General features: G+C 44.5%; 1 protein-coding gene across 1 annotated transcript; it reads right to left on the bottom strand.

Annotated features, from left to right (window-relative positions):
• Positions 1 to 26517: 26517 nt before the first annotated feature.
• Positions 26518 to 56553, bottom strand: LOC140197302 (very-long-chain 3-oxoacyl-CoA reductase-B-like). The gene is made up of 11 exons (XM_072257241.1): positions 56387 to 56553; positions 51446 to 51494; positions 48415 to 48517; positions 42892 to 43002; positions 42472 to 42539; positions 40987 to 41031; positions 37953 to 37987; positions 37079 to 37158; positions 34321 to 34388; positions 30751 to 30900; positions 26518 to 26807 (listed from the first exon to the last, which is right to left on the bottom strand). The coding sequence occupies exons 1-11, from the start codon at positions 56551 to 56553 to the stop codon at positions 26721 to 26723; spliced, it is 963 nt and encodes a 320-aa protein (XP_072113342.1). The 3' UTR covers positions 26518 to 26720.
• Positions 56554 to 72089: the final 15536 nt, after the last annotated feature.

Here is a 72089-nt window from a genome sequence, read left to right as displayed (position 1 = left end):
ATGATATCTTGTATTGGTAACCCAAGAAATTAAATGAAAGTCAACCAAAAATTAGTCTATTCTACTATAGGATTTGTGAACATGAGAATAATAAGAATAGTTCTTGTCGGTGGGATGTTGAACTCGCCAGGTATCTACTAAATTCCTAGATTTAATCAAATTGTTTAGGACCTGCACTGACAGGATACTTGAGGGCAGTCTATCTAAATATGGATCTAGGTAGCGATTCATGTCACCGCCGATGATCATATTTGAATTACTGGCATCTGGAAGTAAACGAATTAATGGTGCCAGAGACCATGATATACCTGGCGAGAGGATCCGTAGTCATGGAAGTGAGCTGAAATGGAATATTTTTCTTAAAAAGGACAGCCATACCATGGGCGTGAGAAGTAAATGGTGAGTGGTAAAGCAGCTCGAAGGCTCGAAGTTTTCGGACGGACTCAGTCGGCTGTGGTCGGGTGCTTCCAAGGTGCTACATCGGCAAGTTTGCGGCGCTGGAGGTTCATGGCAGGGAGAGTTGCTCCCTTCTACCGTCTGTGTGAGATAATGGGGCTATCGGGACTTTGAGACTTTATTTTACCATGCCCATGGTCTACTCTTCATCAAATTATGGTATTGTTTTGCACTGTTGTAACTATATGTTATAATTATGTGGTTTTTGTCAGTTTTAGTCTTGGTTTGTCCTGTGTTTCTGTGATATCTTTCTGGAGGAACATTGTATCATTTTTTAATGCATGTATTTCTAAATGACAATAAATCAGCACTGAGTGTCCTCATAATCTAAAACCTGAGGTACGGCATAGACAAGCACGTCCGTTGCTCACTTGGTTAGGGACTTTCAGACTATTCTAGTAGCATGGCTTTAGTGCGAGATTTACATAAATATTTCCATGTAGGCCTAATTATTTAATACTACTGTGCAGTGACTTTGGGATGATAGCAGTTGTAGATATTACAACTGGGACACTGTTCATGTTCATAGTCTTTCAATTTCCTCTTTTAATTTAACATATTTCTGGTGTTTTGCATTTATTGCTTTCTGTATGTTACGTGTGTTTGTAATGGCTATGTCTATTAAGTAAGTTGTTCTTGCTTGTTTATCCTGTAATACTATGAGGGGATCCAGGAGTGCCCCTGTTAGCTGTTTGAAGAGAGACAGAGAGAGACATTCATCATTGATTGTTTGTTTGGAAAGGAGAGAGAGAGAGGAAGATTAACAGTTGGACTGTCACTTTAAGGCATTGGAAGTAACTTTGGATTTCTACTGAGTTTGGAGTTGGAGACAGCACCGAGCAGCTCGAAAGTCGCTATGGTGACCAAAGGCAGATTGTTGATGTTGCCTGCTTGTGCAATTCTTTGCAGACAAAGGAAGGAGGGACTCTTTGAATGGCAGGTGATGCTCAGCCTGGTGAAATAAATGGCAGGTCAGATGATAGACCTCAGACACATGATCTGGACACTGAATGAGCATTGATGTGCCCGCAGAGAAAGTGGGTTTTGGAGGCTCGATCAGGCGGACCGATCCAAATTGCTATTCCACCGCTGAAGAAGGGGTTGACTGGTGGGGAGTTGTCTATGTGTCCACCCATGCCGGGGTGATAGCTCCACCACAGGAAAACCGGTCCCCCTGGTTAAAGTCACAGTCGGTGACAAGAAGATCGACGACATCAGCTCACCTGAAGACTCAACTCACTCACTCACTCTCTCTCTCTCTCTCTCTCTCTCACCATCACTATTCAACTAAATACCAAGAACTGAACTGAACTGAACCTTACTCAACATTGTAAGACTGTATCTTTTTACCCCTAGACGGAAAGAAGCTTGGTTTTCATACATATATATATATATATATATATATATATTCCACACTTATTTTTATATATAATCATTGCTAACCTGTTTGATTTATCTACATTTATATTACTGTATTGCTGTCATGACCTGGATCGGGGTCCCTTTAAATTTACCTTGTTTATGTTACGATCCGGACCGTTGATTCCCTGTTTTCCCGTGTCCCTCGACTTTGGTGATTAGAGGTAATTAATGCTCGGCTGAACCGGTAGTTTATAGTCTCCGGCTTTCAGCCGTTCGGCTCGGGAGCATCTGCAAAGTCATCAAAGGTACGGTGTGCCGATGTCATCTGGCCAGAGCAAGCCTCGTCTCTGCCGAAGCGAGTGCCGGTAATTCGCCTTTGCTCACCAGAGCAACCCTGTCCATTTACCTCGCCGAAGTTTCCTCATCAAGGTGGGTCCGTCAGTTAACCCGCCGGAGAGAATCAAGAACCGCTCTCTACTGTTCCCGGGCCGAGTTGAGAGCTCGCCATTACCCGGAGGCTCCAAGTCATGTCCTGGCCCAGGCGGCATTCAAGCACCAATTCAAGTCCTGGTCCTGGAGGCATTCTAGCACCAAGTCAAGTCCTGCCCCTGGCGGCATTCTAGCACCAAGTCTAGTCCTGGCCCTGGCGCATTCTAGCACCAAGTCTAGTCCTGGTCCTGGAGGCATTCTAGCACCAATTCAAGTCCTGGCCCTGGAGGCATTCTAGCACCAAGTCAAGTCCTGGTCCTGGCGGCATTCTAGCACCAAGTGAAGTCCTGGCCCTGGCGGCATTCAAGCACTAAGTCAAGTCCTGGTCCTGGCGGCATTCAAGCACCAAGTCAAATCCTATCCCTGGCGGCATTCAAGCACCAAGCCAAGTCCTGTCCCTAGCGGCAGTCAAGCACCAAGTCAAGTCCTGGCCCTGGCGGTCTTTCGTTCCTGTCCTACCCCCTTGTCTGAGTCCCTTCTCTGCCCCTCTCACCTCTAGCCCTCATCTGCAGCCCCCGCCTGAACTTCAGTCTAGTTCCATCACCGGAGCTAGATAGGTACTATCTGCTGTTCATTCGTGTTGGTCTTGTCTTGTCTTGTCCTGTCCTCACCTCCAGGAGGTAAGTCAGGCCATCTTGCCATTGCTCCGTGGGGGGTCATGTCTTGTCTTGTTGGTCCTCGCCTCCGTGGGAATTGGTCTGGCCGTCTTGCCGTTGCCCCGCAGGGAGTCATGTCTTCTCCTGCCTCGCCTCCATGGGGTAGGTCAGGCCGTCTTGCCATTACCATGCAGGGGGTCATATTCTGTCTTGTCCTTGCTCCGTGGGGTAAGTCAGGCCATCTTGCCATTGCCCCACAGGGAGTCATGTCTTCTCCTGCCTCGCCTCCGTGGGGTAAGTCAGGCCATCTTGCTGTTGCCCCGTGGAGGGTCATGAGCCCCGGCCCTATCTCCTGTACCCAAGGAGGAGACCCGGCTCTCGGTTCTGTGTGTGAGTCCCGACCCTATGTCCTGTACCCAAGGAGGGGTCCCGACTCTGTGTTCTGTGTATGTGTCCACGGTTCCATGTACCTGCTCTCCCGAGACCGAGGCTCTGTGTTCCCATGTTCCTCCTCTCTCTAGCCCATGTCATGTCCATGCCTGGTTCTGGGGTCCGAGCCTGAGGCAAGACCCAGGTACTGGGTCCTTGCCCACTCTCGGGCTCGGAGTCCATACACTAACCTCTTCATGTCTCCTCTAGTTCTGGGAGCCGATTCCGAGTCCTAGCCTAGACCCTTGGTCCCAGCCTAGTCGTAGTCCTGAGTCCTTGTCCAGTTCGCTACTCCTGCTCCTGCCTAGCTCTCCTGATATCAAACAATAAACTAAATTTAATTAACCTCACAAGATTTGTCTTGCATTTGGGTCCACCGTTGCTCCCTATGACCCCGCCATTGCGACAATTGCGTAGTTACTAATAAATATTCATAGTTTATAACAATACGAGACTCCAAAGTGTTTTCCATCTCTGCTGGTTCTTTATTCCTGTCACGGGGTACGTGACAATATCCAGATGGTTATTATGGATTGTCCTATCTGTAATAATGGATCAGTCATGATTAGACTATTTGACCCATCGAGTGCCCTCCCACTTCATCATGGCTGATCCATTTCCCTCTAAGCCCCAATCTCATGCCTTCTACCCATATCCCTTCATGTCCTGACTAATCAAGAATTTATCATCCTCTGCCTTAAATGTACCAAATGACTTGGCCTCTACAGCCACCTGGGGCAATGAAATCCACAGATTCACCACTCTCTAACTAAAGAAATTCCTCCTCATCTCTGTTTTAAATGGGCGTCCCTCTATTCTGAGGCTGTGCCCTCTGATCCTAGATTCTCCCACCACAGGAAACATCCTCTCCAGATGCACTCAATTGAGGCGTTTCAACATTCAATAGGTTTCAATGTGATTCCCCCTCATTCTTCTGAATCCAGTAAGTACAGGTCCAGAGCGATCAGATGCTCCTCATATGATAAGCCTTTCAATCCTGGAATCGTTTTTGTAAACCTCCTTTGAAACCTCTCCAATGTCAGCACATCCTTTCTTAGAAAAGGGGCCTAAAACTGCTCACAATACCTCACCAGTGCCTTATAAAGCCTCAACATTATATCCTTGCTTTTCTATTCTAGGCCTCTCAAAATGAATGCCAGCATTGCATTTGCCTTCTTCACCACTGACGCAACCTGCAAATTAACCATTAGGAAATCCAGCATGAGAACTCCCAAGTCCCTCTGCAGCTCATATTTTTTTTAATTTTCTCTCTATTTAAAAAATAATCTATGCTTTTACCAAAGAACTTCCCAACACTGTACTCCATCTGCTACTCCTTTGCCCATTCTCCTGATCTGTCTGATTCCTTCTGTAGCCTCTATGCTTCCTCAACACTACCTGACCCTCCACCTATCCTCGTTTCATCCTCAGACTTAGCTACAAAGCCATAAATTCCATAATAATAATAATAATAATGTAAAAAGAAGCGATGTCAACACAGAACCCTGTGAAACGCCACTAGTCACCGGCAGTAAACCAGAGAGATCAAGAAGCGGGAGGAGGGTGCCAGAAATGCACCAAGTGAATTTAAGAGCAGGGTGGAAGTTGATGAAAATGATTAGCTCAACATGGAGCAGCACCAATGCAGTCGTCAGTGTCACAGAGGAAGAGATCAAATTCAAAGTACATTTATTATCAAAGAATGTATAAATTATACAACCTTGAGATTTGCTTGCTCACAGCTAGCCACAAAGCAAGAAACTCAAAAGAACCCAATTAAAGAAAAAATAAAAATAAAAGACCCACAACCCGATGTGCATGAGAAAGGGGAGAGACACAAATCATGAAAGCATTTGAAGTGAGCAATAACATTCTGAACCAAACTGAGTCTCAGATTCGAGCACTGGAGCAGCCCAGAATAGGTCCAAAGCCTTGCTTATCAGTTCATCATGTTAGTGGGCATGCAGCACAGCAGCCAGGGCTGTCCTACTAGCCTCAGAACCATGGAGAGAGGAGTGACCATCGCGGAGAGAGAGCGAAATCTGTTCTTGCCTCTGATTCTGACACACTGTCTTTTCAGACTATCTGGGCTGGCGTTTAAATTGACCAAACAATGGATTGTATCTTGCATTGTACCCAGGAACCACTGCAGCAAAAGGCTCCAGTGCCCTGGAGAAAGGATTATACATCGGAGAGAGTGAGCAAGCTTCCGATTTGGGCTGGCGTTTAAATTATCTAAACATGGATCTGAACACTCTTCTACCCCAGCAATGACTTCTTCTCTCTCTGAATGACTCACTCCATCTGCATCAATTTTGCAACAGACCAACCCGGCTAGACTCTCAAACTTCCCTCAACTTCGCTCACCACCCCCCCCTCACTCACTGATTGTGGCAATAATTTAACACAATTTACCTCAGAAAATGTGTTTACAGTGATTTTTTTAAAGTCAAATTTCTTGCCATTTGAACTTTTGGTGAGCTGTCGCATGCATTCAGTACTGCAAGCTTAACCAGAAGTCTTCAAGATAGGGAGCATACCAGCGAGTGCTTGGAACATGGACTGTTCTAACTAGCCAACGAAGAGGTGGATATAGCTGGGGACCATGTGAGTGCCCATGGCTCCCCCATAAACCTGGAGAAAGTGGGAGGAGCTAAAGGAAAACTTCTTAAGTGAACCAGTTCTGCCAGAAGGAGAAAGGTGGTGCTGGTTAGTTCTTTTATTGAGAAAGAAGCAGAGAGCTTTAACGCCTTCTTGATGGGGATAGAATTGTATAGGGACTCGATATCCATGGTGAAAATGAGGCATTCAGTGCCAGGGAATTGAAGGTTACTGAGGAGATTGCGAACATGGAAAATTTCGAGGATGTAGGTGGAAAGGAACTGAACCAAGGGGGATAGAATGGAGTCAAGCTATGAAGTTACGAATTCAATGAAGCAGGAGCACGCAGAGTAATAGGCCTACCTGGACAGTCATGTTTGATGGGTCATTTGTGAATTCTCGTTTTGGTAAGAGATATGTTATTATAAGAATTTTATCTTTTCTCAGCTCAAGCTGGTAAAACCGCAGGTATGGGGGTAGCCAAGCAGACTCATTTTTCAAGTGCTAGGCATTTTCAGACTATGCTAGTGGTGTTTTATATTATGGCTTTCTGGAGGTGTACAAACTGTAAATATTGCTGTGCAGGCATAATTGTTTAATGCTATTGTGTAGTGGCTTTGGGATAATGCTAGTTGTAAATACTGTATTGCTATTGGAACAATGTATACCCAATGAATAAACTCTTCTCAGACTTCCAGCTGGTTACAGGTATCGATTATAACTGATATTTCAATGACGAAGTCTGCCATTATTTTCAGGGAGTTTGTCATCAAAACATCGGTTGTAATCAATACCTGTACCTGGCTGGAAGCCCGAGAAGGGTTTAATCGTTTTTATGCTGGGAAAGCACTCGATCTTTTCTCAACGTATACCCTGTTCATGATCCAGAGTCTTTCAATATGTCTTAATTCAGCACATTTCTGCTGTTTTTCACTTATTGATTTCTTTATGTTGTATGTGTTTGGAATAGCTATATCTATTCAGTAAGTCGTTTTTTGTTTATTCTGTAATATTTGTCTCGTCAAACTAGAGTTTCTAGAAAGTATTGGGACCTAGAGGCAAAAGAAAATAAAATTTCGAAGTAATAGCAAGAATCCACTGATAGATCGGATGGAACCCGCTGCCTGAGTGGGACTTCTGCCCGGAACATCGGGAGGACCCGGCAGCATCACAGCGGCAGTCCGGGAGCAGCGGTGGAATCTGCCGTAAGATGCTGAACTTTGAATAAGTTGAGAGACTGTTCGATGGTGAAGCGCACTGCTGTCACTGCGCTTTGGCTCAGCGCGATCTCGCGTCACGTCACGGGGATCCTCGCGCGCAGGCGCTTCCGGGAAATGGCGCGAGGTTTGAGAAGAGCTCGGGAAGGGTCGCTCGGTTTGAAGACATAACGGTCTCTGAGGGAGCGGAGAGGGGCAGGTCGGAATCCGTCTACAAAGTCCGCAGAGGTAGCCAGTTTTTTCACCTTATGACTAATGGCTAATGGTTGATGGAACTATCAAACTGCCGCACTTGCGAAAAATAATAGGAGGAAAAAGGAGAAGTTGTTTGGTCATTGAGTGGAATCTAGGTAAAGAAACCTTCGGGTAGACGCATTCAATCTCTTTCAAGTGGAGAAGCTGCATATGTTCAAAGAAGAAACAGAATTCCGACTTGACAATATTATATTAGTATAGATTGTCCTACCTGTAATAATGGAACAGTCGTAATATAATTTGTAGGAATGTGATTCTAATATTTGATGGCTTGTATTTTTCATAATGTATTGTGTTTGTTATGCATTTGTATTTTAAAGCAAGATTTTGGTGAATGATGTTTACTACCTGATTGTGCCTGTGTAAGTAATCAGATTGAGTTAAACTGCTGCAGGATCCTGTGGCGATTTGAATTGTTTCTGGTTTCTCTTGCATTTTCTGCATTTATTGTTTTGTATTTGTTGCCTTTTCATTATGTATTATTGATATTTTTGTGTTAACCACCCGGTACTGTATTGCCACAAGGAAATCCTTCTGTTTCTGGGCAGAGGTATCCAACTTTGAGCCCGGCGTATTATTACTTTTATTATTCATTTTTTCTCTGCGGAATCTGGTAAAACCTGAGATACAAACATAGCCAAGCACACTCATTTGTCAATTCAATAGGTACATTTATTGTACATTTAATGTCAGACAAATGTATACAGTATACTGAAATTATTTCTCAATTGCTAGGAACTTATAGACTATTCGAGTGGTGTTTAGTATTGTGGCTTTCTGAAGATTTACATAGATATTACTGTGTAGCCCTAATGGTTTAATATATTGTGTAGTGACTTTGGTATGATGCCAGTCGTTGATATTACCATAGGGACAGTGTATACATGGCTCATATTCCATAGTCTTTCAATTTCCTCTTTTAATTCAGTCTATTTCTAGTGGTTTTTACTTCTTGATTTCTGTAAGTTATGTGTGGTTGGAAATGCTATATCTATTAAGTAAGTTGTTCCTGTTTGTTTATCCTATGTTATTATATCTGGATGGTTTTTATGGATTGTCTTATGTGTAATAACGGATCAGTCATAATATAATTTGTGAGATTCTGACTCTAAAACTGGATCAGGCTTAAATTTATAGTAAGGTATTATTTCTTTTATACGTTTGTGTTTTAAAGCAAGATTTTGGTGAATGATGGTGGCGCATATACACACAGTAGCTTCTTGGGAGAAAACCAAAGGGTGCTTTTTTTCTTTGGTAAATGTGTTTTTGTATACAGTAAGGCTATTCTTGACTCCAATAGCTATGTGTACAGCAGGTCTACTGCATCAGTGAGCTCTCATTGTTCGGAATAGCCAGCCGGGTTGTTGTAAGAGTAGGCTGGCAGTTCAGAGAAGGCAAGTTAGCCCATCGGGCTAAGAGAGTTGAGTCGGGCTGGGGGATTGGGTTCAGAGAAGAGTAGACTTGGAGGCAGACCGTGCTGCTGCCTGCTACTCGGAGGCACCAGAGGTGGTGCCTTTAGGTTGGCGTGAAGGCGGCATGTAGGTAAACTGTGAGTGACTGTCTTGGATGTTTCTTTAGCGATCACAAAACCCTGTTGGACATTGATTGCCACAGGCCTGCTTCCCTTGCCTGGTGGGCAGACAGGTGGCGAGGCAGCAATGTCACCTCGGTTGTAGTGAGGACTGGGCCTCAAACTGTGAGCTTGCGTCGTAGTGTGGCATCCAGGCTTGGTTGAGGGGGATGGCCTCTCCCATCAGTGCTGCCGTTCAGTGTTAGATCGATGAAATTACAGGCTGAAATGCCGGGAACCATCAATTTGCAGGACTTGTTGCTCAGGGAAATGGACTGAAATTTTATCTTATGTGACTATTTTCTTTTTTTGTCCTTCTCACTATTTTGAATGCACATGTAAATTTTAGCACCTTAGCCCCAGAGGAACGCTGTCTTGTTCGGCTGTATCCATGTACGGTTTGAATGACAATTAAACTTCATTTGATTGCATTGAATGATGTTTGCCACTTGGTGTGCCTGTGTTAGTAATTAGATTGAATTAAACTGCTGCAGGATCCGTAATGTGTTGGATTGTTTCTGTTTTCTCTTGACATTTTCTACATTTATCCTCTTTTTGATATTTTTATGTTAATCACCTGGTCCTGTATGGCCACAAGGATCCCTACTGTTTCTGGAAAGAGATCTCCAACTCTGAAACAGGCATTCAACACTTCCTTGCTGACATCTATTCTGCTCAAATTTTAGGGATGTCTTGCATGGAGGGTCATGCCCCTTCCATTGGTTAACTTTCTCTTCAATAGTGATAATTATTATTTCTTTATTGTTTCTTTTTGTATTTGTGCAGTTTATTGTCTTTTGTATATTGGTTATTTGTCTGTCCTGGTGGGTGTGGCTTTCACTGATTCTGTTGAGTTTCTTGTATTTACTGTGGATGCCCACCAGAAAACAAATCTCAGAGTTTTGTATATGGTGACATATGTATTTTGATAATAAATTTACATTCAACTTTGAATTAGTGTGTGGCTCAGGTAGTAATCGGGAAATTATTACTTTTTTTGATTGTGGTTTTTAATTTAGTCCCTCGCTGCTCTTAATCCCTCAGCAGAAACTCTTTCCTTGTTCTACCTATATCATCAGTACCCTTGTGGACTATGACAACAGGATTGTTCCCCTTCCACTCCAAATTCCTCTGCAGGTCAGATGAGATGTCCTGAACCTGGGCACTACGCAGGCAAACAGCCATTTGGACTCTTGATCACGGTGACAGAAACCAGTGTCTGTTCCTGATAATCCTATCTCCAGTTACAACTACATTTTTCTCCTCTCTCCCCTTTCTTGAATGTCAGCCATAGCATTAACCAAGGTGCTGTGCTTTGGTTGCTCACTCTTCCTACAAGCCCCACAGGCATGGTGTGCCACTGGGGAAGGAAAGGAATGTTTTGGATGGTACCTAAGATGCCATGTTGTTTGGTTCATCCTGGATGCCATCAAACCATTTGAGACATGTTGGGCCTATGCAGTTGGAGATCATTCCGTCTCGTCTTGACTTGTGCCATAAATATCATGCAGAAACTTTAGGTGACAAGGGGTCAGTCACTCATCACGAAATACCAAGCCTTAAGAACAGGGGTTCCCAAACTGGGGTCCACGGACCCCTTGGTTAATGGTCCATTGCATAATAAAGATTGGAAACCCTTGCTACAGAATTTCGTATTTTCCAAGTTCAGGTAATCCTTATCTCCTATTTTTCCCTCTCTTATTCCTTTCAATCAACTCTATACTCCCACGTTCTTTCCATGCTCTCCATAGCCTCCGACAACTGTCTCTACCTTAACACCCTCCCTTTCCCACCTGCCTCCTCTGACTTCATCTCCTCATCTGCTTACATCTGCCTCTTATCACCCAACTCTACCCCTCTACCTCCCTTCATGCCTCTAACTGCCCATCATCCTTCACCCTTCCTTAGTCCACCTATCACCTACTGGGCCCTGTCTCCATCCTCCTCTCTTTTCAGGCTTTATTGCCTCTTCGTTCTCTTCATGCAAAGTTTTGACACAAAAGACTCTTTAGTCAGAGAGTGGTAAATCTGTGGAATGCACTGCCACAGGCAGCTGTGGAGGCAATGTCTTTCTGCATACTTAAGGCAAAGGTTGACAGATTCTTGAATGGTCAGGGCATGAAGGGATACTGGGAAGAGATAGGATATTGGGCTGAGAGGAAAATTGGATCAACCATGATAAAATGACAATAGACTCAATGGGCCAAATGGCTTAATTCTACTCCTATATCTTATTGTCCTATGGTCTTATGGAAACATTGACAGTTCCTTCCTCATCACAGATTCTGCTTGTATCTCCGGTTCCACTGATGGTTTGCTGTTTGCTCCAGATTCCAGTAAAAAGATGGCTTTTTAAAAATCCTCCACTAGAGGATCCATTATTCTCGATTGGGTGTTGTGTCATGAATCGGATTTGATTAGGGAGCTTAAGGTAAAGGAACCCTGAGGAGACAATGATCATAATATGATAGAATAGCAAGAATGATGGCAGAGCAGCAATGGCTGGAGTTTCATGGAGAAATTCACAAGGTGCAAGAGAGATACATCCCAAAGAAGATGAAGTATTCTAAAGGCAAGATGACACAGTTGTGGCTGAGAAGGGAAGTCAAAGCCAACATAAAAGCAAAGAGAAGGCATACATTAGAGCAAAAATTAGTGGGAAGTTAGAAGATTGGGAAACTTTTAAAACCAACGGAAGTCAGCTAAAGAACCCATAAGAGGAGAAAGATGAAATATGAAGGTAAGGTAGCCAATAATACCAAAGAGGATACCAAAAGTTTTTTCAGCTATATAAAGAATAAAACGGAGGCGAGACTGCTGAAAGATGACGCTGGAGAGGTAGTAATGAGGGACAAGGAAATGGCGGATCAACTGAATAAGCATTTTGCATCACTCTTCACTGTGGAGGACACCGGTAGTGTGCTTGAAGTTCGGGAGTTTCAGGGACAAAAGAGTATGCAGCTCTTATTATCATGGACAAGGTGCTAGGGATACTGAAAGGCTCGAAGGTCAGTAAGTCACCTGGACCAGGTGGACTATACACGGGGTTCTCAGTAAGGTAGCTGAAAAGATTGTGGAGCCATTTATAATTATCTTTCAAGAATCAATAGATTTAGCAGAGTTCTAAACGACTTGAAAATTGCAAATGTCACTCCAAGAAGGGAGGGAGGCAAAAGAAAGGAAATTATAGGACAGTTAGCCTGACCTTAGTGTTTGGAGAGATGTTTGAGATACTTGATAAGGATGAGGTTTCGGGGTACTTGGAGATACATGATAAAATAGGCCTTAAGACAGCTTGGTTTCCTGAAGGAAAGATCTTGCCTGACAAATCTGTTAGGATTCTTTGAGGAAATAACAAACAGAATGGACAAAGACGAACCAGTAGACGTTGTGTTCTTGGATTTTCAGAAACTTTTTGACAAATTGCCACACGTAACGATACTTAACAAGATAAGCACTCGTTATATTACAGGAAAGATTCTAGCATAGATAAAACATTGGCTGATTGGCAAGAAGTAGGAATAAAGGGAGCCTTTTCTGATTGACTAGTGATGTTCTGCAGGAGTTGGTGTTGGGATCTCTTCTTTTTACATTATATGTCAGTGATTTGGATAATGGAGTTGAAGGCTTTGTGGCCAAGTATGCAAATGATATGAAGATAGGTGGAGGAGCAGGTAATTTTGAGGAATCAGGAAGGCTGCAGAAGGACTTAGATAGATTGGGAGAATGGGGAAAATAAGTGGCAGATAGAATACAGTGTCGGGAAATGTATGGTCATGCAATTTGATCAAAGGAATAAAAACATAGACTATTTTCTAAACAGGGAGAAAATTCAGAAATCCATGGCGCAAATGGACTTGGGAGTACTCATGCAGGATCCCCAAAGGATAATTTGCGGGTTGAGTCAATGGGAGGAAGGCAGATGCAATGCTGGTATTCATTTTGAGAGGGCTATAATATGAAAGCAAAGACATAATGTTGATGCTTTATAAGACATTGGTGAGGCCTCATCTGGACTATACTGAACAGTTTTAAGTCCCTTATTTAAGAAAGGATGTATTGACATTGGAGAGGGTTCAGAGAAGTTTCATGAGAATCTATCTGGGAATGAAAGTATGAGAAGTGATTGATGGCTCTGGGCCTGTACTCACTGGAATTTAGAAGAATGACAAGGGATCGCATTGAAACCTACTGACTGTTGAAAGGTCTCTATAGAATGATCATGAAGAGGACATTTCCTGTGGTGAGGAAGTCTAGTACCAGAGGGCACATCCTCAGAATAGAGGGATGGCATTTAATATGGAGATGAGGAGAAATTTCTTTAGCCAGAGGGTGGTGAATCTGTAGAATTGATTGCCACAGGCAGCTATGGAGGGCAGTCTCCAGGTGCATTTAAGGTGGAGATTGATAGGATGCAATGGCAGAGTTGAGGCAATGGGCCAAATAACCTAATTCTGCTCCTATGTCTTATGGTTTAATTCAGGACAGAATGTGAGATGAAAGAGACATGGCAAGTTAGTATGTTTACTCTTTTTGGTACTAAATGGGTGACACATTTTGCCTTTCATATCAAATCATGTGTCCTAAACTACACCAAAAATTACAGTTTAATAAATCTTTTATTGTTATTTTTCCTTTTGAAAAACGGTAAGTTTCAACTTACATGATTAAACAGACAAATACTGAATTGTCTATGTGCAAAATGATAATAGGTGAATCAGAACTTGGTCCTAATTTTCAAAAGATTAACAGGTTTTTGGATATTAAGGGAATCAAGAGCTATTGGGTTAGTGCAGGAAATATGTCTGAACTTCATTCCTGTTGATGTAAGTGTTACGCCACATTGATTTACAAAGGTACAAAGATCAAATGACTTTCACGTAATCATATTTCTTATCATAAGAGCTTTCTACTTCTGTTTTATTGATATTATATAACACTCCAGTATATTACTGTGTGTCAAGTAAAGATGGCATTTTATGGTCCTATATTACTCCAAGAAGTAAAGATGGTTTGCATGCCATTGCTTCTCTTGACACTTTAAGTATGACTAAATATATTATATTGTTGAATGCTTTTGTTTAAAAAGTGCCTGCAGAGGGAAGTCAGTGTACTACGTAACTTTTTAACAAGACTACTGGTACTAACTGAGAGTCAATTAATAGATAGCACTGTTGCCTCTTGGTCAGAAGAATGTAGCTTCGACTTTTACTTCAGCAAATGTAACATAAAAGTCTAGGCTCTTGCCCCAATACAGAATTAATGGACTGCTGCATATTTGGGACTGCTATTTGTAAGATGAATTGTTGAACCTTGCTATGTCTTTTCTCAGATTAATGCAAATAGTCTAATGTGCCCTTATTAAAAACACAACGGTTACTTTCTTCTTGGTGCTCTGACCAATATCTATCTGCTAATTGACTCATCTACCAGTAACACACATCAAAATTGCTGGTGAACGCAGCAGGCCAGGCAGCATCTCTAGGAAGAGGTACAGTCGACATTTCGGGCCGAGACCCTTCGTCAGGACTAACTGAAGGAAGAGCTGATAAGAGATTTGAAAGTTTGATAAAGATAAAGGGATCCAGAGCAGGCAGAAGACCAGTGCGGGGTGTCCATGAAGAGGAGGAGGGTTGAAGACAGAAGAAGGGGTCATCGGTTGGGGTGGAAGAGTCCTTGCCGAAGAAGTAAACTCGGAGATGGAGACGGCGGAAGAAGAGTTCCGCATCATGGCGAACACGGAACTCGCTGAGGTGTGGGCGAAGGGGGGCAAAGGTGAGGCCTTTACTGAGGACAGGGTGTTCTGCCTCAGACAGTTGAAGGTCAGAGGGGATGGTAAAGACCCGGCATGGATGAGAGCTGGGATCAGAGGGGAGATGGGGGAGGCTGGGGGTGTCAGTGGAGAGGGGAGGGTTGGGGTGAGAGGAAGATGGAGCATCTGAGGGCCCAGGAGCTGACGGTGAGATCTGAGGGAGACAGGGTTGTAGATTGGTGATGGGGGAAGGGGAGACGGGAGTCACAATAGCAGCACATAAAGACCCGGCCTGGAGTTCAAGGCTGGAGTCGCTGTTGGTGGTTGCGCAATCACTTCAAAGGTGTCCATGGTCGTTGCTGGAGTTCAGGTTTTGAATATGCCCTGAGGTTTTGGAGCAGGTGAGATCAATGACAGGGGCCGCGATTTGAAGTTCATGCCTGCTCGCGTCGGGGCCAGCAGGCTCTGGCGTCTGCAGATGTAAGATCTTGCGATCTTTGGACTTCCAAATCTCTTACCAGCTCTTCCTTTAGTTAGTTCTGACAAAGGGTCTCGGCCCGAAACGTCGACTGTACCTCTTCCTAGAGATGCTGCCTGGCCTGCTGCATTCACCAGCAACTTTGATGTGGTTGCTTGAATTTTCAGCATCTGCAGAATTCCTCATGTCTACGTTTTTAAAATCATCTACCAGTATTAGCTTACGGTATTTACTATAAGCCATCAACATGATAAAATCTCTTGCTAACATTTTCTCTTAAGGAGAACATGCCAAGTACTTTCAACATACCTGGAGCTCTTCATTCCAAGTTCCACTCTTGAAAACCGCTTCTGCTTTCTTCCGAAGGTCTTACCTTCCTATCTAAAGTGCAGTGACTTTTTTTGGCCACAATACCGTGCTGAGGCCCAATGTGACATCAAGAATGTCACACAAATGAGAAACTCCTCCACTAACAGGAGATTGCCAGCATTCCGGTTCTGAATTATAAAAACCGCAGCCTATTAAGGTAGAACTGGGTACCATGGTAGTGTAGCGTTGAGTGTAATCCTATTATAGCTTGGGGTGTCAGAGTTCAGTGTTCAATTCCGACATCATCTGTAAGGAGTCTGTATGTCCTCCCCATAGACTGTAGTGGGTTTCCTCTGGGTGCTCCAGTTTCCTCCCACTATCCAAAGGTGTACCAGTTGGTGGGTTAATTAGTCATTATAAATTGTCCTGCGATGAGGTTAGGGTTAAATCGGGGTTGCCGGGCGGTGTGGCTCAAAGAGCCAGAAAAACCTATTCAGCGCTGTATCTCTAAAAAGATAAATGAAACGGTTATTTGGTGGTGATCACTTTGGTTTCTGTGGGATCTGCCTGTATAATTCCTCCATTAAAACTGCAACTAAACTTCAAAAAATTATTGTTCCTTCTTACAGTAAAGAATACTGCTGAATGATAAATCTTTGTTTGCAAACTGTTTTTGCATACCATCTTTTCAGTGTAATTCTCTGGAACTTCATCTGTTACAGAGAATGTGAGCAAAAGAAATTGTATTGGAAAAGTAGGGAAAAGTTGTTTGGAAATAATACATTTCCTTGGATAACAGAGACATCAATATCCTTGATGGTAAAGCTGTTAAATATGAATCTAAATTTTACATGATTCTATTGACATGCACAAACCATCTTTTATGCCATGGATCCTTACCATTAATCAAAGGGTCCATGGACCCCAGGTTGGGAACTCCTGATTTAGAAAATAGTGAAGTTTTCATGTTACAAGTGAATTATTATAGATGAACACACACTGGTCTCACATACTAGTTTGTGTATTGTGGGGAAGCAACTGACAAGTCTAAGTTATAATACCAATTATGCTCTACTGCCTGTCCAGAGAGAAAAAGCTGCACCCGCTCTAACATGCTGGTAGAGAGAGTTTCAAAGCTGCACGCTCTCTAACATGCTGGTAGAGAGAGTTTCGAAGCTGCACCCTCTCTAACATGCTGGTAGAGAGGGTTTCGAAGCTGCACCCTCTCTAACATGCTGGTAGAGAGAGTTTCAAAGCTGCACCCTCTCTAACATGCTGGTAGAGAGAATTCTGAACCTGCACCCTCTCTGACATGCTGGTAGTGAGAGTTTTATTTCGGTTTTCTCTAGCGCTGGAAATGGTTACATTCCAACACAGCATAAAAAACACAATAAGCATAAATATGCATTGAAATGCGCAGTTTTCATTTTAAAGTTTATTTTGAGACTGCGCATCTTAAAATTAAGAATCAGCTTTGTAACCTGCTGTCTCATTTTGAAATTCTTCACCCACTTTATACCCTTCACTTAATATAGCCAAGAACTCACATTGCTTATGGCTCTCATTGTTAGTGGTGCACCTCAAGGATGTGTGTTGAGCCCACTGCTCTACTCTCTCTACAGCTCAAAAGCCATCTATAAATTTGCCAATGACAGAACCTGTGCCTGCAGAATTTCAGATGATAACAAGGAGGTGTACCTGAGCGAGGTGGATCAGCTGGTTGAATGGTGTCACAGTTACAACCGTGTGCTCCATGTGTAATACCAAGGAATGATTGTACATCTATTCCAGGCCACCAGGCAAAGCTTCAACCCAATGGTTTCTTTTTAACCATGCCTAATCTTTTGGAATCTTCTTCCATCTCTATCTGGTAGGTAGGCCTCAACTAAGAACACTTTGCTGAAGTGTTTTCCTCCAGAAATGTCTGCAAAGATATCCTCTACCCTGGGCAGAGTGTATTGCTCTATTTTCAGAACTGGGTTGATGGTAACCTTAAAATTACCATGGATCATAACAGACTCAAACTGGGACCACTGGCATTGTCCATGGGCTCCACTCAAGAATTCATTCTGCCTCCATGTGATCTAGCTCACTGGCTACTTTAACATGGTTGGTATAAGGAACTGGACAGGCTGGTAAAACTTGGGTGTGGCATTTTCATTTAACACAATTTTTACCCTTGATTTTTTTTTGAGTTTTCCAATGCCATCCTTGAACACTGCTGTGACATCATCCAGTACCTTTCTTAATTCACTTTCAGGTGACTTTATTGCAGGGGATGTGGCATGCAAATGGTGGATGGCTCTCTAGTTGTCTCAGCCACTCACGACCCCATGAAGCTAGCCCTCCTGTTTTTACCACATAAAAGCCTGATGTTGTTTTTGCTTGTTGTATTTCACTGTTATCAATGTCATTCCCATAGGAGTTATCTTTTCTCCAGTTCTTAATTGGACATCTGCAGGCTTCCGTTTAGTGTCTTTGAAGTGTCATTCAAACTTATTTTGTGAAATGACTGAAAGAACCGAGCTAGTGTCCAATTCAATTTTAATTAATTTGCCGTTCACTTCTGGTGTAAGCCATCTTGCTTGGCTCTTGTAAGTCTTCACATAGTAAATCTCAAGGCTAATCAGTCCTGTGGCACATTATTTTTCATCAATAACATGCAGTTTAGAACTCTTTTTGAAACTGCAACTTGACTTTTTACCTTTTATTCTTCCCTGTGCAGCCCATTTATTTTTCTCTGCCTGACATGCTTTTTGTATGTGTCCTACTTTGTTGCACTTTGTTCAAGTTCCACCTTAAACACAATTTGTTTGGCAGGCTGGTTTCTATTTAGATGTTGCAATTTTGTTCACGTTCGCTTTCATTCCTGACTGCAACTCAATTTCATCCATTGATACAGCAATTTTAACTGCTCTTTTAAATGTAGGTTATGTTTCAGTTAGGAGCAGTTTTGGAATGCTTTCTTGTAAGATTCCGCAAACGAAATGATCTCTCCATGCATCATTAAGCCCATCCCTGAACTGGCAATGCTCAGACAATCTTTTCAATTCAGCCACTTAAGCTGAGCTGGGACTTCCGCTTATGAAACCTAAAGCATTCTGAAATCAACAATGGCTTTGGTTCTAAATATTCCTGCATTACTTTCATGATATCATTAAAGCTCATTTTGCCTGTTTTGTTTGGAGCAGTTAAATTTCTAACCAAACTGTATGCTTTTCTACCCAATGCTCTTAGCAAAACTGGTAGTTTTTTTTCTCATTGGCTGTCTCATGTGCTTTCAATACGGCTCAATTCACTCAGTATACATATTCCTGTTATTTGTTGTGGAATTGAATGTGTCTACAGTATCTTTCTGATATAGGTAGCCATTTCTGCTTTTTTTAAATTTATGATCATTATCATCTGGTACTCGATGTTTATGAACCTGTGAGTTTGTTCTTTTACTGCCTTTTTGTTTAAACTCAACCATTCACTCTTGCTAAGAAAAAATGTGTGCTGCAATTTTTATTAACTGCGTTACAAGAATCACCCCTTGTCATAATGATCAGAGAGGCAGAGAGAATCTGTATTTACCAACAAGTAACTTTTTATTGTCTCAACTAAAAACACATGTGTTCACAAGCTAACTACCTGTGTGCACTCCTTTACAATCTTTGATCCTCCATGAATAGACAATGATGAGAAAAAGTATTTCCCAGGAAAGGAGTCTCTGCTGGCCAGGCATACCTCGTGATCCCGATCTTCTTGTGTCTGTGAAGTCCTCATCTGCGATGTCTCTGGTTGCTGGAGAGTTTTCATCCCCATGTATTTGGAGCTCCTGTCTTTTGATGTTCCTCATCAGTTGAAGTGATAAATCTCCATCCCATTGGCTCAAGTTCACCTGACCTACCTGGGTCACCTTCTTTTGAACATTGACTTCTCTAACTTCCGTTAATGCCTCTCCTCCCCTTCTTACCCCATCCCTTATTTATTTATTTATTTATTTATTTACTATTTTCCCTTCCCCCTTTCTTTCTCCCCAGGCCTCCCGTCCCATGATCCTCTCCCTTCTCCAGCTCTGTATCCCCCTTGCCAGTCAACTTTCCAGCTCTTAGCTTCATCACTCCCCCTCGTGTCCTCTCCTATCATTTTGGATCTCCCCCTCCCCCTCCCCCTCCCACTTTCAAATGTCTTACTATTTCTTCTTTCAGTTAGTCCTGACAAAGGGTCTGGGCCCAAAATGCACTTCTTCTTATAGATGCTGCCTGGCCTGCTGCATTCCACCAGCATTTTGTGTGTGTTGCTTGAATTTCCAGCATCTGCAGATTTCCTCGTCTTTGGGTCACCTTCTTCCTGGTTCTAGTCGGCTTCAACCTTGTTTCATGGTTCTGCCCACCCCTGCGAAAATGTCTGTGTGAAGAGTGGCACACCACACAGTCTCTCCCGTTCTGCGCCTTGTAAAACCCATGAAAAACACTTCATCACAGACGCACGCATGTACAAACAAACGCACAGACACAGACGCCACCCACGCACATGCACAGACTCACGCACAGGCACACACCAGAAAATAAATAAATAAATAAGAACAATAAACAGTACTGGTCATCAGAAATGCAGGGAGGGCTGTCGACCACACCCTCACTCCCCCCCCCCAACCCCGAGCATCACACTGCCCGTACCCGAGGGGTCAGCCATCCCTGGCAACCCCGGAATCCATAACAAAGTCCAAAAGCTCTGGTGGGTGTGGACACTGACACCTGTTTGTGTGAGGCAAGAGGCAGGGCACCCAGTGTCAATTCCTTCCCTTAGCCTCAATAGGTTAGTGGTAGCCAAGGGCTGACACGGTGCCAGCAGGTCCTGGTGTAGCACCACTGTCTTCTGCCGCTCAGGCAACCGCGCCCGATATAGCACATCAGAGCTGAGGCTGAGCACCTCTCCCAGCCCCTTCCAGTGCCTGGGAGATGGTCCTTTCTTCCGTGAAGAGCAGTAGACGCATACTGGGGCCCCGACCATGTACTGCTGCACTGGCACCCTCGGCCGGCGGCTTGGCTCCTTCTGGGACGTGCAAGTGTCGCAACAGTGCACGAACATCTCCAGGTCATGCCTGCACCCAGGCCAGTAGAAGTGTTCACGCAGCCTGCCCAACGTCTTTGCAACTGCGAAATGGCCGACCCCCACCAGCCCGTGCACCGACTGCAGCACCATGGCTTCGAGCCCCCGAGGGACCACCAGCTGTAAGAGATGTCTGCCATCATCGGACAACTGTCACCGCCGGAACACCAACCCATCACGCACCTCAGCATTCCCTAGCAAGCTCTTCCTGGGCCATAGGAGGGAGCTCGGGTAGCCACGCCGAGCACAGTAGTGGAGATTTGCTGCAATTGCCCCCAGGTTTTCTACCATACAGCGCTCTCTGCTGCACAGCTCTTCCCTCATTGCTCCCGCCAATGGCCTCTGCTCGAAATGCTGCTCCAGCGCCACGATGAGAGCACTGTGGTCATGCTGCTCCACCGGCGTTAGGTTGAGGAGGGCCCACAGAGCATCTCCCTGCAGTGACAAAGCAAGGTATATTGACATCTCGGTGGGGCTCAACCCATTGTGCCATGTGGCAAGTTTGACTTGCGCCAGATGAGGTTCCAGGCGGTTGCTGCCATTGTATCTGGGGAGTTTCAGAGTAGACCTTGAGGCACAAATCATCAAGGCCCTTTGATCTTCCTCCTGCTGCACTGGCGTCTGCCATGGTGCCCATCCTCCCATGTCTACGGCGTCTTGGGTTCTCTGGTGTGGTTTGCTACGGAGGGGAGTGATGCACTCCGCTCTCTTCCCTCGGGTTGGGGTGCCTGGGTACGCTCGTTCCATCGCGGCTCCCTGGGAAGGCACAATGCTCACTTCCCAGGTTCTCCCTCCGGGTCTCGTCTTCGTGACTCCTGCTCATGGGTGCGGAGGAGGCATACTGCTCGGTCCCTCGTCTTACTCCCCAGGCCTTCAGGCACTCTATCCGACATCGTAGCTCTTTAATCTCACATCCCACTCCTGACACCAACGTGGTGAGCATTTGGTCCATAATGACAGACGAGGATACTCTTTAATTCACCAACCGTTGTATTGTGATAACCACAAAACAGACTGGGCACCATGACCTGGAGACTGAACCCAACCAGTCTCATACAAACAGGGAAAGGTGATCATCAGACACCCCGGTTACAGTTAGGGTGACCCACAAATACAGAAGCAAATAACTGTAAAACCCAAGCTAAAATGTAACAATAAATGAACTGGAATTTTCCAACATAATCCCACAAAAGCATTTTAACACAAGAACAACAAACAGCACTGGTCATTAGACATGCAAGGGCGGGCTGTAGACCAGGTCCCCTCCACACCGCGCCCCCCCCCCTCACCGAGCGTCACAATATGGTTTTTTTTCAGTGAATATCACTATTTAAATTAAGTTGCTCGCTATTTTTGAATGTTTACTTGCTATTAAATATGATAATTTTATTATTATACAGAAAAAAATCTAAACCCACTACCAAGATCAAAGCTGCTTGGTAAAGAAAGAAAGAAGGAAAAAAAATCCTTACCATATGGTGAAATATATTATTAGCCAACATCTGTACTTTAACAACAAATCAAAGATTTTGAACATAGTTCAAAAATGGTCCCTACAATGTGTGAAAGTCATGGCTAGATTCAGAAATTGAACAATGGATCTTCTCTAAATTGAAGTATGACATAACATCACGTAACCATTGAGCGTGAGTAGGCAGAACGACATCCTTCCATTTAAACAAGATTGCCCTCCTTGCTGTAAGAGAAGTAAATGCCAAAATGTGCAGATCAGATGTCTCCATAATAATATCTTTTCCTCCAAAAATACGGAATAGGGCAGTCAAAGGGTCAGGCTTAAAATTTACCTTAAAAAGTACCGAGAAAGTTTGGAATACCTTCTTCCAATACCTTTCAAGACTTGGACATGTCCATGTTCGGAACTCGGTAAAGTATTCAGCTACGCTTCGCGAGCCCTGACAGAGTCAGTAGGCGCCTAGCGGCGTCCTTACCACAAATGGGCTGCTGAAAAACCTCCCTCATTGCGGAGACGAATCTAGGAGGAGATTCAGAAGCCTGAAGACCCCCACACAAATATTTTAGCAACAGCTTTTTCCTCTCTGTCAACAGATTTCTGAACAGTCCATGAACCCATGAATGCTACCTCATTATTTATATTTTGCACTAATTATTTATGTTTGTAATTTATAGTAATCTTTAAGCCTTGCACTGTACTGACAAGTTAATGACAAATGTCAGTGATAATCAACCTGATAGAAAGCCTGCAAATGGGTGGGGAAGAAAACGGGGAAAACTGTGTTGCAATTTTAACTCAACTTATCCAACAGGGACGTAACAGGACAATAATTATACCTCAATCAAAACCATCAAATTATATCAGGACAATATCCTGTTGTGGGTGTTTTCTGTCATGTTTGGCTGTCATGTTTCAAAAATGAAATCAATGACTATGCTTCAAAGTGGACCGTCAAATTTTGCCTCTCTGTTTGTCTAGAACTTTTGACATGTTAGGTGCTTCGCCTCCCTCTCTCTCAAGGTGCTGCTTCTCCTTCTGGTATATATTCCCTCCTGAATATGTTTAGACCAAGTTTACTCAGCAAACTTTTTGTGTGCTGCTATTAAATCTAAGATGGGGCAATGGGGGGATTGCATTACAAACTTCAATGAGAATCTTCCAAAACCTGGGGCTTCGAGCAGCACAGTCTTAAGTTTTCCTAACTACTAAATCTAAGATATGGCGACGATCGGCAATTACAATCAAAGAGCTAGTTTTTAAATGACAAATAGAATACAACACATATTAATCACAGACAGAAATCTAATTATAAAGATGTAAGCTGTTGAAATGGCAACTGCTCTGCACATGGCTTCAAGAAACTGTAGACAGTTGTGGACACAGCTCAGCACATCACAAAACCAGCCTCCCCTCAATGCAGTCTGCCTGCAGTTCATGCTGCCTCAGTGAAGCAGCCAGCATAATCAAAGACCCCACCCACCCTGGACGTCCTCTCCACTCTCCCTCCAATCGGACAGAAGATACAAAAGCCTGAAAGCACCTACCAACAGGCTCAAGGACAGCTTCTAAACCAGCGTTGAATGGACCTGATGTATGATAAGATAGACTCTTGGCCTCAGAATCTACCTCGTTATCATCTTGCCCTTTATTGTTTACCAGCGCTGCACTACTTTGGTAGCTGTTACACTTTTTATTCTGCATTCTGTTAGCTATTGTCTTACCTTGTTCTATCTCAATGCACTGTGTAATGATCTGATCTGTATGAACAGTGTGCAAGCAACACACACAAAATGCCGGTGGAACTCAGTGGGCCAGGTAGCGTCTATGGAAAAAAATACAGTTGATGTTTCAGGCTGAGACCCTTTGGCAGGGCTGGAGAAAAAAAGATGAGGAATAGATTTAAAAGGAGTGGGAGAGGAGAGAGAAACTCAAAGTGATAGATGAAACCGGGAGGGGGAGAGATGAAGTAAGGAGCTGGGAAGTTGATTGGTGAAAGAGATACAGGGCGACAGAAGGGGGAATATGATAGGAGAAGACAGAAGGCTATGGGAGAAAGAAAAAGGGGAAGGAACATCAGAGGGAAGCGCTGGGCAGGCAATGAGATAAGGTGAGAGAGGGAAAAGGGGATGGGGAATGGTGAAGGCGGGGTAGGGGGCAATTTCTGTAAGTACGAGAAATCGATGTTCATGCCATCAATTTGGAGACTACCCAGACGGAACATAAGATGTTGTTTCTCCAACTGTCGTGGTCTCGTCGCGACAGTAATGGGGGCCATGGATTGACATATCGGAATGGGAAGTGGAAATAAAATGGGTGGCCACTGGCAGATGCCACTTCTTCTGGCATATAGAGCGTAGGTGCTCAGCGAAACAGTCTCCCAATCTACGTCGGGTCTCACCAATATACAGGAGGCCACAACAGGAGCACCGGACACAGTATATGACCCCAGCAGGCTCACAGGGGAAGTATCGCCTCAACTGGAAGGACTATTTGGGACCCTGAATGGTAGTGAGGGAGGAGGGGTAGGGGCAAGTGTAGCACTTGTTCCACTTGTAAGGATAAGTGTGAGGGAGATCAGTGGGGAAGGACGAGTGGATAAGGGAGTCATTTAGGGAGCAATCCCTATGGAAAGCAGAAAGTGGTGGGGTGGGAAAGATGTGCTTGGTGGTGGAATCCTGTTGGAGATGGCAGAAGTTACGGAAAATTATGTGCTGGACCCGGAGGCTGGTGGGATGGTAGGTGAGGACAAGAGAAACCCTTTCCCTAGTAGGGTGGCAGGAGAATGGGGTAAGAGCAGACGTGCGTGAAAAAGAAGAGATCCAGTTGAGAGAAGCGTTAATGGTGGAGGAAGGAAAGCCCCTTTCTTTGAAGGATGATATCTCCTTCGTTCTGGAATGAAAAGCCTCATCCTGAGAGCAGATGCAGCGGAGACGTTGGAATTGAGAGAAGGGGATGGTGTTTATACAGGCAATGATGGGAAGAGGTAATATCCAGGAAGCTGTGAGAGTCTCTGGGTTTATAACAGACATCAGTAGATAAGCTGTCTCCAGAGACAGAGAGTTCGAGAAAGGGGAGGAAGATGTTGGAAATGGTTTTTAGAGAGGAGAAGATGGCAGCGCGGTGCGACGCAGCTCGCAGCGGCCACTCCGGTGATGAATATCCATGATTTGTCAAGTAGGGTGCCGTGCACAAACCTGATTTGATGGAGGCAGACGTGAGAGCACAAAGGAGCATCTGGTGAAACTTCTGAAATGCCTGTTTCGCTGCAGCTGGTACTGTGTGATCCAGAATCTCCGGAGGGGAAGGTCCCGAGTCCTCGGCTTTGCTTGTTGCTCGGCGGCTGGGGCAGGGCCGAAGCGCGCGGCAGAGATGATGTTCGGTGTCAGAGGGCTGGTCGGAGGCTCTAAGTTTTCGGACGGACTCAGAGTCAGCTCTGGTCGGGTGCTTCCAGGGTGCTGCATCGGCAAGTTTGCGGCACTGGAGGTTCACGGCAGGGAGTGTTTCTCCCTTCTACCGCCTTCATCAGATGATGGGCTATCGGGACTTTAAGACTTTTTTTTCCATGCCCATGATCTGCTCTTTATCAAATTACGGTATTGCTTTGCACTGTTGTAACTATATGTTATAATTATGTGGTTTTTGTCAGTTTTAGTCTTGGTCTGTCCTGTGTTTCTGTGATATCATACTGGAGGAACATTGTATCATTTCTTAATGCATGCATTTCTAAATGATAATAAACAAGGACTGAGTGTCCTCATAATCTAATCTAATCTAAATGGACCAGGTAAATTTGAGGGCTGGGTGGAAGTTGGAGGCAAAGTTGACAAAGTCGATTAGCAGCATCAATATAGCGTAGGAAGAATGGGAGACGGACACCAATGTACGCTTGGAATATAGACAGCCGACAAAAAGGCAGGCGTAGCTGGGACCCATGTGAGTGCCCATGGCTACCCCTTGTATTTGAAGAAAGTGGGAGGAGCCAAAGGAGAAATTATTAAGAGTGAGGACAAGATTCACTGGACGGAGGAGAGTGGGTCTGGTATCTAGAAAGAAACGAAGAGCTTTGAGGCCTTTTTGGTAGGGGATGGAGTTGTACAGGGACTGAACATCCACAGTGAAAATAAGATGATGGAGGCTAGAGAACTTGAAATCATTGAAAAGATCCAAAGTGTGTGAAGTGTCATGGATGCAGGTAGGAAGGGATTCAACTATGGTTGATAAGACAGAGTTGAGGTGTGCAGATATGAGATCAATGTGGCAGGAACAAGCTGGAAAAAATGGGTCTACTGGACAAGCGGGTTGTGTATCTTGGGTAGGAGGTATAAAGAGGAGGTGTGGGGTATGGGAACTGTGAGGTTGATGGCAGTGCATAGGAGATCCCCAGAGCTAATAAGGTCAGTGATTGTGTGGGAGACAACAGCCGAGTGCTCTTTCAATCAGGTCACAGTTTATTTTTTTAATCTCGGTGTCGCTGTTTCAACTACATGGATAATGTATCTTCTTGAATTAACAACAGATGTCAAAAGAACCAGCCAATAATATAACATCAGACAAATAATAGAGGTATTTCCTCTAACCACTGTGATGCAACTAATTTATTTTGCTCTTCTTCTTCTGTTTCTCCAACCATGTCTTTCATTTCTCAGTCAATTTCTTCATAACATTTAATCCAAACTGGGAGAGTCGGTAACGACCCGGAAGCAAACTATCAATAAACCAATGCTGGAGAAACAGATAGGAGAAACAGTTTTGTCAGAATAATTCAGCACCTAATTTATTTTAACTATTGCAGGTACACTCAGTGGCTACTTCATTAAGTACACCTGTACACCTGCTTGTTAATGCAAATATCTAACCAGCCTATCATGTGGCAGCAATTCAGTGCTTAAAAGCATGTAGGCATGGTCAAGAGGTTCGGCTGTTGTTCAGACCAAACATCAAAATATTGGTCTATGTCACCTTGACTGTGGAATGATTGGACAGAGTGATTGGGTATCTCGGAAACTGCTGATCTCCTGGGATTTTCATTCTCTAGAGTTTATATAGAATGGTGCAATATAGAACGGAGTGGATGGGCTACAGCAGAAGACCGTGCTGGGCTCCTCTCCTGCACCTAATAAAATGGTCACTGAGTGCATTACTCTGACCAGCAGCAAATCTTCTCAGCCAAACAACACAGACTGTTTTTAGTGTGCTCTTTCCTGTGGCTTTAGCTTTCTTTAAACTTGCTTATGTTTGTATACTTACCTGTTTTGTGAAGTTTTATTAACATTTGCTTTTATAGTTCTGCAGTTTCTTTGCAAAGTTGAAGTGTGATTCAGAATTCAGAAGGATGAGGGGGGAATTCCATGGAAACCCACAAAATAGTTTCAGGCCAAGATAAAATTTTGAAAGGTCTAGTCACTTGTAAGGAAGGCAAATGCAATGGTAGCACTAATTTTGGGGGACTAGAATGTAATGCTGAGGCTTTATAAGGCATTGGTCAGAGTGCACTCGCAGTGCCCTCTTGGGCTCTTTATCTAAGAAAGGAAGTGCAGGCATTGGAGAAGGTCACAGAAGTTCATGAGAATGATCCCAGGAATGAGAGGGTTAACATGAGCGTTTGATGGCTCTCGGACTGTACTCGATGGAGTTTAGAAGAATGAGAGGGATCTCATTGAAACCTATCGAATATTAAAGGTGAGGAGAATAGGATCAAAGAGGATGTAAGGGGTAAGTTTTCTTTTTACTCAGAGGGTGGTTGATGCCTAGAATGTGCTGCCTGGTATGGTAGTAGAGGTAAATGCATTAGCAGCTTTTAAAAGACATTTCGATAGGCACATGAATAGAAACATAAAAAACCTACAGCACAATATAGGCCCTTCGGCCCACAGTGCTGTGCCGAACATGTATTTCCTTTAGAAATTACCTAGGGTTACCCATAATGCTCTGTTTTTCTAAGCTCCATGTACCTATCCAAGAGTCTCTTAAAAGACCCTATTCTATCCACCTCCACCACTGTTGCTGGGAGCCCTTTCCATGCACTCACCACTCTCTGCATAAAGAACTTAACCCTGATATCTCCTCTGTACCTACATCTAAGCACCTTAAAACTGTGCCCTCTCATGTTAGCCATTTCAGCCCTGGGGAAAAGCCTCTGAAGATCCATACGATCAATGCCTCTCATCATTTTATACACCTCTATCTGGTCACCTCTCATCCTCCATCACTCCAAAGAGAAAAGGCTGAGTTCACTCAACCTATTCTCATAAGGCATGCTCCCCAATCCAGGCAACATCCTTGTAAATCTCCTCTGCACCCTTTCTATAGTTTCCAAATTCTTCCTGTAGTGAGGCGACCAGAACAGAGAACAGTACTCCAAGTGGGGTCTGACCAGGGTCCTATATAGCTGTAACATTTCCTCTCAGCTCTTAAACTCAAGCCCATAGTTGATGAAGGCCAATACACTGTATACTTTCTTAAACACACAGTCAACCTGCGTAGCAGATTTGAGTGTCCTTTGGACTCAGATCCCAAGATCCTTCTGATCCTCCACACTGCCAAGAATCTTGCCATTAATACTATATTCTGCTATCAGTTTTGCATCTTATTGATGTCCCACTGTAACCTGTGACAGCCCTCCACACTATCCACAACACCCCCAACCTTTGTGTCATCGACAAATTTACTAACCATCCCACCACTTCCTCATCTAGGTCATTTATAAAAATCATGAAGAGAAAGGGTCCCAGAACAGATCCCTGAAGCACACCACTGGTCACCAACCTCCATGCAGAATATGACCGGACTACAACCACTCTTTGCCCTCTGTGGGCAAGCCAATTCTGAATACACAAAGCAAGGTCCCCTTAGATTCCATGCCTCCTTACTTTCTCCATAAGCCTTGAATGGGGTAACATTATCAAATGCCTTGCTGAAATCAATATAAACTACATCTACTGCTCTACCTTCATCAATGTGTTTAGTCAGATCCTCAAAAAATTCAGTCAGGCTTGTAAGGCATGACCCGTCTTTGACAAAACTATGCTGACTATTCTTATTCATATTATGCCTCTCCAAATGTTCTTAAATCCTGCATCTCAGGATCTTCTCCATCAACTTACCAACCACTGAAGTAAGACTCACTGGTCTATAATTTCCAGGACTATCTCCGCTCCCTTTCTTGAATAACCTCCAATCTGAAACCCTCCAGTCTCCCAGAACCTCTCCCATCCCCACTGATGATACAAAGATCATTGCCAGAGGCTCAGCAATCTCCTCCCTCGCTTCCCACAGTTGCCTGGGGTACATCTTGTCTGGTCCCGGTGACTTATCCAACTTGATGCTTTCCAAAACCTCCAGCACATCCTCTTTCTTAATGTCTATATGCTCAAGCTTTTCAGTCTGCTGTAAGGAAGATGGAGGGATATGGATGTTGTGTAGGTGGGAGGGATGAATTTGTTCTTTTTCAATTTCCTTTTTAGCTGGATCAGTAAACATTGTGGGCCAAAGAGCCTGTTCCTGTATTGTACTGTTCTGTTGAAAGGCCAAGATGGAATGGATGTGGAGAAGATGTTTCCACTAGTGGGACTGTCTAGGACCAGGGAACACAGCTCAGAATGAAAAGGACACTCTTTTAGAACGGAGATGAGGAGGAATTTATTTAGCCAGATGGTGGTGAATCTGTGGAATTCATTGTCATAGAACATTGGTCCCCCTCAGGGTCAGATGTAATCTGTCCTTTTTGTACAGGCCATACCTTTCCCAGAAGGGATCCCAATGAACCAGAATTCTGAAACCCTGCCCCCTGCACCATTCTGTCAGCCGCTCATTCATCTGCACTATCATCCTATTCCTGCCCTGACTAGCATGTGGTACTGGGAGTAATCCAGGGATTACTACCTTGAGGGTCCTGCTCTACTGCCTCTTCCTCAACATCGTATACTCATAGTGCACAGTATCATGGAGGATTGTGTCTGTGCATGGGTGGCTGGGAGAGAGGAAGGGGGTTTATTGTTGCTGTTATTGTTGTTGCTTGTGTTGTTCTGCAGAACATTGTGGGTATGCTACGTTGGCGCCAGAATGTCTGGTGACACTTGTGGGCTGCCCCCAGCACTTCCCTAGGTCATGTTCAGTGCTAACACAAACAACACATTCCACTGAATGTTCTGTTGTACGTGATAAATAAAAGAATTTAAATATGAATCTCGGCACAGTGAAGTATAACCACAAACAAGAGAAAATCTGCAAATGCAGGAAATCCAAGCAACAAAATACTGGAGGAACTCAGCACGCCAGGTGGCATCTATGGAAAAGAGTAAACAGTCGATGTTTCAGGCCAAGAAGGGACTCTGCCTGGCCTGCTGAGTTCCTCCAGCTTGTTTTTGTGTGTGTTATGGTGAAGTATATGTGACTACAGTTGACGTGACCAAGTCTAATCCTTTATTCACTAGGTGTTCACCTTTCACATGAAGTGTCCAGACAGTCAGCTGAAAAGATGTGTGTTGTGTTCATTCCCCACATAGAGTTTCTACACTCAACTGGGGGCAGGGGGTGTGAGGGTGGTCACTGAGCACCTTAAGATTTATTCCAGTTAATACAGAATATAGGAGTTCATTTGCCATGTTCAATTTGACTCCAAGCCATAGTAATGGTCCAGCATTCCACCACATTCTTTGACACTTACCTGAAGTGCATGGGAGATGCATCCTCTTGTCTGATCTGTTATTCCAACAGTGTTCAATGCTTCTTGGACGTAGTCATCTGCCTGCCTCACCAATAGATTAGTATCCATGTCATGTGTTAAATGGGTGGAAACCAACAGAGGCATTACACACTGGAAAACAAAATTTATTTCAGTGGTGTTGCATGATTTTTAAATTGCTAATGTATGTTTCTTATACAGTTGAAAATAACAATAGATAAACATTATCTTATTTGTCACATGTACATCGAAGCATATACTGAAATGCATCACTTGTGTCAAATCAGATCGCTGAGCGTTATGCTGCACAGCCTGCAGTTGTCACCGTGCTTCACAACGTGCCCACAAGTTACTAACCTTAACCTGGAAATCTTTTTAGAGTATGGGAGGAAAGTGGAGCACCTGAATATTAAATATATCAGAGAGCATATGGTCTCATGTTCTTGGTCACGGGCAAGTAAGAACAAATAACTTCTGGAGATTAGTCCTTGTTGAATGACAAGAATAGGTGAGCCAAGTCCCACAATACAGCCCGTTAATCTGCTTCCCAAATTGAGATGTCGAATACTGGAAGACCTAGATAGAGTTCAAAGTTCAAAGCAAATTTATTATCAAAGTACTCAAATCTCACCATATACAAAACTGAGTATGATTTTCTTGCAGGCATACACAGGAAATCAGAGAAACCCAATAGAATCAATGAAAGACTGCACCCAACAGAATGGACAAACAACCAGTGTACAAAATGCAACAAACTGTGGAAAGACAAAAGAAAAATCTGATGATAATAGTAATAAATAAATAAGCAATCGATATTGAGAACATGAGATGAAGAATCCTTGAAAGTGAGTCCATAGGTTGTGGGAACAGTTCAGTGATGGGCAAGTGAAATTATCCCTTCCGTTGAAGAGCCTGATGATTGAGGGGTAATAACTGTTCCTGAACCTGGTGGTGAGGCCTGAGTCTCCTGTGCCTTCCTCCTAATGGTAGCAGTGAGACGAGAACATGGCCTGGGTGGTGGGATCCCTGATGATGGATGATGTTTTCTTGTGACAGTGCTCCATGTAGATGTACTCAATAGTGGGGAGGGTTTTAACCGTGATGTACTGGGTCCTATCCATTATTTTCTGTGCAAGGCCATTGGTGTTCCCACACCAGGCCATGACGCAGCCGGACAATATACTGTCCACTGCACATCTGCAGAGGTTTACAAAGTTTTAGATGACATGCCGAACCTTCACAAACTTCCAATAAAGTGGAGGCACTGCCATGCTTACTCGTACTGTCACTTAAAATCTGGAGCCAGGAGAGAACCTCTGAAGTGATAACATTGAGGAATTTGAAGTTGCTGACCCTCTCCACCTCTAATCCCCCAGTGAGGAATGGTTCATGGCCCTTCAGTTTCCTCTTTCTGAAGTCAATAATCAACTCCTTGGTCTGGCTGACATTGAGTGATGGGTTATTATCGTGATACTACCCAGTCAGATTTTCAGCCAGGTGATTCATCATCACCTTTGATTCAGCCAGTGACAGTGGTGTCATCAGCAAAGTTAAATATGGCATTGGAGCTGTGCTTAGCCACTCAGTCATAAATAGAAAGCAAACAGAGCAGGGGCTAAGCACACAGACATGTGGTGCACCTGTGCTCATGGAAATGATGGAGTAGATGCTTTTGCCAATCCAAACTAACTGGGGTTTGCAAGTGCGGAAATCAAGTATTCAGTTGCACAGAGCGTTATTGAGACCAAGCTCTTGAAGCTTTTTGATTAGTTCTGAGGGGATGATAGTATTGAATGCTGAGCTCTAATCAATGACGAGCATCCTGATGTATGCATCTTTATCATCCAGGTGTTCCAGGTTGAGTGAAGAGCCAATGAAATGAGTGGACATGGAGGGTATATTTCTAACAGCGGGGGAATCCATAACCAGCGGGCATGGCTCAGAATTGAAGAACATCCCTTTAGAGCAGAGATGATGAGGGTTTTCTTTAGCCAGAGGGTGGTAAATTCGTGGAATCCATGGCCACATACGGCTGTGAGGGCCAAGTCATTGGGTATATTTAAAGTGGAGGTTGATAGGTTCTTGATATTGTAAGGAAGTCAAAAGTAATAGAGAGCAGGCAGGAAAATGGGTTTGAGAGGGATAACAAATCAGCATGATGAAATAGCAGAACAGAATCAATGGGATAAATGGCCTAATTCTGCTCTTATGTCTTATGACCTCATGGTCTTTCCAAAAATCAAAGAGCAACAGGTATAAGAAATCTGAAATAAAAACAGAAGAACTGGAAATACTGGGCTGGTCTACCAGACCCTGCCCAGAAACAGTCTGCCCGGTTGTGAAAATTGCTCTTAAGCAGGGGTTCTGAACCTTTTTTATGCCTTGAGCCCCTATCATTAACAGAGATCTCCATGGACCCCAAGTTGGACCTCCTGCTTTAAAGTTTCACAGGTAAGATGGCACCAGTGAGAGTCCAGCATGGGGCTTGAAAGCCACAAACTAACCCAACACTTCAACATTACAAAGATGTTAACAGGATTTATGGACCTGAGTTATAGGGTGGGGCTGAATAGGAGAGTAGGAGTAAGAGGGCAGATTTGGTAGAGATATCCAAAACAAGGACTATAAATAGGGCAAATATCATGGGAAGTGTGAAAACTTAATTTTGCTTGACATATTGTGAGATCGAATTAGAGTCAATTTGGGTTGAGTTCAAAAGTAGGAAACAGCAGAATGGCTTGGTAAGAGTGATTTATAAAAACATTAATAATAGTTGGAAGTGTATAGTGTGAACAATTCCAGTCCCAGGAATGATCCTCCTTTGTCTAGGCCGCTGATAGGAAGTTTAGCAACATTCCTTCTTAACCTCTGGGAATCCTGACAGTAAACATTCCTGCCCCAGTTTCGCAGCTCCACTGGCTGATGAAGCGGGGGGTAATGTTTATATGCTCATCCTTCCCTAACACCTCATCATGAATGTATTGCTGAGTTTCTTCCAAAGTTCTGGAATGTAAATTCTGTACCTAATAAAGGGGGTCTTCTGCTGCTGTAGCCCGTCCACTTCAAGGTTCAACATGTGCATTCGGAGATATTCTTCTGCACACCAGAATTACTCTTCCTGTCACATGAACCAGTCTGGCCATTTACCTCTGACCTCTTTCATTAACAAGCTGTTTCTGCCCACAGATCTCCCACCCATTAGATGATTTTTATTCTTTGCACCATTCTCTGTAAACTCTAGGGACATGTGCATGAAAATCCCAGGACATCAGCAATTTCTGAGATACTCAAACTACCCTATCTGGCACCAACAATTATTAAAGATTGTCACTTAGATCACATTTCTTCCCCATTCTGGTGTTTAGTCCGAACAAGTGAACCTCTTGACCATGTCTGCATGCTTTTATGCACTGAGTTGCTGCCACATGATTGGCTGCTTAGATATTTGCATAACAAACAGGTGTACCTCACAAAGTGGTTGCCAAGTTTAAATAAAAATAATATATGTACTTCAGTAAGAAGGAACAATGCTATTCATTTGTTTTTCCATACCTGTGTGATAATTCCCTGTGATTTGTATTCCACATTCAGTGCTCGAGAGAAGAAGTCAATGAAGACCTGTGAAAGGTGAAGATCCTTAATTGAAGACCACCGAACAAGATTCAAAAAGTTCAAACTCATTCACTGGTTGATACCCAATCCCCAGTTTGGGGTCATCAAATAAAAGGAATGAGTCATTGCAGGTACGTGATAGTCAGACAGGTTACAGCTGGTGAGGGCAGGGATGAAAGATGAGTGTGCTGAGAGGTCAGAATATGTGAAGTGGGGTGCAGAAGAGAATGTCGGGTTTTTGAGCCTGGGCAGGGTTTGTTGCAGTACATGTGTAAAGAGTTGGAGTTTATCAGTATTCAACTATCCACATGTACACAGATAAATGAAGCAATATCCCACTGGGACATAGGTGCAATAAGCAGTACATGTATCAAATGCAGCACATAAAATAATATTACGCTTTACACTGCCAGTGACAGGTTCAATCCCTGCCTATGTCTACCATCTGCAGACCTTAGGTCTACTTTGTAAATCTTAGTATTGAGCAGGTAACAGAGAAATCCATCAGAATGATACCAGTGACGATGGACTGCAGGGATAAACACTAATCAGCAGTTAAGTGAAAAGTACGCATAAAACTTGAACACGAGGAAATCTGCAGATGCTGGAATTTCAAGCAACACACATAAAAGTTGCTGGTGAACACAGCAGCTCAGGCAACATCTCTAGGAAGAGGTAAAGTCGACCTCTCGGGCCGAGACACTTCATCAGGACTAACTGAAAGAAAAGCTAGTAAGAGATTTGAGAGGGGGAGGGGGAGATCCGAACTGATAGGAGAAGACAGAAGTTACGGAGAATTATATGTTGGACCCGGAGGCTGGTCAGGTGGTAGGTGAGGACAAGGGGAATGAAATTCCTAGTGGGGCAGCGGGAGGATGGAATGAGAACAGACCACCACTCATCTTTACAGTAGAGGAGGCCATGGATAGACATATCAGAATGGGAATGGGACATGGAATTAAAATATGTGGCCACTGGGAGATCCCGCTTTCTCTGGCAGACAGAACATAGGTGTTCAGCGAAACGATCTCCCGTCTGCACCGGGTCTCGCCAATATATAGGAGGCCACATCAGGAGCACCGGACACAGTATATCACCCCAGCCGACTCACAGGTGAAGTGTCGTCTGACCTGGAAGGACTGTCTGGGGCCCTAAATGGTAGTGAGGGAGGAAGTGTAAGGACTTGCACTTGTTCTGCTTACAAGGATAGGTGCCAGGAGGGAGGTTGGTGGGGAGGGATGGGGGGGACGAATGGACAAGGGAGTCGCGTAGGGAGCGATCCCTGCGGAAAGTTAAAACCGTGTCGAGGTATGCAGAAACGAGTTCGGTGGGGCAGGAGCCTACTGACTCTCACAGCTATCTGGACTAATCCTCTTCTCACCCTATCTCTTGCAAAAATGCCATCCCCTTCTCGTAATTCCTCCATCTCCGCTGCATCTGCTCTCAGGATGAGGCTTTTCATTGCAGGACGAGGGAGATGCCCTCCATTTTTAAAGAAAGGGGCTTCCCTTCCTTCACCAACAACTCTGCTCTCAAATGCATCTCCCCCATTTCACACACATCTGCTCTCACTCCATCCTCGCGCCACCCCACGAGGAATAGGGTTCCCCCTGGTCCTCACCTACCACCCCACCAGCCTCCGGGTCCAACATATTATTCTCCGTAACTTCCGCCACCTCCAACAGGATCCCACCACTAAGCACATCTTTCCCTCCTCCCCCCCCCCGCTTTCCGCAAGGATCGCTCCCTATGTGACTCCCTTGTCCATTCGTCCGCCCCATCCCTCCCCACTGATCACCCTCCTGGCACTTACCCTTGTAAGCGGAACAAGTGCTACACATACCATTACACTTCCTCCCTTACCACCATTCAGGGCCCCAGACAGTCCTTCCAGGTGAGGCGACACTTCACCTGTGAGTCGGCTGGGGTGATATACTGCATCCGGTGCTCCTGATGTGGCCTTCTATATATTGGCGAGACCCGACGCAGACTGGGAGATCGTTTTGCTGAACACCTACACTCTGTCCGCCAAAGAAAGCAGGATCTCCCAGTGGCCACACATTTTAATTTCACATCCCATTCCCATTCTGACATGTCCATCCACGGCCTCCTCTACTGTAAAGGTGAAGCCACACTCAGGTTGGAGGAACAACACCTTATATTCCGTCTGGGTAGCCTCCAACCTGATGGCTTGAACATTGACTTCTCTAACTTCCGCTAATGCCCCACCTCCCCCTCGTATCCCATCCGTTATTTATATACACACATTCTTTCTCTCACTCTCCTTTTTCTCCCTCAGTCCCTCTGACTATACCCCTTCCCTATCCTCTGGGTTTTCTCCCCTCCTCCCCCTTTTCCTTCTCCCTGGGCCTCCTGTCCCATGATCCTCTCATATCCCTTTTGCAAATCACCTATCCAGCTCTTGGCTCCATCCCTCCCCCTCCTGTCTCCTCCTATCATTTTGGATCTTCCCCTCCCCCTCCCACTTTCAAAACTCTTACTAGCTCTTCCTTCAGTTAGTCCTGACAAAGGGTCTCGGCCTGAAATGTTGACTGTATCTCTTCCTAGAGATGCTGCCTGGCCTGCTGCGTTCACCAGCAACTTTGATGTGTGTTTCCTGTACTGTCATGTTGTGTCAAAGCTTCAGAGGTGAGAGCACTACTTATCCAGTCAGCTAGCCTATGATAAATGCTTCCCTTAGTCGCTGAATACATGGTAAGCATTGGATACGGAAAAGCTCCAGCTTCTGACGAAATGTTGATAATGACCCCTTTCTTCCTGGCAAGTTTCAAAACAAAACACCAAACATTAGAACAGGGAGAACGACTGAAATCATTTTACTTCCAAGGCAGAGATCATCAAGAACGTAAAGATTTGGGAAAAACAACTCAAGGTAAAATATGAGATAGGGCAGAGGTGTGAGTTTAACATGTAATGGTGATATTTTTGCTCTGTGCTGTTCTGCTGTAACTGCACAAACCATAAGTAAAATGATTCATCTTTCATCAAATCGAGGATGTGCTGTAACCAACCGCAAGTATCGCTGCACTTCCAGCGCCAATGTAACATGCCCACGACTTATTCATCCTGATCCCTACATGTTTGGAATGTGGTAGGAAACCAGAGCACTTGGAGGAAACCCACATAATTGTGTGGAGAGTATACAAACTCCTTCCAGACAGTGGCAGGACCCGAACCCTGATCATACATCCGGCGCTGTAAAGCAATTTTGCTAAGCACGATGTAAACACGAGGAATTCTGCAGATGCTGGAAATTCAAGCAACACACATCAAAGTTGCTGGTGAATGCAGCAGGCCAGGCAGCATCTCTGGGGTCTCGGCCCGAAACGTCGACTGTACCTCTTCCTAGAGATGCTGTCTGGCCTGCTGCGTTCACCAGCAACTTTGATGTGTGTCGCTAAGCACTATGCTAGCTTTTAATAATCAGATGTCAAATAAAATCTCTTTTACCATTTCAGCTGTCCGCTCAACCTCTGCCTCTCCTGATCTCTCCAAAGTTACACTTGATTATAATTAACACTAACCTCCCAAATTACAAGCTGCTACTGTACCTTTCAACCATTTGCGGCAGGACAACAGCAGTCATCTATCAAAGAGGAAAGAGGGACGTGTTAGGCACAATACATTTACTGAAGGGAAAATATTTCTGAACCGTATGGGGTCGATTGAAAAATGTGATGGGAGCGCATGTGGCTGTGTGAACATGCGGTTAATCCATTGGGCCTCCTGAGTTTGGAGAGTTCTCTCTTTTGACACAGGCTTTTGAGTGCAAACGTTTTTACTTCTCAACAGGTCTGGTTCATAGCTCCCAAACTGCAGGTTTCCCAGAGTGTACAATTACTCAGGCTGCCCAGAGTGTACAATTACTCAGGCTGGCCACTGTGTGCAATTACTCAGGCTGCCCAGAGTGTACGATTACTCAGGCTGCCCAGAGTGTACGATTACTCAGGTTGCCCAGAGTGTACGATTACTCAGGCTGCCCAGAGTGTACGATTAGTCAGGCTGCCCAGAGTGTACGATTAGTCAGGCTGCCCAGAGTGTACGATTACTCAGGCTGTCCAGTGTGTACGATTACTCAGGCTGCCCAATGTGTACGATTACTCAGGCTGCCCAGAGTGTACGATTGCTCAGGCTGCCCACTGTGTACGATTACTCAGGCTGCACAGAGTGTTGAAATGTCTCATTGCCTGTTTCATAGCTCCCACACTGTAGATTGCCCAGTGTATAAAAATGCTAACATGACGCAGTAAGATGTTTAATCATCTACTTCGTTGTCATTCTTGCCACACAGAAACATAACTCATATCACCTGCTTCACAGATTCATTTGATAAACTTTCCGCTCTGAAACAGTTGAAAGGCTTTCCAATCTCATCTGGCAACACAGCAAGGTGAATTCATACAAACTAATGTAAATTCAGCGTTAGTTGTCATTTCTAGAAATGTGATGCTGATGCTTTATAAAGCATTGGCCAGACCACTGACTAACGTGCACAGCTTTGGCCCCATATCAAAGAAAAAGATGTGCTGACATTGGACAGGGTTCAGAGGTGGTTCACGAGAATTATCCCAGGAATGAAAAGGTTAATGTATGAGGTGTCTTTGGGCCTGTACTCACTGGAGTTTAGAAGAATGCGTGGAATTCTCACTGAAAATTTTTGAATATTGAACAGTATATATACAGTGCCTATAAAAATATTCACCTCCCTTGGAAGTCTTCATGTTTCATTGTTTTACAACATTGAATCGCTGAGCTCTAAATTTATTACAATTATTAAATACCAATTAATTAATTGATCACAGAATGACTCACCCTCTTCAAGTCAGTATTTGGTAGATGCACCTTTGGCAGCAATTACAGCTTTGATTCTGTGTGGATAGGTGTCTATCAGCTTTGCACATCTGGACACTGAAATTTTCCCCATTCTTCTTTACAAAACTGCTCAAACTCTGTTAGATTGCATGAGGATCATGAGTAAACAGCTCCTTTCAAGTCCAGCAAGTCCAGCCACAGATTCTCAATTGGATTGAGGTCTGGACTCTGACTTGGCCACTCCAAGGCATTAACTTTGTTGTTTTTAAGCCATTCCTGTGTAGCTTTGGCTTTATGCTTGGGGTCATTGTCTTGCTGGAAAACAAATCTTCTCCAAGTCACAGTTCTTTTGCATCAGGATGTCCCTGTATTTTGCTGCATTCAATTTACCCTCTATCTTTATAAGCCTTACAGGGCCTGCTGCAGTGAAGCATCCCCACAGCATGATGCAACCACCAGCATGTTTCATGGTAGGGATGCTGTGTTTTTGATAATGTCCAGTGTTTAGTTTACAGCAAACATAGCATTTAGTCTGATGGGCAAAAAGCTCAATTTTGGTTTCATCAGACTATAGCATCTCCTTTCAGCTGACTTCTGACAAACTTGAGCTGAGATGTTTTGTGAGTTTTTTTTCCAACAGTGGCTTTCTCTTTGCCACTCTCCCATAAAGCTGCGACGGGTGAAGCACCCGGGCAACAGTTGTTGTATGCACAGCCTCTCCCATCTCCGCCACTGAAGCTTGTAACTCCTCCAGAGTTCTCACAGGTTTCTTGGTGGCCTCCCTCACTAGTCCCCTTCTTGCACAGTCGCTCAGTTTTTGAGGACAGCCTGCTCGAGGCATGTTTACAGCTATGCTATATTCTTTCCATTTCTTGATGATTGACTTAACTGTGATATTCAGTGACTTGGAAACTTTCTTGTATCCAATTCCTGACTTGTGCTTTCCAATAACATTTTTACAGAACTGCTTGGAGTGTTCTTTTGTCTTCATGGTGTAGCTTTTGCTGTATACTGACTCATCAGTAGTTGGACCTTCCAGATACAGGTGTATTTTACTTCGATCAATTGAAACAGCTTGACTACACATAGGTCTCCAAAATCAGATCTCCATTTAAATAATTATGTAATTTCTAAAACCAATTGGCTGCACCAGTGATGATTTGGTATGTTGTATTAAAGGGGGTGAATATTTCTGCAGTCAATCATTTTGTATTTTATGTTTGGAATTAATTTAGATCACTTCATAGAGATCTGTTTTCACTTTGACACAACAGAGTCCTTTTCTTTTGATCAGTGCCAAAAAAAGTCAAAGTAAATCCACTGAGATTCAATGCTGTAAAACAATAAAACAAGAAAACTTACCAGGGGGAAGTGGTGAATACTTTTCACAGGCACTGTAGAATGGATGTGTAGAAAATGTTTCCGACAGTGACAGAGTTTAGCACCATTGGGCACTGCCTCAGAATAGAAGGACATCTCTTTAGAACAGAGGCGAGGAGCAATTTCTTGAGCCAGAGGGTGGTGAATCTGTGGAATTCATTGCCACATTTAGCTATATATCAGGTATTTCTAAAGTGGAGGGTAAGGGTGCCAGCGGTTACAGAGAGAAGGCAGGAGAATGGGGTTGAGAGGAATAATAAATCAGCCATGATGGAATGACATAGCAGATCCGATTGACCAGGTGGACTATACCTGCTCCTATGACTTATGGTCTAAGAACTTGGTAATACCCTCTTTAATCAATACTGTGTTCTTCAGTATGGGGATACTCACCATTGGCACAGAAAGGGCATTGCAGTAGATGATATCAGTAACTGCCTGAAATATTAAAAAATTTAATTTAGAAAATAGAACATTACAGCACAGTACAGGCCCTTCAGTCCATGATGTTGTGCCGACACCAAGATCAATCTAACCCTTCCCACCCACTGGATCTCCATTTTTCTTTCAAGCATGTGCCTCAATAGAGTTTTAATCAAGTTTCATTTTTGAATTTTTCCTCTCTCCACTCCACCTTAAAGTCTCCGACTCCTATTGGGTTGTTGTTAAATCAGGGAACTCCTCCCAGAGTATTTGTTCTTCAGATTTCTCTTGAGACTACAGTGTGAGCATCGGCAGTTCAGTTCATGATCTTCACATGTATTACGTCCATCAGTACTTCATAAGACACTGATCTGGGGTGGGAAACCTGGTCAATATCCAAAGACTAGCCCAGCCAAGTGAATGCAGACAGGAGATTTACTAGTGGCCACCCATTTGAGAATGGCATTTCAATTCCACCCCGTTCCCATTTTCATGTCTGTTCATGGTCCTCCACTACTGCCACAATGAGGTCCTCCCCCCACCCCCCCACCAATCTTCTTACTCTGGCTTCTGCCCCTTCCTTTCCAGTCCTGATGAAGGGTCTCAACCTGAAATGTCGACTGTTTATTGTCCTCCATAGATGCTACCTGACCTTCTGAGTTCCTCCAGCATTTAGTGTGTGTTGCAGGGGATTGAACTTGAAAGTCTCATGCATGGCAGGAACAGCTGTTTAATAGGCTTTACTATCCTTCAACAATGTGACCCACTTTTCTCTTCTGTAAGCCATGCCTTTAATACAAGCTTTCCATTTGACTGTGTAGTTTCCTCCAGGAGCTCCAGTTTCTTCCCATATTCCACAGACATGTGGAATTTATTTCTTTATTGAGATAACAGTGCAAAATAGGCCCTTCCAGACCTTCAAACTGAGCCACTCAACAACCCTCGATTTAACCCTCGCCTAATCATGGCACAGTTTGCAATGGAACACATAGTTCGTAGAACAGTACAGCACACGAACCGCCATTTGGCCCACAATGTTGTGCCAGACCAGCTGAAAACCAAATTATAAAAACACTAATCCCTCCTAACTACACAATGTCCATGTCCTTCTATTTTCCTCACATTCATATGCCAGTTAACCTCCCAACCACTACATCTTTGGACCATGGGAGCAAACCCGCACGACCATGAGAAAACGTACAAACTGCTTGCAGGCAGCAGTGGGAATTCAGCCTGGGTCACTGGTAATGTAAAGCATTGTGCTACCGCTATGCTACCTAGCCATCCATTCCCTATGCGTACAGTATAAGCTATCTTATGTATCTATATTTATTGTGTTCTTTATCTTATTGTGGTTTTTTATTGCCCTGTATTAGATCTGCAGTAACAATTATTTTGTTCTCCCTTATAATTGTGTGCTGGGAATGACATTAAACAATCTTGAATGTGCTATACCTTTTTGACATCTGGCACATCCAGAAAATAACATGAAAGTATATCATATGTTTTCCCAACGTTGTTCACTGAAACAAGGAAGATTAGAATTAGAACTTCTTTTTCACTGACAAATGTAACATTTCTTTCTTTCTAGAAGTAGTACAGTGCAAAATATTAAACAAATATGGTGAATTTAAATAAATAAATCAGATACATAAATAGCACACAAACAATAAACAGATAAATTAAAAACAGATAAACCAATATTTTAATTTTTTAAGTATTTCCTATGATTTTTTTTCACATTTCTTTATCTTGCTTTATCACACAATACTGACAACTCAGGAAAAGAGCTGTTCCTTGTTTTATAGCTGTGAGGATGCATTTTATCTGCCATCTGTAGAAATGAAAAAGCAGGCTTAAAGTCCAGAGAATTACCAAGGATTCCAATGTTCATGTTGTTCAGTACATCCTGAATAGGCCCATAGATGTCAGTTCCAGCAGTGAAGTCAGCCTGAATAATCTTGGTCTTTTTGCCGTGTTTTTGTTCTGTAATTACCCACAAAAAAAGCAAGCATTAATCCACAGAGTTCTGCCCCATGCACTTCCATCTTCTTGTACAATCATACAACGTAGAATGCCATTGTGTCTGCACAGCATCTTTGAAAGTGTAGTTCCACCCATTTAGTCTCACTCTTCTCAGCTTCCCCTGGAAAGATATCTCTTCAATCACTTATCCAACTCATTTCTAGTTTATTGCCTCTCTTGGGGTAGAATCTACCCCATGAGTTCCTAAACTTGGGTCCACAGGCACCTTGCTTAATGGAATTGCTCAGTGGCATAAAAAACCCTGGGATAGATTATAACTCACTATGTAAAATATATTCTGCTCCTCTACTTACCTAGTTCCTTTGTAATAGCCACTCGTTATATGAATATTGACTGACATTGTCTGTTCAGAACCCAGAGTGTACGATTACTCAGGCTGCCCACTGTGTACAATTACTCAGGCTGCCCAGAGTGTACGATTACTCAGGCTGCCCAGAGTGTACGATTACTCAGGCTGCCCAGAGTGTACGATTACTCAGGCTGGCCACTGTGTACAATTACACAGGCTGCCCAGAGTGTACGATTAGTCAGGCTGCCCAGAGTGTACGATTACTCAGGCTGCGCAGAGTGTTGAAATGTCTCATTGCCTGTTTCATAGCTCCCACACTGTAGATTGCCCAGTGTATAAAAATGCTAACATGACACAGTATAATGTTTAATCATCTACTTCATTGTCATTCATGCCACACAGAAACATAACTCATATCACCTGCTTCACAGATTCATTTGATAAACTTTCCACTCTGAAACAGTTGAAAGGCTTTCCAATCTCATCTGGCAACACAGCAAACAACAGGAATTCTGCAGATGCTGGAAATTCAAGCAACACACATCAAAGTTGAGAGGAATAATAAATCAGCCATGATGGAATGACACAGCAGACCCGATTGACCAGGTGGACTTTATACCTGCTCCTATGACTTAAGGTCTAAGAACTTGGTAATAGCCTCTTTAATCAATACTGTGTTCTTCAGTATGGGGTTACTCACCATTGGCACAGAAAAGGCATTGCAGAAGATGATATCAGTAACTGCCTGAAATATTAAAAAATTTAATTTAGAAAATAGAACATTACAGCACAGTACAGGCCCTTCAGTCCATGATGTTGTGCCGACACCAAGATCAATCCAACCCTTCCCACCCACATGGATCTCCATTTTTCTTTCAAGCATGTGGAATTTATTTCTTTATTGAGATAACAGTGCAAAATAGGCCCTTCCAGACCTTCAAACTGAGCCACTCAACAACCCTCGATTTAACCCTCGCCTAATCATGGCACAGTTTGCAATGGAACACATAGTTCATAGAACAGTACAGCACACGAACCGCCATTTGGCCCACAATGTTGTGCCAGACCAGCTAAAAACCAAATTATAAAAACACTAATCCCTCCTAACTACACAATGTCCATGTCCCTCCATTTTCCTCACATTCAAATGCCAATTAATAATCCCAACCACTACATCTTTGGACCGTGGGAGCAAACCCGCACGACCACGAGAAAACGTACAAACTGCTTGCAGGCAGCAGTGGGAATTCAACCTGGGTCACTGGTAATGTAAAGCATTGTGCTACCGCTATGCTACCTAGCCATCCATTCCCTATGCGTACAGTATAAGCTATCTTATGTATCTATATTTATTGTGTTCTTTATCTTATTGTGGTTTTTTATTGCCCTCTATTAGATCTGCAGTAACAATTACTTTGTTCTCCCTTATAATTGTGTGCTGGGAATGACATTAAACAATCTTGAATGTGCTATACCTTTTTGACATCTGGCACATCCAGAAAACAACATGGATGTATATCATATGTTTTCCCAACATTGTTCACTGAAACAAGGAAGATTAGAATTAGAACTTCTTTTTCACTGACAAATGTAATGCTTATTGCTTTCTAGAAGTAGTACAGTGCAAAATATTAAACAAATATCATGATGAATTTCAATAATACGTAAATAGTACACAAACAATAAACAGATAATCCAATATTTTAATTTTTTAAAATATTTCCTATGATTTTTTTTCACATTTCTTTATCTTGCTTTATCACACAATACTGACAACTCAGGAAAAGAGCTGTTCCTCGTTTTATAGCTGTGAGGATGCATTTTATCTGCCATCTGTAGAAATGAAAAAGTGGGCTTAAAGTCCAGAGAATTACCAAGGATTCCAATGTTCATGTCATTCAGTACATCCTGAATAGGCCCGTAGATGTCAGTTCCAGCGGTGAAGTCAGCCTGAATAATCTTGGTCTTTTTGCCCATGAGTTCCTAAACTTGGGTCCACAGGCACCTTGCTTAATGGCATTGCTCAGTGGCATAAAAAACCCTGGGATAGATTATAACTCACTATGTAAAATATATTCTGCTCCTCTACTTACCTAGTTCCTTTGTAATAGCCACTCGTTATACTAATATTGACTGACATTGTCTGTTCAGAACCCTTTACAATTCATTAAATCTTCCCTGATTTTCCCCTATTCCATGGTGAACTTCCCTGGCCTATCTCACCTTGTAGTAAAGTCCACTTTAGAATCATAAGACATAGGAACTGAATTTGATCATTCAATCATACCTGATTTATTATCCCTCTCAACCCCATTCTTCTGTCTTCTACGTAGTCTTACTAATCAAGAGCCTATTGACCCCCAGTTTAGATATACTGTACCAAATGGCTTAGCTTCCACAGCCATCTGTGACGTTGAATTCCATAGATGTACCACCCTCTGGCTAAAGCAAGGGTTCCTAACCTGGGGTCCATTCGTTAAGGTAGGGGTCCATGGCAGGTTGGGAACCCCTGGGCTAAAGAAATTCCTCTTCATCTCTGTTCTAAAGAGACATCCTTTTATTCTGAAGTTGTGCCTTCAGACCTGAGACTTTTCCACAACTGGAAACATTCTCTCTCCACATCTACTCTATCCAGGACATTCAAAGAACATTCCTGGAAGTTATTATTTACTAAACTAAATACCTGGAGTGGATACATTGTCTTCTAAAGCAGGATTATCCACTGGAGATTAGAAGGGTGAGCAGGGACTTTATAATATTCTGGGGGATCTTGGCAGAGTCGAAGAGCAGAGGATTCCTCCTGTAGGAGAACCTGGAACCATTGTCATTTCCAAAAAAGGTGGGGGTGGTCACAAGATGAGAGAGGAATTTTTTTCTCTCTCAAAGAGGATCATGAGCCTTTGGAATTCAATCAATTGTGGTGGAAACAGGATGTTGGCATTCATTTCTAGAGGAATAGAGTATAGGAGCAGGGATGTGATGTTGAGGCTCTATAAGGCGCTGGTGAGACCTCACTTGGAGTACTGTGGGCAGTTTTGGTCTCCTTATTTAAGAAAGGATGTGCTGACGTTGGAGAGGGTACAGAGAAGATTCACGAGAATGATTCCGGGAATGAGAGGGTTAACATATGAGGAACGTTTGTCCGCTCTTGGACTGTATTCCTTGGAGTTTAGAAGAATGAGGGGAGACCTTATAGAAATATTTCGAATGTTAAAAGGCATGGACAGAGTGGATGTGGCAAAGTTGTTTCCCATGATGGGGGAGTCTGGTACGAGAGGGCATGACTTCAGGATTGAAGGGCGCCCTTTCAGAACAGAAATGCGAAGAAATTTTTTTAGTCAGAGGGTGGTGAATCTATGGAATTTGTTGCTACGGGCAGCAGTGGAGGCCAAGTCATTGGGCGTATTTAAGGCAGAGATTGATAGGTATCTGAGTAGCCAGGGCATCAAAGGTTATGGTGAGAAGGCGGGGCAGTGGGACTAAATAGGATAAAATGGATCAGCTCATGATAAAATGGCGGAGCAGACTCGATGGGCCGAATGGCCTAATTCTGCTCCTTTGTCGTATGGTCTTATGGTCTTTAATATTTTTAAGGTAGAGATAGATACATGCTAGATAAAAAGAGATTAAAATATTATTACTGGAGAGGGGAATACGTTGTTTGAACAAACTCAATTTCTCAGTATATTTTTATTCGAGGAATTTGATTTCTTCTGTACAGTCGTGGTTTCTCAGACTTTGTTCATGTATATTTTCTGTAAATACAATTGTATTTCTTGATTTTTTCTCTGAAAGCCTGCAAGGAAATGAATCTCAAGGTAGTGTATGTTAACATATACCTACATTGATAATAGATTTTTCTTTGACTTTGAGTTGAGGATATAATCAGTTCAATCATGATATTAATGTTGCAGTAGGCTTAACTGACCTAGTTGCCTCCTCACTCCCACCCCCATTCATATGTTTGTAGAAATCCTCTAATCCTCAGTAAATGTCCTAAAGCACTGCGCTCATAATTAGTCACAATCTCCCAACAAAGGTTTATGCGTCTATGTCATTCAGCCCAATTTATGAGGCCTATTTGGGGTATATCGGGCATCCAGGGAGGGGTATAAGGAGCCTGTCGTGCCCATTCTGGGACAGCTCACTCGCATTTGGTCCCCACTGGACTCTCAGCTCTAACCTGTGGCTCCAAGAAACTGTCTGCGTACGACAGCGGTCACACCCTGATACACCACTTCAACAGGAAAGCTAAAACAGGTGAGGGCAGCCCACAGGCCTCATACCTCAGTGAGGTAGGGACATGCCTGTCGTAGCATGTGAACTCATCTCCAGCAGACTGAGCAGATGAGATCTACATTGAGTTCCAGCAGCCAGGAAGGCAGTTCTTCAACATACCATGGAGAGCATAGGGCATGACAAGGCACAGAAAACTTCATGGTCATCTACAGCAGGTACGGTAGACCCCAGCTTGTGACACTTGTTCGAACCACTGGACCCAGCCTTCTGAGGTCCAGAGAGCGGAACCCAGTGCAACAGCTTTTCTACTTTAAAAACTCTCCCGCGCAGATTTCCTGTTATCATCGGACACGGCGGACAAGCATTATCCCAACTTCTTACACCCCTCCCAAACACTCTGTCCAAACCTGTCATTCATAAAAACACATTCTGGCACCAATCACAGAAAACCCAGGTACAATTTTGAACAGTGCACAAGGTCCAGAAAAGAACAGAAAATTTTTGTTTTCCCTGTATCAGTAAAGTGTCCTGTGCTCATCAACACGTAACTGTTGATTGTACGACTGTCTCTTGTGAAACAGGAGGAATAATTTCTAAAGACCATATTATGCTCAGTGGTTGGGGGGAGGGGAGGACTGGGCCATATCCGCTACATTTTTAATGGGATTCTCCCTTCAACGGCATGGATGTTTCCACAGAGGCTGTGATGCAGCCGGTCAATATACTCTCCACTCACATCTATAGAGGCTTTTCAACATTTTAGATGTCATGCCGAATTTTAATAGCAAATATCTATTGCAGGCATGAAGGGCTGAATGACCTACCTCTTTGGAAATCATTTTGTTTCTTACCTATCTCTTCTGCTGTGGTTTTCAGCTTCTCCAGTGATCGGCTGATCAGCACAATATTAAGGCCTCTTCTTGCCAGCTGGGAATCAAGAAAAGAAAGAACTGTACTAGTCCAACATTGTGGTAAAGACCAAATGCTCAAGCCATTAATCACTGCTCTGAAAACATGCCAAAAGGTACGAGGAGCAATGTGTTTAAATTGTTCGATTAGAATCCAGGAATCTAGCTGATTGACCAAGAGACATGAATTAGAATCACAACAATGGTGGCAAGCAGGAATTGAACTATCTAACACAAGATCTCACCAACACTATAACACCACAAGACATCAGAGCAGAATTAAGCCATTTGGCCCTTTGAGTCTGCTCCAACATCATGGCTGATTTATTATCCCACTCAACCTCATTCTCCTTCCTTCTCCACGTAACCTTTGACGTCCTTACTAATCAAGAACCAATCAACCTCTGCTTTAAATATACCCAATGAGTCATCAGTGGCACTGAATTCCACAGATTCACCACCATCTGGCTAAATAAATTCCTCCTTATCACTGTTCTAATGGGACATCTTTCTATTTTGAGGTTGTGTCCTCTGGTCCTAGACTCTCCCGTTATTGGAAACATCTGCTCTACGTCCACTGGGCCTTTCAATATTCAGTCCGCTTTAAAAAAAAAAGAATCCTCTTCATTCTTCTAAACTCCAGCAAATGCTCATGTTTTAACTCTTACATTCCCAGGATCATTCTTGTGAATCTCCTCTGGACCCTCTCCAATGCTAGCACATTCTTTCTTAGAGAAAGGGCCCAAAACTGCTCATCATACTCCAAAGCCTCAGCATCCTTAATGGAAAACCATGAAACTAACTGATCTCAACATCATGAAAATCCATCTAATGCCCATAAAGGGGACAAAACCCTGCGACACATACATGATTCCAGACCCACTAATCCTAGGGGTGGACCATAAATGATTGCTAATGCTATGCACATCCCTTCAAACTCTAAGCAGAGAAACGAACTCAAAGATACTGGAGTAAAGTAAAAAGACAACACAATACATTGAAGTATTAACATCACTGCATCTGCCGATGAATCAAAGAAAGGCCACGGTAAACAGTATGTGGTACAGCAAACATTTATTCAGAAAGCAAAGAGCAGAGCACAGGAAGCAGAGACTACAGCAACTTTCCCCATTAAAGACGGGACAATGTCTCTGGGAAAAAACAGCAAAGAGAGAATGGTTCTGGAACATAGAACATCACAGCTCACAGTACAGCATAGTACAGGCCCTTCAGCTCACAATGTTGTGCTGACCCCTTAAACTACTCCAAGATCAATCTAACCCTTCCATCTATATAATCCTCTGATTTTCTGCCATCCATGCACCTACCTACGAGTTTCTTAAATGCCTCTATGTATCTGTCTCTACCACCTGGCAGGGTGTTCCATCACTATCTGTGTAGAGAACTTAAGCTGACATCCCCCATATGCTTTACTCAAAAATCACTTAAAACTCTGCCCCCTTGTATTAGCCATTTCTGCCCTGGGGAAAAGTCTCTGGCTGTCTACTCAATATATACCACTTATCATCTTGTACACCTCTATTAAGTCACCTCTCATCTGAGACCTTCCCTCCCACATAGCCATTGATTTTGCTTTCAAGATACCTGCAGCTGTGTTGTTAACAAATCTTGATTGGCAAGAAAGATATTTCAGTTTCTGATCATATTCTGAGGTGGACCAGCAGCAACTATCTCCCTCTCCTGTTGCTGAACTGATCTCAGGACATTACTTGGGCCACCATCATTGTCTACTTATGGGAAAGAAAGAGAACTGAACTTGGCTTTCTTCTTCCAGCCACGAAACTAGTATTTAAAGGTACAACAGATTTCTAAGTCAAAGTGATATGTGATTTGAAGGGGAAACAGCAGGTATTAATCCTGTGACCTAACTGATAAGACCCAGATTTAGAGGGTGTTACTGGTGAATATGGTGTGGGGATAAATCTCTACCAAAAGAGGTGTAAGGTGCTCCTTCCTCCACTAGCCTGCAGGTCAAAGTGTAGTACCTCCTTAACCCCCTCCCATCAGGGTCATGTGAAGCCAAGGGAGCAGGTGGTGGAAGGTCATATGAGCAGCTGGTGCATACCACAAGTCCTGGTTATGCAACCACTGACGCCAGGCAGACAGTCTCTGGAATACTGATAATGGCTGCGATCATTAGAAAAAGGCAATGAGAAACCACGTCTGTAGAAAAATTTGCCAAGAACAATCATGGCCACAGACCATCAAATGACACGGCACATAGTGAATGAACTGATGAATTATCGCAGTGGACTTTGTAGATGATGTACATTGTGACCATGGTATGACAACGAAGGAGGAATGAAAATTGGTAATGAAAATATAGGAAAAATAATTTAAGATGGGTCACCAAAATCTAGGTAAAACAAATAAGTTTTAAGGACAAGCTGAAAGGAACAAAGGTAGATATGTTTACAATTGGGTTCCAGACTGAAGGCTTGGGAAAACTGGAGCGGTGGTGGAATTCAGGGAGACAAGCAACAGTGTAGGTTACAGAAATAGAATAGATGAGGTCTTGGAAGGACTGAAAATAAGGATGAGAATCTTAAAATAGTGGTGTTGCCTGAGTGAGCTGGTACAAGTCTGAAAGTACAGGAGCAGTAGTTGAAATGGATGGGATGCTTCCATCACACACTGGGCTGTTCTCTACAGTTACCTGCTGAGGTAACCATGGCCTTTGGAGTTTGATAAAGTTTAATCAGAAGGAAGAGGGAGACTACTGGAAAGCACGAGTCTGCAGTGAACAAAAGCACATATGTAAATATAGATAAAAATGCATTTCTGTAGTGGTTCAATTATAAGAGCAGTGCTATTGGGATTCGTTTCCTTCTTCTGCCGGAGATCTAACATGGTCCCAAGAAAGTTGAAGCTACCTCCTTTGCAGAATCAGTTTATGAAGACAGACAGAATCGGAGATTGACATTACCTCGTGAGCATAGGCTTTCCCAATCCCGTTGGTCACACCCGTAACAACAAGAAAAAATGGATTTAGGATGTATTTTACTGAAAACAGCACATTTTTAAAAATGCTTTCTCAAAGCACTCTGATAAAAACAAGAGATAAATATAGAACATTGGAGATAATCATTAGGCTTGTAGCGGTTACTTGAAAAGCAAATCAGAACTGTGAGAGACTGAGTTAGGGAAATAACACTGCTTGATGCACTTCTAAATAACTGAGTTCTAAGTCACAGACAGCTACTATCCTTTATTACAAAACCAGCAAAGACTAGCAACAAAGATGAATGATTAGAAAAGCAATAAAAAACTAATGAAAATCAAAACCAGCCGCTGGATGAACTTAGCAGATCAAGCAGCTTCTATAGAAGCAAAAGGATAGTCAACATTCTCGACACCGTGCATCAGAACTGAGTGTCCGGAGAGAATGTGGGCAGTATAAAGAGCTGAGAGGGACGGGTGAGTAATCGGTGGATGCCTTCCCTATCATTTTGAAAGATTTCAACCAAGCCAGCTTGAAAAAATCCCGAAATAACTATCACCAACATATCACCTGTAGGACCAGAGGAGCCAACACACTGGACTACAGTCATACTACCATCAAGAATACTTACTTTACTTCTACTTCCTGAGTGTAGGCAGAGACTGAAGACTACAGCACTGGTAGAGAGGACCAAGGAGGTATGGACAAAGGAGGTAGAGGAACCGTTACAGGACTGCTTTGAGGCAGTATTCAGAGATTCATCTTGCCATGAATGAATATGCCACAGTTGTCACTGACTTCTTTAAAACTTGTGTGGATGACTATGCCCACAAGAATATACTGCACATACCCAAATCAAAATCCATAAATGAACCAAGAGATCCATGGTCTGCTGAAACATAGATCAGTGGCATTCAGTCTGATGATGCCAGACTTTTGAAGAAGGCCAGGTACGACTTATGGAGGGGTATCTCAAGACCTAAAAGAACAATTCTGATTGAGGTTGGAGGTGGAATCAGATGCACGTAAATCCTGGCAGGGTTTGCTGGCCATTCCTTCCTACAAAGCAAAACCCAATATCATGAAGAGCAGCGATGCTTCACTATCACATGAGCTCAATGCCTTCTATGTCCGCCTTGAAAGGAAGAATAAAGCTGCAGCTCTGAGGATTTCTGCAGCACCCAGTGACCCTGTGATCTCTGTCTCAGAGGCCAATGTCAGGCCAATTTCAAGAGGGTGAACCCTCACAAGGCGACAGGCTCCAATGGAGTACCTGCTAAGGCTCTGAAAACCTGTGCCGACCAAATGGTGGACATGTTCAAAGATTTTTTTCAATCTCTTATTGCTAAAGTTGGAAGTTCCCACCTGCTTCAAAAGGGCGACAATCATACCAGAGCCCAAGAAAAACAGTGAACTGCCTGAACGACTATCATCCAGTAACACTCACATCTACGGTGATGAAGATTGAGAGGATGATTATGACTGGAATCAGTTCCTGCCTGGATCCACTGAAATTTACGTGTCGCCACGATAGGTCAACAGAGCTTGTGATCTCATTGGCTCTTCACACACCCTTGGATCACCTAGATAATTACTAATGCTCACGTCAGGGTGCTGTTTACTGACTTCAGCTCAGCGTTTAACACAATCATTCCTGCAGTTCTAATCAAAAACCTCCATGACCAGAGCCTCTGTACCTCCATCTGCAAATGGATCCTTGGCTTCCTCACCAGAAGTCCATAGTCTATGCGGATGGGAAGTAACATCTCCAACGCAATGATAACCACCACTAGTGCTCTTTTTCTCCATTATCTTCCCTTCTCCCATGTTAACAAAATGAATTATTCTTCCAGACCGACTTCTGCCACCATGTTGTGTTCTTTACACACACCGTGGGGTACTAAGAACAAACCATATTCTGGAAGAATTAAAACTAGAACGTTCATTTACAACAGCAAACAGCAAGCATGTCTTTAACATACAGTTTCTAGATCATTGTCATTTCTGCGCATGCTCCCTACTCTGTCCAATCACGTTCTTATACGTGACACGTGATATCACCACAGGTAGCACAATGCTGTACAGTGCCAGTGACTCAGGTTCAGTTCCTCTGCGGTACGTTCTCTCTGTGAACATGTGGGCTTCCTCCAGGTGCTCTGGTTTCCTCCTGCAGTCCACAGACTTACCAGTCTGTAAGTTAATTGTCCTGTGATTAGCCCAGAGACAAATGAGGGGTTGTTGGGTATTGGGGCTCGAAGGGCTGGAAAGGCCTGTTCCATGCTGTATCTCAATAAATACATATACTTACTGTAATTCAGCTTTTTATTATTATTTACTGCAGTGTACTGCTACCACTTACTAATGAGTAAACAAAGCTTTGATGTAACAAGTCAGATTCGTCACTGTTATTATATATCATATACCCCGGATCAAACACAAATGTAACCACAAGCAAAGTGCACTGGTGTAAGGAGGTCTGGTTTTATTTTGAGAGATACAACATGGTGACGGGCCCTTCCAACCCAACAGGCCCGTGCCACCCAATCACATTCGTGTGACCAATTAACCTATTTTGGAGCGAGAGGGAAAACTAGAGTACCCACACAGTCACGGGAAGTAAATACAAATGCTTACAGATGGTGGCGGAATTGAACCTGGGTTGCTGGCACTGTAATAGCATTACCCTGGTGGGACGCACACTGGAGCATTTAAATGCACACCTCGGTGCAGACTGGAACCTTTATCCAGTGTCTTGACCATCTGGCCATACTACCAATAAAGTTGGCTTTAAGATTCAAACATCAGGTTTATTTATTGAAACATACAGTGAAATGTGTCATTTGCATTAACAAACCACCATATGCGCAAGTGTCACCACATATTCTAGTGCCAACATAGCATGCCCACAATGTTTTGGAAGCAGAATGTTCTTTGCACAACCAATTTTTGAAGAAGAAATATTACACAAGCAAATATCACACATGGTGTATTTAATATAGGAAATATGTGTCGGTAATTTAGTTCTGCTTCCTTAAGATTGTTATAGCTGAAGGTGTTAATGGGGACAAGCTCCCAATGGCGTACATCTCAAATAGCCTCTAACAACCAAGTCCGGCTCCTGGCCTTCACAGGTAGCTTAGCTACTAAGCCCAGTAGGACTGTTTCTACTAACAGGAGAAGGGGAAAAGCCGAGTTACTGGCACCTTCAACCCGGTTGCTTCGGGCAGATGGGGTTCGTCAGCCATGGTTGGCAGCTCATCTTGGAGAAGGAAAATTCTTGTCTCAAATCTCGGCTGCCTTATGCCTATACCCACTCATGGGGAAGGCTTTGGGAGTAAACCCTGAGGAAAGCTCCAGAGTTGGAGTCACTAAGCAGTCCTACATTGAGTTCAACACTGACTGGCAACTCTTGCCATATTGCTGGTGCCAAACTGTATCGGCCTCTGCCATTCCTTTGAGTTCATCAGATTCATGGAGAGGGGGACCTCGCTACAACCATGCTCGACCCCAATCAATGGAGGGCCGTATCTATCTCTTCTGACCTGCACTTTGCATGAACACTCATCTGACCACTATCTGGAAATCAGACAGGATGGTGTACAAGCATATCAGTGTGATGCAATTAAAAGCTTTAGATAACTGTGAGTAACAGCTGTGTAGCGCTGGTCTTATCTCGTGTAACTGGTCGCCATACTCTTTATGAGAAAATCAAATTACACGAGGTGCTAGTCGGCCGTCAGAAACTCTGGGTATAGGAAGGAGGCAGTAAATAGAAAACACAAACTCCTGGAGGTAAGTTTTGTTTGCAAAAAGAAAAGCTATACAAATTATTGACTTCAGTAAGTACAATTCAAAATTCTAACCTTCAGTTTAGGTTCCAAATCTACCACATTCGTGTTTAAATACAATCAGTAAGATTCATTAGAATAACCTTTATTACTCCAATACCTCTAACTAATTAGATCTAGTGTTATTCCCTCTTTAAAGGTTTGCAGACCAACCTTTCCTTAGTCAGTTAGAAAACCAGATGAATTCCTATTCTTACGTATTATGGTCAGCTTCAGTTTTCAGTTTCAGTCAGTATAATAACAAATTCAAAGTAAATCCCGTTCAGTAACTTGTCAAGGTCTTTGCTAAAATAATTAGTTATTTCAGAAAATCAAATTCAGATCCTTCGAATGAAGATGAACTTTTACATCCAACCGTATTAAATCACTCTATGTCCTGACACATATCGATCCCGGCTAGTTCTTTGATGTTGGGTGGCTCGCCATCTTATGTCTTAGTTCGTTGGATGAAATAGTGGTTCATCCACGGAAAGTCGATTCACAACATTTACACAACAAAAACTGACTAGATCCCTTGGTATGATTTAACAGAACTAATTCCCGGTGACACGGTAGAGATCTTGGACACTCGTCTCTGCCGATATTGTCTCCTTATAGTTGCTGCTTGTTATAGCCGCAGCTTCAACAGATCTTTTATCGCTATCGTCTCTCCTCCAGGGATTTCATCCTGATGTTTTCAAGTAAGAAGGGTAGAGATACTCACTATTAATTCCACTTCTAACAGTTTATGTCTTTATTTTCTAATAGTTTGCTGCGGTTATCTCGCTTCCCCGCGCCTGCGCCAGCCACACTTCGTTCACGCTCAGCTTTTCTCCCGACTTCACTTTTTCTAAAAAAAAAATCAGTAAACTTCGTTTTCATCGCTCCACAAGTGGACCTTTCTAACATTACATTTTTGGGGGGATTAATTAACCTGGGTTACATTTGCATTGGGCAAATAACTGTAAATTTGATATGTAGGCAAACATCGCAAAACAATTACAAATGATTATATCTACAACTTTGTGACCCGGGAAAGAAATGGCATTCTCAAGAGACGGCAACAGAACTTCAGCAAAACCAAAGCACAATCTTACCAGCCCATTCTCCAAAATATGTCAGGTCTATCTTCCAAAATTTGGAGAGAATATAAATCCTGATGCCAAACAGCAGTTTCCAAGTGTACTTCACCAAATAATAGAGGCATGTCATTGCCCCGATCAGCGCCAAGACTGAATTCCCGAAAATATTTGTAAAAAGAAACATTTTCCAAAATAATCTCTGGAATGTTTAACGTCTATGCCTTCTCTGGTGTCTCTCTGTAGTTTACTTACAAAGTGAACAGAGTACAGATGCACAGTGAGCTTAAGCTTTGACCAGTTCTGATTAGACATTTCTATATGATTGGCAGTTCGGTCATGTAATCATTTGTTTGCTTTAACATAAATTAATTTGTGAACTTTCCGTCTCATTGAGATTACCTGACCAACCTGGGACACCTTCTTATTGGCTCTGGTCCAGGGCTACAACTGGCATTGTTCTGTGGTCTTTGCCCTCAGCCTTGTGCTTTCAACTCCGACTGTTTCAAACTGGTCGAACCAGATGACTGAGATACTGAGTCAAACAAGATTACAGATGGCTTCTCCTGCGAGCCTGCCAGCGTGTTGTGAGTGTTACATAAACCATATAAACTAATGGTCACTAACCTTTTTAAGCCCAAGGTCCCCTATCTCGACCTCAGTGAAGGGCAAGATCTACCTACTAAATCGTTTAGAGAAAAAACAGCTCAGATTGTTCTTCCAATTTGAGGCCTTCTATTTGGGCGAATTGTATTTGAATTACACAAAATACTTTTGTCAAACTTTCAAATTAATTCAAACAAGAAAACTCTGTACAGGCCATAGCTGTCTTACTTTAAGAATATTACAATACTTCATACCTTTAATTCTAAGTTTCATTATTTAATTTTATTTCACACTAGAGCGGGAGAGATGAAAGAAGAGGACGATGGGCAAAGATTTCAGGAAGGCCGTCACTTTCATCAAAGAGGGAGCTAGCCTTTCGTAACCAAACAACCAAAGCCCAATCTGCTGCTAACGGCCAGGTCCTGGGAGATGAGGGTCAACGTGGGAAGGAGGTTGCAGTTCCCAGATATGGTGCACACAACCCCACGCCCGGACATTGTACTGTGGTCAAATGAAGACAAGAAAATAATTCTGGTTGAGTTGACTGTGCCGTGGGAGGAGGGAAGGGAAGAGGCCCACGAGAGAAAGGCCTTGAAGTACCAGCCCTTACTGCAGGAGTGTAAAGACAAGGCATGGCAGGCATAGTTGTTCCCTGTGGAGATTGGCTGCAGAGGTTTCCCAACGAAATCAGCATGGCGGTTGTTTTCAAATCTGGGCCTGGACAAAAGGAGCAAAAAACCAGCAGCTCGTAGGATGGAGGAAGAGGCAGAACGAGCTTCTTGCTGGATTTGGAGTAGGTGAGAGGAGGGGAGCTGGAAGCCACCACTGCCGGCCCACCAACTGGAGAGTGTCATGGTTAAGGGTTGAAACACTCGGTGAAGGTTGGGAACCACCTGATGATATCTGCTCCTGGCTGAAGGCCACGTTAACCTTATAAGGTAACTAGAGAATGTACCCTAACAGGTGTATGTAACAAGTAATTTCTGGCTTGTACCAGTAGCTTCCAGGAAAGACTGGATTGCAACCGAGGAAGGTCAGTGATGCTGGGGAGACAGCTGACCACCAGGGAAGACTGGATGGCAACCGAGGAAGGTCAGTGACGCTGGAGAGACAACTGATCTCCAGGAAAGACTGACATGGGCTCACAAGGCTAGCAACCTTGTGGGCAGTACTCACAAGAGGGCACCACTCAAGCTACGACTGAACACGAACAGCAATAGCCCCAGAGTCTCCGGAGAGGCGGGGAAGATGAGAGACTCCAGGATTGTCATATTGGCAACAGCCAGGACAGGAAACTCGACTACGAGGAAGCTAAAGCAAACAACACTGACTGGAGAGGAATTCACGGTAGGGTGTCATTGCGGGAAAGTCTGCAAAAACATCAGAGGGCTCAAACTACACCAGAGCAAGTCTAGATGTGGATCAATGGTGCCCAAGTGCAGTGCACAGACTTAGTCTCCGGTGAGATGAAGGAGAATTCCAGCCAGGAAGCACTCCACAGAGCTGAAGATCTCTCCGCACTTGAGTCGCCTCAGCACCGAACAACAGACCTAGTGAGTTCCTCTTCGTCTACCCCAATCCATTCGTCAAGGAAAGACAGGTTCAAATGGCCTGGATAGTCAGACAACGTCGCCTGGATGCAGTTCAATGATGATCTAGACGGCATCCTGGAAGTTGCCTTAGCAGGTCCAGTACACAGAAAGATCGACTCACTCACGGCCATAGCGTACAATCTAGCTAAGGAAATGGAGCAGAAACGCCAGCTGGAGTTACCGCGGGGCAGCCAAATAGGAGGGAAACGGAGATTTGTCACTTGAGAGGCGAGTTAAAGGCACTCAACAAGAGGTTTAAAACCAGCACACCGGCCGAAAAAGAAGGTATCAAGGACTTAACCAGTAAGCTGCGGGAAAAGCTGTGCAAACTCCGGAGGGCGGAACATCTGCGACAGCAAAGAAGGAAGAAAGAGAAAAGGCGAGCGCAGTTTGTGAGAGATCCATTCAGCTTCACCAGGACTCTTCTCGGCCAACAAAGATCTGGTATACTATCCAGCTCGAAGCCAGAGGTGGAGGAGTTCCTGCGGGAGGCACACAGCCACCCACGGAGGGGTCAGGGACTAGGGACCAATCGGGCTGTGCGTAGACCGGAAAATCCATCAATTGAGCTGAATGTGAAGGAGCCTACACAGCAGGAAATCCAGGACATCATCCGGAAACCTAAAGCATCAGCTGCCCCAGGCCCAAGCGGCATACCTTATAAGGTGTATAAGAAATGCCCAAAGCTTCTTCGGAGGCTGTGGAAGGTCATGAGAAAGATCTGGACCAAAGGTACTCTCCCAACAAGTTGGAAATTGGCAGAGGGATGCTTAATTCCAAAGAAAGAGGTTTCTTCCACAATGGCCCAGTTTAGGACAATTTCTCTCCTGGATGTGGAATGTAAGATTTTCTTTTCTGTGCTCGCATGAAGGCTGACTTCTTACATGACGCAGAACCGCCATATCAACGCATCCATCCAGAAAGGCAGTATTCCAGGCTTTTCGGGGTGTCTGGAGCACACCTCAATGATTAGCCATTTGATCCCTCAGGCCATGCAGAGAAAAAGGCGACCTAACAGTTGTCTGGTTAGACCTCGTGAACGCCTACAGGTCTATTCCACATGACCTCAGCCTAGAAGGATTCGACCACTACTACATCCCAGTGGCTATTCGAGACATGATCACCAGCTACCTAGGAGGATTCAAACTCAGATTTACAACAGCCCATTTCACAACTAGTTGGCAGGACCTCCAGAAGGGGATTCCAACAGGGTGCACCATCTCCCCCATCCTATTTATTATGGGAATGAACCTTCTATTATCAGCAGCAGAACATGTAACCCGCGGCCCGATGCTGGAGTCAGGCATTGCTCGGCCGGCTCTACGAGGATTCATGGACGACATCACTACAACAACTGTGTCACATGTCCAAGCAAGATGGGTATAGGAAACCCTGAGTAATGTAGCCACTTGGGCGAGGATGTCCTTCAAGGCTAAGAAGTCCAGGTGCATGGTGATCAGAAAGGGCAAAGTTTCTAGCAAGTTTAGCCTCCAGGTTCAGGGTGAGGTCATCCCTTCCATCGAAGATAACCCAATAAAATGCTTGGGGAAGTGGTTTAGTGTGTCACTGACAGATGGGGCCAATGTCACCAATGCTGTGAAGCAGACAGAGGAATGGCTGAAGAAGATTGACAAATCCGGACTTGCGGGTAAATTCAAGACCTGGCTGTACCAGTACGGCATTCTGCCCAGGCTTCTCTGGCTCTTCACACTTCATGAGTTCCCCATGACTGTCGTAGAGGATGTCGAGAGGAAAACCAACAAGCACCTGCAGAGATGGTTGGGAGTTCCCCCAAGCTTCTCTTCAGTGGGCCTTTAAATTCGTTCTGGGCAATTGCAGCTTCCCCTGTCATCTGTTGTGGAGGAATTCAAGGTGGCAAAATGCAGAGTTTTATTAAGCTTGAGAGATTCTAATGACGTCTTTGTAAAGCAAGCAGGCGTGACAACCAGATATGGGCGTAAGTGGGCAGCCAACGCAGTGTGGAGGAGGCAGTGTGTTCTCTGAAGCTGCGAGATATCATCGGCAACCCCTGTGTCGGGCGGCAAGTCCTCGGCTCAGTTCACTTCCAGAAGTGGGGATACGCAAGCATAAGGAACAGGCGAGACATGATACAGGCAGAAGTACGGATCCGTGAGGAAGAGAAGCGGATTTCAAAGGCAGTGGAACAAGGGTCCCAGGGTGCCTGGACAAATTTAGCAGTAAGCAGGTATCCTGAGAAGTCTTGACTAGGTGATTCAAGACTGTTCAGATATCATTTCCAGTACACAAGTGTAAAGGAGGATGAAGTAATTGTTACACTAGATCTGATGCAGCATATAAAAATAAGATAAGTAATACAACAAAAACACAATACATCTAAATACATGAAATTAATTCTATACTTTGTATTTACATAAAGTGATGCGATGTACAGTATGTCTCTATATAAAGTGACTCTGACAATGATGCTGGGGTAGGTTAATGGGTGCAGGTGTTAATCAGCTTTATTGTTAGGGGAAAGTAACCGAGTCTGGCGGTCCTGGTGTGGAAGGTACATAGCTCTTCTCCCTGATGGAAGTGGGACAAATGGTCCATGAGCAGGGTGAGTTTGATCCTTCATGATATGACTGGCCTTTTACCGGATATAGATGTAGATGAGATGTTATTTCCTCTTAGAGAATGTATAACTAGGAGGTCACATTTAATAAAAAGGAATTATTGATTTAAGGTGTAGATGAGGGATTCCAAATATGTTTATAGCCTGGAGTTATTTGAATTGATCAGAGGTTAGCAGAAGGTGTTTGAGAGCTGTCACGTGATCCGCAACAATGAATATATCAATCGAGTCAGGTTCGATAAAAACGATCAAACATTTATTAAACCCTGCTCAATATTAAAAAAATAAATAAACGAAAATCTTAACCGGAAGTAAACTGCTATGCGGCCATTTAACAAACCGCCACTCAGTACTAGTTCTTAAAGCGATAAATGCGAAAACAGTTCTTAAAGTGGTAAATTCCAACGCAGTTCTTAGAATGGTAAATTCGAAAGTCCAGGAGATTTATACAGTCAATTAGGAGAGACTTTCCTGAAGTAAAGAATTCCTCGAAGACAGGACGTCACTGCTGATCCGAGCCGGAACCTGCCTTGTCCGCAGGATTCACGTCGACAGAAATAAAACAGTTTAAAGGCACTGACCTTTCCCTCTGAATACTAGATACTGCACAACCTTTTCTGCTGCTTTTAGCAGAGGCTATCTCATGCAGAATACACTTTCTTGAACAAATTCAATAATGGTCGATCCTATGCAAAACCACCAGACGACTCCTTCAGGTTCCCGTCTTCACTCTCCAATACTACTGAAAAGATACATCAACAAACCTGGCAGCGATTGGTTAAACTGCCGGCCCAACACTTTTGTACCTTACAATAGAACGTAAAACTCCATTTTAAATCAAAACTGTGTCATAAGGCAAACACTCAGCGGAGCGGAGTATCTGGCGGACGTTCTAACTGGAAAACTAACTGCGTCACCCCAGGGGTTTCCTTTTATACCCGAGGTGAACATGTCATCACGTGACCTAACATCGGCGGGAAAATTACATCAGGTGACCTCAAAAAGACCATTATATCATGGTCATAAGACAGTCACAAGGTATACATGGAGGTATGTAACAGAGCTTTTAATAGTGTTAGAAAGTATCAAGTGTTTTAACAGCTTAGGATCTTTTAACCAAAAGTGGTTAGAAACCCTGAGAACAATTTTAACCTAATGCACCCGGTATAACGTTAGTAAGGTATTTCAGTTAGTCTTTTCTTATGAACCTGACTTCAGGTTTTCATTTAGCTGGAGTATAAAAGAATTAGCTAACTCACTTTCTGTTTCAATTGGTTAGAATGTGTTGTGTTCAGAAAACCCACAACTGAAACACAACATACTGGACAGGGTTCTTTTTAACAGATGAAAATAAAAATGTTTTTTTTTCTTTTCAATACCTGAGCACCATTCAGTGTTTCAGGGTTATTTTATAATTGAGTCCAGCTCTTCCCACCCTTTAACACATGAATGTTGTCAAAGCATTTTGCAGTCTGAAATACTGGGTCATGTCATAAAATGTTTTGTAATTTTCAGAAGTGCTGTAGACTGAGAATTTTATTGCTTCCCTGTTAACTGCATTTGCCCATGATCACTCTCTTATCTAGTTTCACTTATCAAAGTTCAATGTAAATATACTATTAAATACGTTAGCTTGAGATTTATTTTCTTCCCCGCATATAAAGGAGAGAAGAAATACAATAGAATATTATGAAAAATATTATACAGTGTATTCTGCTTAATTAGGACAAATTATGACCAGTACATTTTGGCCCAATTACTTTGCTGACCGAATTAGCAGAAGTTTATGGAAATAGTTAAAAGTGTATAAGAAGACACTACCATTTCACTGAGAATTAAATGATCTATTTCAATGAAATACAGAACAAGTTAGAACACTATCAATACTAGAGTCACCTAAGCCATTTAAACTGCCTACACCCATCAACCTGCACCCGGACCATAGCCCTCCATACCCCTACATGTACTTATTCAATCTTTGCTTAAGTGTTGAAATCGAGCTTGCATGCACCACATGTGCTGGCAGCTCCTTACACACTCTCCTGACCCTCTGAGTGAAGAAGTTTCCCCTCACATTCCCCTTAAACTTTTCACTTTTCACCCTTAACCCTTGACCTCTGGTTATAGTCCCATCCAACCTCAGTGAAAAAAGCCTGCTTGCATTTACCTCATATTTTTATGTCAAATCTCCTCTCAATCTTCTATGTTTCAAGAAATAAAGTTCTAACCTATTCAAGCAACACACATCAAAGTTGCTGGTGAACGCAGCAGGCCAGGCAGCATCTCTAGGAAGAAGTACAGTCAACGTTTCAGGCCAAGACCCTTCGTCAGGACTAACTGAAGGAAGGGTTAGTAAGAGATTTGAAAGTGGGAGGGGGAGGGGGAGATCCAAAATGATAGGAGAAGACAGGAGGGGGAGGGATGGAGCCAAGAGCTGGACAGGTGATTGGCAAAAGGGATACAAGAGGATCATGGGACAGGAGGTCCGGGAAGAAAGACAAGGTGGGGGGGAACCCAGAGGATGGGCAAGGGGTATAGTCAGAGGGACAGAGGGAGAAAAAGGAGAGTGAGAGAAAAAGAATGTGTATATAAATAAATAACAGATGGGGTACGAGGGGGAGGTAGGCATTAGCGGAAGTTAGAGAAGTCGATGTTTATGCCATCAGGTTGGAGGCTACCCAGACGGAATATAGGGTGTTGTTCCTCCAACCTGAGTGTGGCTTCATCTTTACAGTAGAGGAGGCCGTGGATAGACATGTCAGAATGGGAATGGGATGTGGAATTAAAATGTGTGGCCACTGGGTGATCCTGCTTTCTCTGCCGGACAGAGCATAGGTGTTCAGCAAAGCGGTCTCCCAGTCTGCATCAGGTCTCGCCAATATATAGGAGGCCACATCGGGAGCACCGGACGCAGTATATCACCCCAGCCGACTCACAGGTGAAGTGTCGCCTCACCTGGAAGGACTGTTTGGAGCCTGAATGGTGGTAAGGGAGGAAGTGTAAAGGCATGTGTAGCACTTGTTCCGCTTAGAAGGATAAGTGCCAGGAGGGAGATCAGTGGGGAGGGACGGGGGGTACGAATGGACAAGGGAGTCGCGTAGGGAGCGATCCCTGCGGAAAGCAGAGAGAGGTGGGGAGGGAAAGATGTGCTTAGTGGTGGGATCCCGTTGGAGGTGGTGGAAGTTACGGAGAATAATACGTTGGACCCGGAGGCTGGTGGGGTGGTAGGTGAGGACCAGGGGAACCCTATTCCTAGTGGGGTGGCAGGAGGATGGAGTGAGAGCAGATTTATGTGAAATGGGGGAGATGCGTTTGAGATCAGAGTTGATAGTGGAGGAAGGGAAGCCCCTTTCTTTAAAAAAGGAGGACATCTCCCTCGTTCTAGAATGAAAAGCCTGATAGCAGATGCGGCGGAGATGGAGGAATTGCGAGAAGGGGATGAAAGTTCTAATCTATTCAATCTTTCTTTATAACTCAAGTCCTCCAAACCCAGCAACATCCAAGTAAATTTGCTCTGTACTCTTTCAACCTTCCTCCAGGCAGGTGATCAAAGCTGCAGACAATACTCCAAATTAGGCCTCACCAATGTCTAATACAACTTGAACATAACATCCCATCGCCTGTACTCAGTACTTTGATTTATGAAGCCCAATGTGGCAAATGCTTTTTGAACAACTCTATCTAACTATGACTCCACTTCCAATGAATTATGTACTTGTATTCCCAGATTTCTTTGTTCTGCCACACTCCTCAGTGCCCTACCATTCACTGTGCAAAATTTATCCTGGTTGGTCCTGTCATAGTGCAACCTTCACTTTTGTCTGCATTAAATTCCCTCTGCCATTTCTCAGTCCAATTTGCCAACAGGTCCAGGTCCCACTGCAAGCAATGATAGCCTTCCTCACTGCACTACACCTCCAATCTTGGTGTGGCCCAGTTAACCACATTATCATCCAGATCGTTGATACAAATGGCAAACAGCAGCAGACCCACCACCAATCCCTGTGGCATTGAACTAGTCACATGCCTCCAGTCGGAGAGGCAACCATCTGCCACCACTCTCTGGCTTCTCCACAAAGCCAATATTGAATCTAATTTGCTGCCTCATCTTGAATGCCGAGTGACTGAACCTTCCTGATCAACGGACCAAGCACACATGAGGGACCTTGTCAAATGCATTGCTAAAGTCCATCAAGACAAAATCCACTGCCTTGCCTTCACCAGCCTTACTTCTTTAGACTATGAGAACACTCAGTCCTCTTTTATTGTCATTTAGAAATGCATACATGCATTAAGAAATGATACAATGTTTCTCCGGAGTGTTATAGAAACATAGAAACATAGAAAATAGGTGCAGGAGTAGGCCATTCGGCCCTTCGAGCCTGCACCGCCATTTATTATGATCATGGCTGATCATCCAACTCAGAACCCCGCCCCAGCCTTCCCTCCATACCCCCTGACCCCCGTAGCCACAAGGGCCATATCTAACTCCCTCTTAAATATAGCCAATGAACTGGCCTCAACTGTTTCCTGTGACAGAGAGTTCCACAGATTCACCACTCTCTGTGTGAAGAAGTTTTTCCTAATCTCGGTCCTAAAAGGCTTCCCCTCCATCCTCAAACTGTGACCCCTCGTTCTGGACTTCCCCAACATCGGGAACAATCTTCCTGCATCTAGCCTGTCCAATCCCTTTAGGATCTTATACGTTTCAATCAGATCCCCCCTCAATCTTCTAAATTCCAACGAGTACAAGCCCAGTTCATCCAGTCTTTCTTCATATGAAAGTCCTGCCATCCCAGGAATCAATCTGGTGAACCTCCTTTGTACTCCCTCTATGGCAAGGATGTCTTTCCTCAGATTAGGGGACCAAAACTGCACACAATACTCCAGGTGTGGTCTCACCAAGGCCTTGTACAACTGCAGTAGTACCTCCTTGCTCCTGTACTCGAATCCTCTCGCTATAAATGCCAGCATACCATTCGCCTTTTTCACCGCCCGCTGTACCTGCATGCCCACTTTCAATGACTGGTGTATAATGACACCCAGGTCTCGTTGCACCTCCCCTTTTCCCAATCGGCCACCATTCAGATAATAATCTGTCTTCCTATTTTTGCCACCAAAGTGGATAACTTCACATTTATCCACATTAAATTGCATCTGCCATGTATTTGCCCACTCACCCAACCTATCCAAGTCACCCTGCATCCTCTTAGCATCCTCCTCACAGCTAACACTGCCACCCAGCTTCGTGTCATCCGCAAACTTGGAGATGCTGCATTTAATTCCCTCATCCAAGTCATTAATATATATTGTAAACAACTGGGGTCCCAGCACTGAGCCTTGCGGTACCCCACTAGTCACCGCCTGCCATTCTGAGAAGGTCCCGTTTATTCCCACTCTTTGCTTCCTGTCTGCTAACCAACTCTCCACCCACACCAATACCTTACCCCCAATACCGTGTGCTTTAAGTTTGCACACTAATCTCCTGTGTGGGACCTTGTCAAAAGCCTTTTGAAAATCCAAATATACCACATCCACTGGTTCTCCCTTATCCACTCTACTAGTTACATCCTCAAAAAATTCTATGAGATTCGTCAGACATGATTTTCCTTTCACAAATCCATGCTGACTTTGTCCGATGATTTCACCGCTTTCCAAATGTGCTGTTGTCACATCTTTGATAACTGACTCCAGCAGTTTCCCCACCACCGACGTTAGGCTAACCGGTCTATAATTCCCCGGTTTCTCTCTCCCTCCTTTTTTAAAAAGTGGGGTTACATTAGCCACCCTCCAATCCTCAGGAACTAGTCCAGAATCTAACGAGTTTTGAAAAATTATCACTAATGCATCCACTATTTCTTGGGCTACTTCCTTAAGCACCCTGGGATGCAGACCATCTGGCCCTGGGGATTTATCTGCCTTCAATCCCTTCAATTTACCTAACACCACTTCCCTACTAACATGTATTTCGCTCAGTTCCTCCATCTCACTGGACCCTCTGTCCCCTACTATTTCTGGAAGATTATTTATGTCCTCCTTAGTGAAGACAGAACCAAAGTAATTATTCAATTGGTCTGCCATGTCCTTGCTCCCCATAATCAATTCACCTGTTTCTGTCTGCAGGGGACCTACATTTGTCTTTACCAGTCTTTTCCTTTTTACATATCTATAAAAGCCTTTACAGTCCGTTTTTATGTTTCCTGCCAGTTTTCTCTCATAATCTTTTTTCCCCTTCCTAATTAAGCCCTTTGTCCTCCTCTGCTGAACTCTGAATTTCTCCCAGTCCTCAGGTGAGCCACTTTCTCTGGCTAATTTGTATGCTTCTTCCTTGGAATTGATACTATCCCTAATTTCTCTTGTCAGCCACGGGTGGGGTGCACTACCTTCCTTGATTTATTCTTTTGCCAAACTGGGATGAACAATTGTTGTAGTTCATCCATGCAACCTTTAAATGCTTGCCATTGCATATCACAGAAAACAGGACAGACCAAAGACTAACACTGACAGAACCACATAATTATAACATATAGTTACAGCAGTGCAAAGCAATACCATAATTTGATAAAGAACAGACCATGGCAACAGTAAAAAAAAAGTCTCAAAGTCCCGAGTCCCCGATAGCAGGCAGCAAAAGGGAGAAACTCCCTGTCATAAACCTCTAGGCACCGTCAACTTGCCGATACCTTGGAAGCAGCCGACCCTGAGTCCATCCGTCCGAAAACTCCGACCGTCTGAGCAGCCTCTCCGATACAGCCTCCCAAGCGCCATCCTCTGCCGAGCGCCTTTGACCTCTCCCCGGCCACTGAAACACGCAAAGCCGAGGATTTGGGGTCTTCAGCTCCAGAGATTCCGGTTACCACACAGCCGCAGCGGCAGCGAAGCAGGTATTTCAGAAGTTTTCCAGACGTTCCGCTGTGCTCTCACATCTGCCTCCATTAAATCAGGATTGTGCACGGTCCCCTACTTGACAGATAACAGACATCATCACCGAAGTGCCCATGCACGCTGGTAACTGGTAACATTGTAGCGGTGTGCTGCACAGAGCGCTAGAATAACCACACGGAGTCGGTGAGTTGGAATTGCGATAAAGAGATTTATTCAAACTTCGCGGCCTGCTTTAAAACCTTCCCGTTCCCGCCCTCCCTGGGCGGGACTGTCGTGGGGAATGCATATTCCCAGACCCTTTCCGCGAACGGGATTTTCCCCCTGCTGGTGAAGATGGCCTGGCGCCCGTTTTGGGGCCGGCCCTTTGCCTGCGCGCGCTGTTTCGTGAGCCGGTTCGTGGGTGCTAGAAAATGGGTCGCCACATAACCCCCCACCCCAGAACTGGCGATACCTCCCCCAATATCCACAGTCTGGATTGTCCTCTGTTTGGGGGTCTGTCCCTGCACCGCGGTGCCTGAGTCTGGACCTGCTGCACCAAGTCCACATGGGCCGGTTTGAGTCGGTCCACCGTGAAAACCTCCTCTCTCCCCCCAATGTCCAGCACGAATGTGGACCCATTGTTCCTGTTCACTTTAAACGGCCCCTCGTTGGGCCGCTGTAGCGGTGCCCGGTGTCTGCCCCGTCGTACAAAAAGAAACTTACAGTTCTGCAGGTCTTTGGGTACGTAGGTCGGGCTCTGTCCGTGCTGTGAAGTGGGTATGGGGGCTAGGTTACCGAGCGTCTCCCGTAGTCTGTCCAGGACTGCTGTGGGTTCTTCCTCTTGCCCCCTTGGGGCTGGTATGAACTCTCCTGGGACGACCAGGTGTGCGCTGTACGCCGACGAGGTGTGCAGATCCTCTTCGGGCGCCTTGCGGATTCCGAGCAGGACCCAGGGAAGCTCGTCCACCCAGTTTGGCCCTTCCAGGCGGGCCATGAGAGCGGACTTCAGGTGACGGTGGAAACGCTCCACTAGTCTGTTCGACTATGGGTGGTAGGCAGTTGTGTGGTGTAGCTGCGATCCTAAAAGGCTGGCCATAGCCGACCACAGGCTGGAGGTGAACTGGGCGCCCCTGTCGGAGGTAATGTGGGCCGGTACCCCAAAGCGGGCTACCCAGGTTGCGATCAGTGCTCGGGCGCAGGATTCGGAGGTGGTGTCGGTGAGCGGGACTGCCTCTGGCCATCTGGTGAACCGGTCTATCATAGTTAGGAGGTACCGCGCTCCTCGTGACACTGGCAGGGGCCCCACGATATCCACATGAATGTGGTCGAACCTCCGGCGGGTGGGTTCGAACTGCTGCGGCGGAGCCTTGGTGTGCCGCTGCACCTTGGCCGTTTGGCACTGCATGCACGTTTTGGCCCATTCACTGACCTGTTTACGCAGCACATGCCACACGAACCTGTTGGCGACCAGCCGGACGGTTGTCCTGATGGAACGGTGCGCTAAGTTGTGAATGGATTCGGAAATCCGCCGGCGCCAGGCTGCTGGGACGACGGGGTGGGGTTGGCCGGTAGCTACGTCACATAGTAGGGTCCTCTCACCTGGGCCTACGGGGAGCTCTTGGAGCTGCAAACCGGAGCCTGCAGTCCTATAACTGGGGATCTCAGCGTCTGCCTGCTGTGCCTCTGCCAGCGCTGCATAGTCCACCCCCTGGGACAGGGCCTGTATGGTAGGTCTGGATAGTGCGTCCGCCACGCCGTTGTCCTTCTCCGAGACATGCCGGATGTCCATCGTGTACTCGGAGATGTAGGACAGATGTCACTGCTGGCGGGACGGCCAGGGGTCAGACACCTTCGTGAATGCAAAGGTAGGCGGTTTGTGGTATGTGAACGCAGTGAAGGGCCTACCTTCTAAGAAGTACCTGAAATGTCGGATTGCCAGGTATAGTGCCAATAGCTCCTGGTCGAAAGCACTGTATTTGAGTTCGGGTGGTCGTAGATGTTTGCTGAAGAACGCCAGGGGTTGCCAGTGACCCTGGATGAGTTGTTCCAGCACTCCACTGACTGCTGTGTTGGATGCGTCCACCATGAGGGCAGTAGGAACGTCCGTTCTGGGGTGCACTAGCATCGCGGCGTTTGCCAAGGCTTCTTTGGTTTTAATGAAAGCGGCTGCGGCCTCTTCGTCCCAGGTAATGTCTTTGCCCTTACCCGACATCAGAGTGAACAGGGGGCGCATGGTTTGGGCTGCTGAGGGGAGGAAACGGTGGTCGAAATTTACCATACCCATGAATTCCTGCAGGCCTTTGATTGTGTTGGGTCGGGGGAAGTGGCGGACCGCGTTTACCTTGGCGGGCAGAGGGGCTGCCCCGTCTTTAGTAATCCTGTGGCCCAGGAAGTCGATGGTGTCGAGTCCGAACTGGCATTTGGCTGGGTTGATTGTAAGGCCGAATTCACTCAGGCAGGAGTAGAGTTGACGGAGGTGGGACAGATGCTCCTGACGACGGCTGCTGGCTATGAGGATGTCGTCCAAATAGATGAATGCAAAGTCCAGGTCGCGTCCATTAGCCGCTGGAATGTCTGTGCGGCATTCTTTAGACCAAACGGCATTCGGAGGAATTCGAAAAGTCCAAATGGGGTGATGAGTGCTGTTTTGGGGATGTCGTCCGGATGTACCGGGATTTGATGGTATCCCCGGACGAGGTCTACCTTGGAAAAGATCCTTGCGCCATGTAGGTTTACTGCAAAGTCTTGAATGTGTGGCACAGTGTAGCGGTCTGGCGTTGTAGCCTAGTTCAGTCTGCGGTAGTTACCGCATGGTCTCCAGCTCTCCGTTGCCTTGGGCACCATGCGCAGGGGGGAGGCCCATGGGCTGTCGGACCATCGTATGATCCCCAATTCCTCCATCTTCTTGAACTCCTCCTTCGCCGGTCGGAGCTTGTCCGAGGGAAGCCTTCGAGCACGGGCGTGGAGGGGTGGTCCCTGGGTCGGGATGTGGTGCTGTACTCCGTGACTGGGCGTGGCTGCCGTGAACTGCGGTGTCAGTACTGATGGGAAATCCGCCAGGACCCTGGTGAATTCATCGTTGGACAGCGTGAGGGAGTCCAGGTGTGGGGCTGGCAACTTTGCTTCACTCAGGGAGAACGCTTGAAAAGTCTTGGCTTCCCTTGCAGGTCGACCAGCAGGCTGTGGGCTCGCAGAAAATCAGCCCCCAGGAGTGGTTGGGCCACGGTGGCCACTGTGAAGTCCCACGTGAACCGGCTGGAACTGAACTGTAGCCGCACCGTGCGGGTGCCGTAGGTTCGTATTGTGCTGCCATTTGCGGCACTCAGGGTGGGCCCCGGTTCTCTGTTGTGGGTGTCGTAACTCATTGGAGGTAAAACGCTGATCTCCGTTCCGGTGTCGACCGAAAAGCGGCGTCCCGACTGCTTGTCCCAGACATATAGGAGGCTGTCCTAATGGCCAGCCGCCGTAGCAATCGGCGGCGGCTGGGCCTTGGCGTTTCCCGGGAATTTGCAGGGTGGTCTACAGCGGCGGGCCTCTGTGCCGCACCGCTGGTGGTAGAAGCTCCATTGTTTGTTGGACTCTGCTGCCGGGCCTGGTCTGGTCTGTCGTTGGGCACGCGGCTTGGTGATCTGTGCGACGGATGCCCCTCTCTCCTTCTTGGCATTCCACAACACATCTGCTCGGGCCGCCACCTCCCGGGGGTCGCTGAAATCTGTGTCGAACAGCAGCAGGCGTGTGTCCTCGGGCAGTTGCTCTAGGAACGCTTGCTCAAACATGAGGCAGGGTTTGTGTCCTTCAGCCAGGGCCAGCATTTTGTTCATTAATGCCGACGGTGGCCTGTCTCCCAAACTATCCAGGTGCATTAAGCGGCGTGCTCGTTCAAAAGTCCTTATGAGCAGGGCTTTGAATGCTGTGTATTTGCCGTTCTCCGGGGGCGACTGTATAAACCACTCAACTTGTGCAGCAGTCTCTTGGTCGAGAGAGCTCAGCACGTTGTAGTAGCGAGTGGACTCCGAGGTTACCTGCAGAATGTGGAATTGTGCTTCTGCCTGTTCCAACCACAGA

This window comes from Mobula birostris, chromosome 5 (genome assembly GCF_030028105.1).
Source record: "Mobula birostris isolate sMobBir1 chromosome 5, sMobBir1.hap1, whole genome shotgun sequence".
In the NCBI taxonomy this organism is placed as follows: domain Eukaryota; kingdom Metazoa; phylum Chordata; class Chondrichthyes; order Myliobatiformes; family Myliobatidae; genus Mobula; species Mobula birostris.
The sequence above is the reverse complement of the archived record's forward strand: the minus strand, read 5'-3'. Positions and strand labels throughout refer to the sequence as shown.

Coding starts and splice junctions, on each gene's coding strand:
- LOC140197302 (XM_072257241.1), bottom strand. CDS start 56,553: ATGTTTCTTTTTACAAATATTTTCGGGAATTCAGTCTTGGCGCTGATC. Junction 34,389..37,078: donor TACCATGTATTCAGCGACTA/AGGGAAGCATTT, acceptor TTCACCTTTCAC/AGGTCTTCATTGACTTCTTC. Junction 26,808..30,750: donor GCATCTCCCATGCACTTCAG/GTAAGTGTCAAA, acceptor CTGTTTCTCCAG/CATTGGTTTATTGATAGTTT.